The 70,827-nt window shown below is 48.8% G+C and overlaps 2 protein-coding genes across 3 annotated transcripts in view; one reads left to right on the top strand and one right to left on the bottom strand.

Moving 5' to 3' along the window:
• Nucleotides 1–26,203: 26,203 nt before the first annotated feature.
• On the bottom strand, nucleotides 26,204–62,793 carry THBS3 (thrombospondin 3). Of its 2 annotated transcripts, XM_035098544.2 has the most exons (23): nucleotides 62,067–62,787; nucleotides 55,599–55,805; nucleotides 54,119–54,375; nucleotides 52,699–52,801; nucleotides 51,868–51,894; nucleotides 50,363–50,445; nucleotides 49,973–50,024; nucleotides 48,165–48,313; nucleotides 47,402–47,542; nucleotides 46,281–46,358; nucleotides 44,320–44,472; nucleotides 42,887–42,997; nucleotides 41,689–41,796; nucleotides 40,284–40,443; nucleotides 39,398–39,516; nucleotides 39,208–39,260; nucleotides 38,289–38,482; nucleotides 37,013–37,191; nucleotides 36,513–36,561; nucleotides 35,848–36,044; nucleotides 32,146–32,318; nucleotides 27,592–27,731; nucleotides 26,204–26,610 (listed from the first exon to the last, which is right to left on the bottom strand). In XM_035098544.2, the coding sequence occupies exons 1-23, from the start codon at nucleotides 62,167–62,169 to the stop codon at nucleotides 26,555–26,557; spliced, it is 2,892 nt and encodes a 963-aa protein (XP_034954435.1). In that variant the 5' UTR covers nucleotides 62,170–62,787; the 3' UTR covers nucleotides 26,204–26,554. The 2 variants fall into 2 exon arrangements, with proteins under 2 accessions (XP_034954435.1, XP_060125247.1); XM_060269264.1 differs by having other exon boundaries at nucleotides 26,204–27,731; nucleotides 62,067–62,793.
• Nucleotides 62,794–70,576: 7,783 nt separating this feature from the next.
• The window catches only part of MTX1 (metaxin 1), a 10,164-nt gene continuing 9,913 nt past the window's right edge, over nucleotides 70,577–70,827 (top strand). The window contains exon 1 of the mRNA XM_035099285.2: nucleotides 70,577–70,686. Coding sequence (XP_034955176.1) covers nucleotides 70,606–70,686 — 81 coding nt within the window. The 5' untranslated portion in view covers nucleotides 70,577–70,605. The remainder of the gene's footprint in view (nucleotides 70,687–70,827) is intronic.

Here is a 70,827-nt window from a genome sequence, read left to right as displayed (position 1 = left end):
AGAGTTTGCCTATGTGGTGGACCTGTAGTTCTGCACTAAAATACTGGGAGATGCTTATGACAGTGCAAAAATATCAAAGATTCCCTTGGATCTATTATTATTATTATTATTATTATTATTATTATTATTATTATTATTATTATTATAACCACCCAATACCTGCAGGTCTCAGGGCGGTTCACAACTCAAAGTTACAGTATACAAAGCACAAAGTACATAATAAAAAGAAAGCAAATAAAGTACATGTCACCTATCATAAACAGAGTATTAGGAAGTTACATCTTATCTATAAACACCTGCAAGAATGTGAAGGGCTCAAAACTGGAAAGTTGCATCACTTCCTTGTTGGAATCAATGGCTTCATAAAGTACAGTGGTGCCTCGCAAGACGATTTTAATTCATTCCGCGAGTCACTTTGTTTTGCGAAAAATTTGTCTTGCGAATTGCGGTTTCCCATAGGAATGCATTGAAATTTCTTTTTTTTTTTTTGCCCATAGGAACGCATTAATTAAATTTCAATGCATTCCTATGGAAAACCGCAATTCGCAAGACGAATTTTCGCAAAACGAATTCGTCTTGCGAAAAATTCATCTTGCAGGGCATTCATCTTGCGAGGTACTACTGTATTGGACTTGGATATACAGTAATGGCAAAAGTAGCATCTAAAATTGAGAATAGCAAGTGACTATAGAAACCGCCCTGAGATCTACGGATGAAGCATGGTATACAAATTTTAATAATAATAATAATAATAATAATAATAATAATAACAACAACAACAACAACAACAACAACAACAAATTTGTGGGCTCTTACACAATATTGCCAAGGAAATTATTGCCTCCTGTGAAAGCAAATTCAAGTAGGATTTATTTTCTTGCAGGATACCATGAGCAAAAGTAACTTCTTCTGGAACAGCTTTCTTGATCATTCTTACAATTGTCAAACTATTGAACTGAAAAGGAATGAAATGGGATGCTGGGCTCAGAAGGATTTTTCATTTTCTGCCCTTTCTGTTTGGCCAGCAGGGAAAATGATCCTGGGTCTCTGTTTTGGAAAGATCTTCATTAACCACGGTTGGTCTTGGGAATTGCACTGCAGCCCTGCAGGTAAGATGTCTCAATTCCACACTCTTTATCACTCCCAGGCCAGACAGTGGTGATGGGATCTCAGAAGTCAGAACTGGAGACTGCAAGGGCCTCTCTGTACATTGATAAGCAGGGTACAGCTCGCTGTTTGTACGTTGGTTTATTTCAGTGTGGTTTTGTTCCAATGTCCAAGCCTTGCCGAGACTCTTTCCCCATTGCCTTGCGGCTCCGGGAGCTGCTGAGTGTTGCAACACGATAGCCTTCGCCCTCATTGCAACCAGGGCATTGCTCTAATCCCGAATTGCAACAGCCCCCCTCCCCAACTCTCCAAATGTCCCAGTTTAGGGATGCCCTTTGTATTCTTTGCTGGAACCTAAATCGCAACAGGAGACTCCTACGGTATGTGCTTCAAATCTCCCATCCTACCAGGGAAACACCTTGTTTTCTGTGCCTCACAACAGGGGACTCTGATGTCCTCTTGGTTTTCATGTTACAGAGGCAAGGGAATGCTGAGTGCACTCTGGGCTTTAAGAAGGCCAATTTCGTAAAAGCTTAAGGAACTGCAGCAGGGTAGGCAACCTAAGGCCTGGGGGCCAGATGCGGCCCAATCGCCTTCTCAATCTGGCCCCCGGATGGTCTGGGAATCAGCGTGCTTTTACATTAGTAGAATGTGTCCTTTTATTTAAAATGCATCTCTGGGTTATTTGTGGGGCATAGGAATTCGTTCAACCCCCCCCCCCAAATATAGTCCGGCCCACCACATGGTCCGAGGGACAGTGGACCGGCTCACGGCTGGAAAAGGTTGCTGACCCCTGAACTACAGGGTGAGATCCCACGGTCAGAAATACTCAAAAGAGAAAGGAGACCAAGATGGAGGGGAGTTTCTTAAAGGTGAAATATTGAAGTCACAAATGCAGACAATTCCAACAAGAAATAAAAGTGGGAAGCCCCTAAATAAAACAGCGTGGCTGCATAAGGAGCTTACAGACTGGCTGAGATTTAAGAAGGGTATGTCTGCCCCACCCCCATGCCCCACCACTGCCCAACTGTGAAAATCTGAGCTATAAACATACAGTGGAACCTCGGTTTACGAACACCTCGGTTTACGAATTTTCGGTTTACGAATGCCACGGACCCATCTGGAACGGATTAATCCACTTTCCATTACTTTCAATGGGAAAGTTCACTTCAGTTTATGAACGCTTCAGTTTATGAACAGACTTCCGGAACCAATTGTGTTCATAAACCGAGGTACCACTGTAATTATGGACTAATGTAATTTTACAGAGTGGGGAGCAGTCTTCCTGGATGAGTGTCATAACACCTGTACAGTGGTACCTCGGTTTATGAACACAATTGGTTCCGGAAGTCTGTTCATAAACTGAAGCATTCATAAACTGAAGCGAACTTTCCCATTGAACGTAATGGAAAGTGGAATAATCCGTTCCAGACGGGTCCGTGGAGTACTCAACCTGAAACGTACTTAACACGAAGCATGGGTGGAATTGGTTCCGGAAGTCTGTTCATAAACTGAAGCGTTCATAAACTGAAGTGAACTTTCCCATTGAAAGTAATGGAAAGTGAATTAATCCGTTCCAGACGGGTCCGCAGCGTTCGTAAACCGAAAATTCGTAAACCGAGGTGTTCATAAACCGAGGTTCCACTGTATTGCTTATTTCCTGCAAGTTCCTGTCTAATTCAGTTTGCATTTAAAAGCAAACCTGCTTAAGTCATACTTTTTGACACAAGTTTCAAACCACAACACAGCCCCTCTTCGAAATCTGCACTCCTCTGAAATTTTGCAGCGCAGTTCTCCAGCTGAGTAATGCATATGAAGATTAATATGTTAAGGAGAAAACATGCCTGTATTAGTTGATTTTATAAAAAAAATCTCAATGAATATAACCTACAAAATGCCATATATTATGCAGAAATGACTTTGCTAAAAGAAAAGTGTTTTTCAGGCACAATGGAACTCAAGGTACAGTACTTATGAACGAGGATTTTTTAATTGCAAATTTATAGGTGTTGATGTTCTTCCAGGCTCCAAGTACAAGTCTCTTGGCTTCCATAAACAAATGCAAAATCACTTTTTGTTCTTCTGCCATTAATCCCCATCCTACAGGAATATGAATTAAAAGTACTGTACAGCAAGTATAAAAGGATCTCACTGGTTCAAACTTGATACGACTTCATGAGGACTTTAAAAAAAATTAATGAATGTGACGGGAAACTAGGACTAGGACAAAAATGGGAAATCGATAAGGGCAGGTTTACTTGACCTGATGCAAATGATTGTGCATGAATACCAAGGCACTGCAGGGTCAACAGCTTCCCACATCACAACCTGGAGAGGTTGGAGTCCCCTCTGTTTAAATGAACAACTTGCATCTTTATCTGAGCTTCCTAGAGTCCTCCTTCACACAGCAGAGAGTTAAACTATGGAACTCACTCTCATAGGAAGCAGTGATACAGTGGCGTCACAAGGTGGGGGTGGGGGTGGGCAGTACGCCCCAGGTTCCATGTTTGGGAGGGTGACAAGAAGGCACCCCATGGGGTGCTGGCCCTGCCGCCCCGGCCCGTTCACGGCTGTACTTAGCGACACCGCACATGCACTGTACATAGTGGTTTGCCACCGGCGCGGCTGGAGCACCGTACGGATAGCGGTGGGATCCCTCCGCCGTTGGCAGGAGCCGCTTACAGTAAGCCAGGGAGGGAGGTTCCTGCTTTGCCACTTTAGAGCGAGCGGGGGGGGGGCGTAGGGAGCCACGGCTCCCCTTCCCTCCCTCCCCAGTTTGCTGTAAAGCAGCAAAGCAGGAGCTGTTTACGGCGAGCTGGGGGGGCCCCTGCTCCCAGCCTCCCTCCCTCCCTGACTCGCTGTAAGCGGCTACCACTTTGCCGCTTTACAGCGAGCCGGGAAGGGAGGGAGGGAGGGAGGGAGGAGGACAGATGGGAGCTGTGGCTCCCGAGAGGATGCAGCTTTGCCAGTGCCCCGGCAAAGCGGCATAGCTCCACCCCTTCCCCCAACGGCTCGGGGTACTTGGGAGTCGCGGGGGTGGGGGCGCAGAGTCGTAGGAAGGGGGGGGCGAACATTCGGTCCCGGCCCGCGACTCCCAAGCCTACCCCGAGCTGTCGATGTGTGTGTGGGGGGGGGGTGTCAAAAAAAAATTGCACCGGGTGCCACCTGGGCTTGCTACGCCTCTGCAGTGATAACCACCAGCTAGGCTTAAAGAGGACTGGACAAATTCATGGAGGCAAAAGTTATTGATGGCCGGAGGCAGTAATGCTTCTCAATACCAGTTCCTGGAAACCACAGGAGGGGAGAGGGCTTTTGTCTTCGGATCCTGCTTGTGGGTTTCCTACAGGCATCTGGTTGGCCACTGTGAGAACAGGATGTTGGACTAGATGGGCCACTGGGCTGATCCAGCAAACACTTATTATGTCGTTATGGAAGTGTTTCACTGCTGCTGGACGAGGGCAGCCTTGACCATGGTGGCCTGAGGGTTGCATGGCACTGACAACCTCTATCCATCCTCGGGTGACCTTGTCCAAAAGGTGCCCCTCTAAATAGTCCCTAGATTTGCCACCTGAGGCAAAGCTCTCAGGCCGCCTCGAGCTGGACGACCCTTATTTGCTCATCCAACCTCTACAGAGCATGCAAAAATGGTACATTTGTGGGAGGGGGGAGGTTACTGTTTACGTGACACGGTAACTCCTTATAGCCTTGCTGGGAACAGGAGGTATAAAATGTCTTTCATGGGGCCTTGTGGTCGGCACGCCCCACAGAAGAATTTTGGACACTTTCTCTACAGTACTTCCCTATCGCCTAGATAAAATATCTGTGTTCCGTTGCCACACCTTGATAGAATTTTCTGGGCATACCTGCCAAGTTGCTGCCAGAGAAATAAGGGACCGGGCGGAAATAGCAGACCGGAAGCAGCGCTGCCGCCATTTTGGAACTGGGCAGAGCATGCTCAGAAGTGACTTTTGATGCTGCTTTGCCCAGTTCCAAAATGGCCGCCGCGCCAGAATAAACCGGGGGAAAAAAAAAACCCCGTTTTTTCAGCTTGGAAAAGCTGGAAAAACGGGGATTTCCGGGGAAAACGGGAGACTTGGCAGCTATGTTTCTGGGCTAGCAGTAACCATCCACCCTCCCCTCTGTTCAGAATTTCAAAGCAACGTCCTTTCACAGGTAACTGAATTGGTCCAGCACCCGATCAGAAAGCCTTTTCCTTTGCAATGGAAAGGACGCATGCCATGCTGGACAGCCCTCCTGAGACCTGCATCAAATGCAAACGTTTCTCTTCGTACAGTAGGCCACATAGCGCTCTCTGCCCTGCATCCTGGCAAGCAAAGTGGCATGGTCAGGGTTCAAAGGCGCACTCCAGCCAGACAGAAACACTCAAGGAGGATGAAAAGCCGGGCTGGTGAAGGGTGTGGCCTGGGGAGAATCCTGAGGGCCAGGTGGAAAGGCCTAGAGGGCAACATTTGCCTCCCTGAGTTCCCTCACCCCTTTCTTGCACCAACCGTACGATGGCCAGTGATGGCATGTAGGAATCAGACTCCTTACACCTCTAAGGAAAAGCCAGCCTCTGGTGAGAGAACAGCATACCCCCCCCCAACATTCCTCAGATGAAAATAGTGACATTTCTCACTCCCTGCCGACTGACCCATCTCAAACCCCCATTTTTGGTCTCCCTGCAGAGCATTTTCTAATAGAAGATGGGCAAGTGCCACCATCACTGGACCAGTTAAACTGGCGAAGATATATCATAAAAAGGATAATAAATGCTGGAAATGTAAATAATCGGAAGGGACCTTTTACCATATGTGGTGGACTTGTCCCCGAGTAAAGAGCTTCTGGGACAAGATTTATAATGAGTTGAAGAAAGTGTTTAAAAACACGTTTGTTAAGAAACCAGAAGCCTTTTAATCGGAATTACAAGGAAAGAATTGCCAAAGAAAGATGTTACTTTTTTTTCTGTATGCCACAGCAGCAGCTAGGATTGTATTAGCAAGAAATTGGAAATCTGAAGATCTGTGGACGACTGGCAGATGAAGCTGATAGAATTTATGGAACTGTCTGAAATGACTGGGAGAATCTGTGATTGGGGAGAGGAGACGGTGGAAGAAGATTGGAAGTAATTCAAGATTTATTTGGAGAAGAAATATAAGATTAAAAATGGACAATAAGGGAAGTGGAAGTACAAAGAGGCTGAAGAAGCACTTAGATATACCGTGTTTCTCCTAAAATAAGACACGTCTTATATTTATTTTTCCTCCAAAAAAACACACCACGGCTTATTTTCGGGGGATGTCTTATTTTTTCGAGCGGGAGAACCAATAGAAAACAATCAGGGGTGAATAAAGGAAGATCGCCTTTGGGTGCCCCTCCAAGAGCCGCTCGCTACTGAATAAGCGCCGCAAACAGAAGCAGGTTCCCGGCGCCGACCGGCCCCTCCGGCCCCCGGCCCCCCTGGGACTTTTTCTGAAGGACTCGGCTTCGGGGTGGCGGGCCAAATCTGAAGGCGGCTTTATGTCTGCGACTCCACAGAAGACGCGGCCGCCGGCTGCACTTACCGAGGATCCGGCCCAGAAGGGGCAGGAGTTCTTCACCTGCGGGGAGCTGCTTAGGGAGAGCGCGCCGAAGCTCAGCGCCACCAGGCAGCACCCCAAGATCAGCTGCAGCAGCCCCAGAGACAGCAGAGGTCGGGCCGGCAGCAGCCCCGTCCGAGACGCCAGCGGCGGCCTCCCCGCCCAACGGCAGGCCCTGCCGGGGGAGAGCGCGGCCCAGCGGGGCTGAGGCCACCCGGAGCGGGACCATCGCAGCCGGGCAGCTGGCGGGGGCGGCGGGACCGAGGAGGCGGAGCAAGGTCTGGGCGCCTCGGGCGCCACCGAGAGCCGGGCCAGCGGGCAGCAAGAGCCCGGCAGCACCGCGGGCAGAGACATGGGCGCCGGCCAGCCGGGCGGAGGGGAGCGGCCTCGCCTTCTTACGGGCGCTCTGCTCGGGCCAAGGGCGTCCCCTCCAGGGGGGTGACTCTCAGCAGCCAAACTCTCCCCATCCGCTGCCACGCACGGCCCTCTCACCAGCCTCTTCGCGCTGCGCTGTGCTCCCCGAAGCGGCAAGAGGCGGCTGCACGGGAGCCGCTTCGGGGAGCACAGCGCAGCGCGAAGAGGCTGGTGAGAGGCAGCTGCGGCTGCAGGTGAAGCCCGGGATCTGCGTGGTAGTGAAGAGGCGCCCGAACAGCCTGCTTCTCAGCTGATCGGGCGCCTCTTTGCCACCGCCGCAGCGCTCAGGGCGTTCGCCCCAGTCGCCCACGCAGATCCCGGGCTTCACCTGCAGCCGCAGCTGCCTCTCACCAGGCTCTTCGCGCTGCGCTGCGCTCCCCGATCAGCTGAGAAGCGGGCTGATCGGGCGCCTCTTCGCTACCGCTGCAGCGCTCAGGGCGCTCGTCCCCAGTCGCCCACGCAGATCCCGGGCTTCACCTGCAGCCGCAGCTGCCTCTCACCAGGCTCTTCGCGCTGCGCTGCGCTCCCCGAAGCGGCTCCCACCCCTGGCTTATTTTTGGGGGATGTCTTATATTTATTATACTAATGAAAAGCCTGACATGGCTTATTTTTGAGGACCGTCTTATTTTAGGAGAAACACGGTAGTAAGGGGGAAATAAGATTAATTGTAAAATAATTATTATGAGCTCTAGATCCAAATGATATTTTGAAATACTATTTGTGGTTAAAATGGATCAAGAATAAGATTTATAATGAGTATTCTAGGAGAAGAAATTATTTAAGAAGTATAGAGTGCTATATTAGTTATAAATAGAAACGTGGAAGGGGGAAGGAGGAAGTCGATAGAGTAAGAAAATATATTGGAGCATTATATTGTTAAGGAAACTAAAGTTTGATGAGATGTTTGCTCAAATGTGAATAAGTATTTGTTTTTCTATGTTCTTTTTTTGCTTTTGCTTTTTTCTTTTGCTTTTTCTGTTATATTTTTTGTATTAGTCATAAAACCAATAAAAATATATTTATTTATTTTTTTTAAAAAAGCCGGGCTGGTGAAGGGTGTGGCCTGGGGAGAATCCTGAGGGCCAGGTGGAAAGGCCTGGAGGGCAACATTTGCCTCCCTGAGTTCCCTCACCCCTTTCTCGCACCAACCGTACGATGGCCAATGATGGCATGTAGGAATCATACTCCTTACACCTCTAAGGAAAAGCCAGCCTCTGGTGAGAGAACAGCGTAACCCCCCCTAACATTCCTCAGATGAAAATAGTGATATTTCTCACTCCCTGCCGACTGACCCATCCCAAACCCCCATTTTTGGTCCCCCTGCTCCCTGCAAAGCATTTTCTAATAGAAGATGGGCAAGTGCCACCATCACTGGACCAATGGGGCACAGCACAGACAGCCATCCTAGAGAAAGACCCTTAATCCCATTTTTTTTTCTTCTTCGGTAGATTTACAAAAAGAAAAGCACACACCAATAAATAAATTTTAGAAAGGGGCAAGATTAGACGCGGGTGCCCAAAGCGTTTCTTTAAAAAGCAAGGCTCCTTGCTTTCTGCTCTGCTCCTCCTTTATTCCGGCTCAGGGTGGCCCTGCCCTCTGCCTGTCCCTCAGAGCCAGTGCTTCACCTGGGCCTGGGCTGCGGCAGCCTCTCCTCCTCCTCCTTGACTGGTCTCCAGCGCAGTGGCAGAGTAAGCTGCATGGGTGCCCAGAGCAGTGCACCCGGGGGCACAGCGGGGGTGGCAAGATCCTCTGCTTGCAGAGACGGCACCCGGGGCGGGCCGCCCCCTACCTCCGCCAGTGCTTCAGCGGCCAAGGGCGGAGGCCGGCAGCAGTAGCCATGGATACTCCATCATCACTGCTGCTCGGGACAGATGCTGGCTCATCCTCCCCAAGTTCAGAAATCAGAAGACTCTGCTCCCCTGTGTCTTATTTATTTCATTGCATTTCTATCCCACCTTTTTCTCCAAGGAGCTTAAAGATGGCGCACGTGCTTCTCTTCATCCCCATTTCATCCTCACAACATAGCTGCCAAGTCTCCCGTTTTCCCCGGGAAATCCCCGTTTTTTCCAGCTGTTCCTAGCTGAAAAAACGGATTTTTTTTGTTTTCCCCCGGTTTATTCTGGCGCAACGGCCATTTTAGAACTGGGCAGAGCATGCTCAGAAACGACTTTTGATGCTGCTCTGCCCAGTTCCAAAATGGCTGCAGTGCGACTTCTGGCGCAGCGGCCATTTTGGAACTGGGCAAAGCAGCATCAAAAGTCACTTCTGAGCATTCTCCGCCCAGTTCCAAAATGGCGGCAGCGCTACTTCTGGTCTGCTATTTCCGGCCTGGTCCCTTATTTCTCTGACCGCAACTTGGCAGGTATGTCCTCACAACCACCCCGTGAGGTAGATTAGGTAGTGTGAGAGACATTGAACTGCCCCCAGGTCACGCCCAGTGAGCTTCATTGCCAAGCGGAGATTTGAACCCGGATCTCTCTCCCAGGTCCGATACTCTATCCACAGTTGGCATATGGCCCCGAAACAGATCCGGGGAATGTGGGCTTTGGCAGAGGGGCTGGAGGAAAGTTGCCGACCTTCGCGGCAGGACCTCTTTCAAAGAGTTTTCTCGGCTAGTTATGGAAGTTCTTGAAGCTGAAATTGAACAATGAAAAAACAAAACCTGGTTTACCAGTCAGTAATGGACTGGTATGTAATCTGATCAAGTACCGGTAATTGCATCAGGAATTATATACATACATGCATGCATGCATGCATGCATATATATATAAGCAGGAGATTTTGTGGGCCTGCTGAGTAGCCGCCTGCTCTCTAAATGAACTTTGCACACGCAGAGAAAAGGGGGTAAGAAAGGTTTGCTTAGCATAACTGAATTTCTTTTGTGTTCCTTTCAAGCAAAACCAAAAGTTGGCGTGATCCTTGAGTTTCTTGCGTGCCTTTTTTTAGCCTTGAAGTTAGTCCTTCTTCCTTGACGGTGGGTGAAGGGATTTCAGTGGGGTGAAGGGCAGCCACTCTTCATGTGCTTAGAAACCCTCTCTGCCTCCACTGTTGGGACCTGGGAGCTGCAGCCTTTTCCCAACCCCCACCCCTTGACACCCCCAATTCCCTACCTTCTTTTCTCACTGAAATTCAGTCTTGCTTTGGTAAAGGACAGGCCAGTGGGCAGGCAGCTGCAGAAACAATTCCCCACTGTTTTATAGGGGATTAATGGCACGCTCTTGAACCTAATCAGAGTTCAGGGAGGCGGCCCCTGAATGCCAATTGCTGGAATCACCCGTGGAAAAAGCTTCCCTGCTTCCCCAAAAAGAAGAAGAGGTGGCAACCTCTCCCACAGCGACTGTCTCTAAATTTCAGAAATAGATTCAGAATTTGCACAACCCGTTCAGAGACTGTGCAATCAGGAATCTTGGAGGCCAAGCGGTTGGGTGCCTTTGTAAAATGATGTTATTTACCGAGAAAACATCCCCCTGTTGCTTCCGGGGCCCTCCATTCGCTGTGGCTTTTCACTATTGATGGGGCATGGCATGATGCTGTCAGTCTCTTTGTCCCGTACCTGCCCTTCATTGTTCTTCCCTGCATGCATAACATCTTCATTCAATGGGGCAAAGAACAGGCTCTGTCAAACAGCTGCAATGCCATGGACAGGCTCAGGGCAGGATTTAGGTTTGATGAGGCCCTAAGCTACTGAAGGCAATGGGGCCCTTTATATGTCCAGCTGTCTTTTGTTTTTTTGTGTGTTGAATATATGCTACGGTATATGGTAATTTATGGACCTAATGGATAGGTTTGATCAAACCTATCCATTCTTAAGGAAATCAGCCCTGAGTGCTCACGGGAAGGACAGATTGTGAAGCTGAGGCTCCAATACTTTGGCCACCTCATGAGAAGAGAAGAATCCTTGGGAAAGACCCTGATGTTGGGAAAGATGGAGGGCACTAAGAGAAGGGGACGACAGAGGATGAGATGGTTGGACAGTGTTCTCGAAGCTACCAACATGAGTTTGACCAAACTGCGGGAGGCAGTGCAAGACAGGAGTGCCTGGCGTGCTATGGTCCATGGGGTCACGAAGAGCCGGACACGACTAAACGACTAAACAACAACAACAATGGACCTAATAGGTATCTACAGCAATTTGCACATAACAAAATATGTATTTTATCAAAGTAATTGTTGAACTGAAATACAATTAAGAAGAAGTATATAAATAGGGAAATACAATTATTAAGCTCTAACTTAAAATTGTTTTTTAATTCATAAAAACTTAATAATGCAAACACATTGGCATTTGGCAGTAGGCTAACAAAAGTTCCTTTAAAAACACAATTTACAAAGACTCATAATCTAGTCTTTAGAAACTTGCTATGACATGAAATAATGCAAACTACTAATAATTATAAATAGCAGAATGTAGGCACCCTATATATAGTAATGAGCAAACCAGTGATATTTTAGGGAGCAGGCTTGGAGCATTTCTTGCATCATAGGAGCCTACACAACACAAAACACTGTTGCTGTATGTAGGTTTTATTTTATTTGTTTTTTATCTTATATTTTAGAAATGTACATCCAGGCTTTTTCCCTTTAAATTTTCTGGGGCCCCTCAAGAGAGTGGGGCCCTAAGCTATAGCTTGTTTACCGGTAGCTTATAGGTAAATACAGCACTGGACGGGCTGGATGCAGAGGGGAGGTGGAAGGAACCAGCCTGGGGAAGGCGGCTCAGAGCCTGGAGACTGGTGGTGGGACAATGAGAAGACGACTGGGAGGAGGATGTGTCGGAAGCTGAAGAGGCAACAGGGTTTAGTGAGCAGGGAGAGTCTCTGGCAGAGAGCAGTTCAGAATCAGAGGCAGAAGCGGAGGGAGGAGAGGAGGGTGGCCAAGAGGCAGAGCTGAGTCCGGCTGGTGAAGAAGCCAGAGGGGTCTCAGCCTCCAACAAGTTCCCCTCTCCCCTAGTGTCCCATTTTCCCCTTTCTCTTTCGAACACCCTCTTTTCTCCTTCCGTCGCCGCTTCTCTTCCTTCCTCTCTGCCCAGCAGGCCGACAGGAGAGAAAAAGATGCTTTTTCTCCAGAAGCCTGAACCGATCACTTTGTAAATTAGGCCGAGGGGCAGGATTCCAAGTTGCCTACCCTTTCCTATACACTTTCCACAAACCTAGCAGGCACTCTTAACTGCTGAGCATGTGCACGGCACACCCCAGACCATCCCTAAGTCATTTGTTTGCTGCAAGAACACAGGAGCTGAGAAGGACCTTTACAGAAGGAGGAAGTATTGCCAGGCAGCTTCCCCTCAGCTTGTTTCGATGCTGCTGCTTTTATTTCATTTTTATGGTCTGTTTATGGTTTTATGTTCTCTCCAGGCCCACTGTTTACATTATGGCAAAATGGCCAGTAAAATAAGAGCAGTGTTGAGACGTAGAAGACTCTATTTGCTTAGTCGGACCAAAGTTCTGTCCAGTCCAGCATCCCAGATTCACACTTCCAGGTGCTTCCTGGATCACCCGCAGCCGTTCTTCGATGACACCCCCCCCCCAGCCCAAACTATTTTCTGGAGGTAGAACGCTTCTGGGTAGGGAGGCCCTGCCTTCAACGATTATGATGACTAACAGATACTGATAGACTGGCGTGCCATGGAAAACGCCTCACTCTCGCTCAGTCGGACCAAAGTTTCGTTTGCCCAAGCACCCTGTCTCTGACAGGGGACAGGTGTCAGCTTCTGGAAAGCTCGTGAGTCGGGCAGAAGGCCAAGACAGCTGTCCCCCCCCCCCCGCCGCCAATTTTTCAAAAAATTATTTGGCCTCTAGTCTGGGAAGCTGCCAGCATGCCAGGAAACAGAAGCAGAGGAGCGGGGCAGTGGGGGTGTGTGGAAATGGCCATATTTTCGGCCACACCCCTCTGCAAACACATGATGCATGGGGGAAATGAATAGCAGCTACGGAGAGAGAGAACGATCTTGACTTACACTTTCTTTTCCTTTGTCGTGACTAAATCTGCCACCGCCCTCCAAGGGCTGCAAAACATTAACAGATTAACTATGAGTCCCTCAGGGTCCCTTCCACAATTCTATGATTCTATAAGGGAGGGGGAGAGAAACCCGTCACCTTTCTGCTCCTTCCAGCAGCTTGGCAAGCCAAGTTACATTTCATCCCTACTAGGAAGAGGAAGTAAGATCAAGGGCGTTAAAAACAAAACAAAACACCAAGCACTAATAAAGGGAACTTAAATATCCTATGGATGCTATTTTTAGGCAGCTAGGTGGAGGACGTCATTTCAGTAATAAATCGTTTTCACACAGTGCCTTTCCTTGTGAGAGTGTCACAGTGTGTCAGGGTTACGTTCGGATAGATGCTGGATTGCTGCCACATATTTGGCTGCTGCTTCACCCAGCCAGCGCATAGTTAAACCACGATGTCCCCTCCCATGAGACGTAGTGAAAGCCGCTAACTTGGAGGACTGGAAAAGAGGATCCCTGGAGGGGAATGGTAGAATTGTAGAGTTGGAAGGGACCCTGGGGTACCGTAGTAGTAGTAGTAGTAATAATAATAATAATAATATATTATTATTATTATTATTATTATTATTATTATTATTATTACCCCGCCCATCTGGCTGGGTTTCCCCAGCCACTCTGGGTGGCTTAGAACAGTGTTTCTCAACCGGTGTTCCGCGGCACAGTAGTGTGCCGTGAGACACTGGCTGGTGTGCCGCCACGTGCGGCGAGGAGAAGGGCGCTGACGGACTTCCGGCGAGGCAAGATGGCGCGCGGCACGGCAGCGCGAAGCTCCTGAGAGCGACCAGCGTGCCTGTGCTGCCAGCCTAGCCTCCGGAACCGCCGCCGGTACGCGGGCGCCAAGCGAGCCCGGCGGATCGACCGGGGAGCCGCTGGAGGCCCCCCCCCGCGACCCCACCGGAGCGACAACGAAAGCGCCCGGTCGGAGGATCGCCGGACCCCTGGGCTCCGCGGCAGCCGCGTGGGCGTCGGAATCGCCCGGCGGATCAAGCGGGGAGCTGCTGAAGCCCCCCAGCGAGCCCGCCTGCGGCCGGGAAGAGCTCCAAAGCCCGGGACCTCCCTGCCTCGTCGCCGCAGCCGTCGCCACCCCAGCCGCCCCAGGAGAAGAGGAAAAGGAGGGAGGCCCCCCAGGTGAGGGAAAAAGGGAAAGATAGGGAGGAGAGGGCCCCTCGCCACCCCCAACCCAGGTGAGAGCGCCTGGTGGGTCCGCCTGGCTACCGCGCAGCAGTTCTTCAGTGGCATGCTTTACGTCTCCCCTACAAACTAAACTAAATATAGGGCGGCACAGAGTTGGTGTGCCGCGGGATTTTTTTCATAGAAAAGGTGTGCCGTGGCCCAAAAAAGGTTGAGAAACACTGGCTTAGAATATTAAAATACAGTACAGTGGTGCCTCGCTTAACGAATGCCCTGCTTAACGAAATTTCCGCTTAATGAAAGGATTTTTTGAGCGGAGGTTGCCTCGCTAGACAAATTCGTTTTACGAAAAATTCATCTAGCGAATCGCGGTTTCCCATAGGAATGCATTGAAATTCAATTAATGCATTCCTATGGGCAAAAAAAAAATATTCAAAAAAATTTCAATGCATTCCTATGGGATTCGCTAGACGAATTTTCCGTTATAAGAAAAGACCCGTGGAATGAATTAAATTTGTCTAGCGAGGCACCACTGTAATCTATTAAACATTAAAAACCTCCCTAAACAGGGCTGCCTTCAGATGTCTTCTAAAAGTCTGGTACAGTGGTACCTCTACTTACAAATTTAATGCGTTCCAAACACACATTTGTAAGTAGAAAAAATTTGTAAGTCGAATCCCATAGGAATGCATTGGGAGAAAAAAATCGTAAGTAGAAGGAATCCTATCTAAACCGCATCCAAGATGGCAGGGCGTTCCACAGGGCGGGCGCCACTACCGAGAAGGCCCTCTGCCTGGTTCCCTGTAACTTGGCTTCTTGCAACGAGGGAACCACCAGAAGGCCCTCGGTGCTGGACCTCAGTGTCCGGGCAGAACGATGGAGGTGGAGACGCTCCTTCAGGTATCTAGTCATCTAGTCCAAGCCCCCCGCGATGCAGGAACATTCAGCTATCTCACATACAGGGACTGAACCTGCAACCTCGACATTATCAGCACCACGCTCTCACCGACTGAGCTATCAGTATTCGCAGAATGGCATCGATGGACTAGATGCCCCTTTGAGTCCCTTCCAACGCTACGATTTTACGGTTTGAGAAGAATAGGGAAAAGTCTTTCTCCCTCTCTCATAAACACAGGAAATGATGGAAGGCTCAGGACACTTTGAGCTCCTTTTTAGCAGGATGGAAATGCAGCAAATTAATAGCAAGGCTATTGCGGGAGACCAGCCACCAGGGGCTGTGTTCAGCACCCGCTGGGAACGGGCCCATGCGAATCCTGGCTCGGGTCTGAGCTTCGTGCCTGGAAGATCATGGGCTCGTACAAAGGGCAAGGAGTTCCGAAAGTGTGCGGAACACTTAATCATACCTGTCTGGGGACGGCGGAGGGAACAGGAGTTAGAATAAATAAAAGAACCTTGTTAAAACATTTCAAGACCAGTATCTGCATCGCCCAGAGGCCCTGTCCCCCGCCCATTGCAAATACACGATGAATAAAGCAATAAACGTGTGAGCTCCAGTCTTTTGACGTCACGGCGCAGCCAAAGTTGAGGGGGGAACATTGTTCGACTGTTATGGTTGGGCAAGACGGGTCATTGAGATTTAACAACCCAAGTGCCTGAACTGAAGGCAGGGAGTAAAGTAGCTTGCAAGGACTCCTTTGCTTCCGCCCCCGCCCCCAAATCATTATTAGTTTTCAAACAATTCAACAAATTCAATTTCAATGCACTATTCCCTTAAGATTTTGACTTCCCATCCTTCCTTCCATGATGTTTCTATTCAAATCTTTCATCTACTGCCATATATGTAATATTTATCTAAAGCATAGTAATTATCATAATTTTTTAATTTATATCCTGCCCATCCTTCCCCAGCCACTCTGGGTGGCTCCCAGCAGAGGACTAAAAACAGAATAAAACTTCAGACATTAAAAACTTCCCTAAACAGGGCTGCCTTCAGATGTCTTCTAAAAGTCAGATAGTTGTTTATTTCCTTGACATCTGATGGGAGGGTGTTCCACAGGGTGAGTGCCACTACTGAGCGCATAAATCTTACATTGCATCCCTTTATCATTCTGATTCCTTTGCCTATATTTCAAATCCTGCGATTTCATTTGACTCTAATATTTTCTCAACTAATTCGAAAAGGGTCTCCCTTCTTCTGCACGTGTTTCTTCTTTTTGGTTTCTTATTTTCGACGTCAGTTTCTCCATCTCCACATAGTCCAATGATTTCAAGGTCCGCTCCTCTTTCCCTGGAAGTTCTTTCCGTTCATCTGCGTACAGAATTCTGGCTGCTTTGGTGGCACACATAACAAATTTAACCAGCTTTCGGGGGGACCTTTGCTATTGGCTCAGCTCTTGCGACTTTCGCCCGAGGGTATGGCACCTCCCCCCACCCCGGATGCGTTCCTTCTGGGCAGATGCCCCATGATCACATGGCCATGGTGGGCAGGGCCAAAGATGAAAGGGGTGGAGCAAACCATGTGAATTTTGTAGAGAAGGATGATTTCAACACAAACACTCACACACAAACCCCCCAGACAGAGAGGCTTGGAAGGGACGCATTTGGCCCTCCAGCCTGAGGTTCTTCGCTGCTGGAGGAGCTTCGCGGTGGAAACCTCCAAAGGGTCAAAAGCGGTCAAGAGAATTCTTGCATTGCATTCCCTGTTTCTTCTAAGTGAAGGCTCCAGTTATAATATTTTGGCTTCTCCGTTCCACTCCTTGATGCTCCCTTTGTTCTTTGGCATCCACAAAATTTTCTGGCTACAGGCCTGAACTGCCTTTTCCCCAAAACAACCTTTCTGTTTTGCAAAACTTGAGCGATCCACACCCCAGGGATGGGCTGATTGATCCGTTTCAGTTTCTCCTAACTTTTCTTTCTTCCGGGTTTAATTTAGCGCCACCACGTATCTGCATCAATTTGTCAGTTTCGTTTCCAAGCATCTCATGGAAACTTGCCAGCATTTTAGCCCCGGTTTCTCCAAAATTATATGCATTTCTATGCACTATTCTGCCTAATGTACATAATGTTCACAAGCAGCTTTCCCTAACATAATGCAGTGTGGCATGTTATTTCCACTAATACACGCATTTTGAAATGCACGCTTTCCCCTAATATGCACCATTTTTTAAATTTCAGTTCGCACAGAACAGAGAGGACAATTATAACAAGAAACGAAAAATAAAATATGAAAAGCAGAAGTGAAAAACCATGCAAATTAGTACAATTGCATACAAAGTCCAAATCATCAAAGGTGTGCGGGGGGGGGGAGGTGAGAATTAAAGTTGTCTCCAGATATAGAAAAGATATTGGAGTTATTTGACTGCCATGCATAGTTCCAAGTTTGCCAGGCTGATGTACCCATTTTTTGCAGACCTTTTTTGATTGGAGAGCTGCATTACAAAATTGGAGAAAGGAGTATGTAGAAAGAGAAGCTTTGAACCTTGGTAAGATTCCAGTCCTCATGACGGTGCTAGACCTCATGGTTCTATTCCTGCATTGCGGACGGTTGGACGAGTTGACCCTTTGGGATCCCTGCCAACTCTACAATTTTAGGATTAGGTGGACTTATATAGGAACATAGGAAACTGCCTTGTACAGAGTCAGAGCTGTGGTCCAGCTAGCTCAGTATTGTTGACTCTGACTGGCAGCAGCTCTCTAGGGTTTCTGATACAGAGCTTCTCCCAAAGCTGCCTGGAGATGCTGGGGATTGAACTCAGCCTTTGCAGAAGGAAAGGGGAGAACAGAGTAATCTTGAGCATGCACAGAGTGTTTTCCCCTTTGCACTAAGAACTCCTGCCAGTCCAGTTCCAGACTGGTTTGAGCCCCTGAACCTGCTGCTTTAGAAACCCAGTACTGCTGTCCACCCCAACCCCCCAAGTCCAAGACCCCAGACCCCCCCCCCAGCACCTAGTACATCCACCCACATTTCCAAATATACACAGTCCTTCCTGGAATAAGCCCACAATCCCGGTGGGACTTTCCACATGGCCGGGGCTGCAGCGCCACCTGCTGGCTAATCCTTTCCAACGATTTAGCCGGGCAACAGCTCGGCACAAAATTTTTAAACTGCACCTGAGCGTCCTGAAAATGCATTTTTCAGCCTGAGGGCCACCTTTCCTTCTGCATAACCTCCCAGGGGCCGTGTGCTTGTGGTGGACAAAGCCAGAGGCAACAGTGGCCAGAGCAATGTGTGTGGATGTTGTGCCCGAGCAGCAGGCTAGTTTCCGCACATGCACTCCTGCATATGCCTCTCTTTGCTCTCCATCCAGGCAAGAAAGAGGCATGATTCAAGGGCACATTCCAGCCGGGCAAAAGCCCTCAAGGAGGGTGTGAAGCCAGGGCCAGGGATGGGTGCGACTTAGGGGAGACTTCTCAGCGCCAGGCAAAGAGAGACGCATTTAGTTCCTTTCCACCTTTGGGTGTGTGCGTTTTGGGAGAGAAATAAGTGTGTTAACATGCCAAACTACAGCACCCACCCACTCACCATGGAGGCTGCCCCATTGTGCCATACCCTCCAACACTTTGGCCTTCAAAATCCAGAACGCAATATTCTGGGACCCCATCTTCCTATTTTGTATCGTGAGAGAACGGCGGCCATTTTGGATGCAGCGATCTTGTGCGATTTTGCACAGTAATTGCCCCCTGAAAAAGCGCTTCTTTGGGCACTGTGCCCCCAAACCTGACCTTTTGGGTGCCATGCAAGATCATAGCCCCCCAAAAGCATTTTTTCTCCCGGGGGGGGGGGGTTGCAGTGTGAAATTGCACAAGATCATGGTGTTCAAAATGGCTGCTGTTCTCTCATGAGGAAAAAAAGGGATGTCCCGGGGTTTGGGGGGGGGACACTTGCAGGGTATGTTGCACCTCTGTGTGATTCACTGTTCTGGCTCTGGCTCCTTTCCAACCAACCTATGCTGCTGGGGAGCGCAGAGCGCCCCATGCTGCATCATTCAGGAAAGACATAAAGCAGAATCGCCTGCCTTCAGAGGATGCTGCCCGTTGTGTCTCTGGATGGTGGGATGCTTTGGTCTTCCTTTCAATCAGATCACGCAGGGGTTGACTCAGCCCCTCCCTCATGCAGCAACAGAGCGGCCCACTTGCAGCTGAGGAGACTCTGCAAATGGTGACTCAGAGACTCAAACAGAGACACAGAAGGGAATCATCTTGAAAAACAGAGGTGCTGCCGCTCTGCCTGTTGCCACTGCCACTGCTTCATAGAACCATTGAATTGCAGAGTCAGAAGGGACCCCGAGGGTCATCTAGTCCAACCCATTGCAATGCAGGAATCTCAACTGAAGCATCCATGACAGATGACCATCCAACCTCAATTTAAAAACTTCCAAGGAAGGAGAGTCCACAACCAACAGGGCCCTCTGCCTCCCCTGCTGCATCGGCACCCATTTCGCTCCTCCTGCTGCTTCTGCTGCCACCCAGGGGCTTCTGCCGCCTGAGGTGGCCGCCTCGGTCCCTCTAATGGCAGAGCTGGTTATGTTGAAAGGTAAAGGTAAAGGGGCCCCTGACCATCAGGTCCAGTCGTGTCCGACTCTGGGCTTGCGGCGCTCATCTCGCTCTATAGGCCGAGGGAGCCAGCGTTTGTCCGCAGACAGCTTCCGGGTCATGTGGCCAGCATGACAAAGCTGCTTCTGACGAACCAGAGCAGCGCACGGAAACGCCGTTTACCTTCCCGCCGGAGCGGTCCCTATTTATCTACTTGCACTTTGATGTGCTTTCGAACTGCTAGGTTGGCAGGAGCTGGGACCAAGCAACGGGAACTCACCCCATTGCAGGGATTCGAACCGCCGACCTTCTGATCAGCAAGCCCTAGACTCTGTGGTTTAACCCACAGCGCCACCTGGGTCCCTTCCATGTTGAAAAGTAGTCAGTAAGTATCAAAGCACACTGAGATGGAGGCGAAAAGCCTTTCAACAGTCAATATCCTGCAAATAAGCAGGGACAGGCTTTTTGCCTGAATCTCAGTGTTCTTTGATAGTTACTGACTACGCCTAATATTTCTGTCCACGGAGCATTTATTTGACTCCTATTAATTGTCACTTTATGCACGTTTTGCATGTTTGCTGTTTTATGAATTGTGAAACAAGATAATGTTATCAATTTATTTTTAACACATTATTAGCCGTGTGTTACTTGGGGTTGTTCAGAGTTTTCTGTTTTGCAACACAGGGGATATACTCTCAGAGAGGTGGCAGCCAGAGCCAATTATGGCAGAACCCATTCATTGCAAGTTTGTCCCCGTCCTCTTGTCGCTGCCGTTGATTTCTACAAGGGGAACGGGAAGGGGGAGGAGGAGGAAGGTGGCTGTCAGTGGACAGGCAAAGTGGACAGGCTGGTGGGGGCTGGCTGAAGACAGACTGGGGTTAGTGGGCCAAAACCACCCCATTTGCCCAAATGGACTGGTCTCTACTGTACATTCCACCAGGGCTGGCACACCACTAAAATTTCCTGGGAATTTTCCCCCTGAGCCAATTTGTGATAAGAGCTGTGGGATTTCCCCCTGCGTGGAAATTTCATCCGCCTCGTGAACTTTTCAGGATCCAATTCCCCCCCCCCCCAAGGGTGCCGGCGTGATGTCAGGCTAAGCTCTGGGATATGCCAGAGTTCAAATCCACGCCTGCCCGTGAAATTCATTATATGACCACAGTAGCCAATTACTGGGTGAACAACCTCGCAGGGCTGTTGTGCGGATGGAATGGGAGATGGGGAAAGAGAAAAAATAATAATTTGCCACCTTGGAGGGAAGGCAGGAAATGAATAGAACAGAATGCTTTTCTTCAGCCTCCACAACCTCGCAGGGTTGTTGTGAGGGTAAAATAGGAAGGGGCGGGGGGAGAAGCGTGGCCCTGTATCGAGCTAGTCGGTGGAAAGTCTGGGAATGAATGAAATAACAGAATGCCTTGAACGTGGAAAAGGCAGCCTATAAATTTCACGAATGATAAATACAAATACAGTCATACCTTGGTTCTTGAAGTTAATCTGTTCTGGAAGTCTGTTCGGCTTCCGAAAAACGTTTGGAAACCGGAACACTTACTTCCGGGTTTCCGGCATTCGGGAGCCGATTTGTTTGACAACTAAGCCATTTGAGAACCAAGGTTTGACTGTAAAAGGGGGTGTAACTGAGAGTGAAAGTGAAAATGCACCATTGAAACTGGGAGTAGGGCTGGGAAACCTCAGGTCTGGTGGCTGAATGTGGCCCTCAAAGTGTCTCTATTTGGCCCTTGAGACTCTTGCCAGGCCACGCCCCCTCTGAGGCCACGCCTCTTGCTGGCCCAGCTCTGCCCCCTCGAGTGCATTTACCCCAGCGTTTCTCAACCACTGTGCCGCGAGACGCTGGCTGGTGTGCCGCGACGTGCGGCGACGAGAAGGGCGATTTGCATTGTCACGTGCCTGGCGGCCGCCAATATTAAACACTGACCCACCGGAAAGCAATATTTCTCCTCCTCTTTCCCAAAGCTCAGTGCAAACGGAAAGCAATATTTGGCAAGTGTTTCTTACAGTCATAATTATAATATAGGGCGGCACAGAGTTAAATTTTTTAACTTTTTTAATGGTGGTGTGCCTCGTGATTTTTTTCACGGAACAAGTGTGCCGTGGCCCAAAAAAGGTTGAGAAACACTGATTTACCCAACTGAGATGGGTCCCTGAGCTGTGGTTGTCCCTCTTGCTAGCTTGCATGGAGAACAGGGCAGTGGGTGGAGCAGCCTCCAACTGTTTTGTGTACCTGGAATATAGCCTGCTGCTGTTGCCAAAGGTGAGAGACAGATCCATCGCTGCACCCGTCCTTGCCTTTGACCCCACCCACCGCTTGTGTGGAAGGTCATCTAGGAGGGAACATATATCCCTGTTATTTATTTCATAAAATCTCTACACCGCTTGACTGCAAAAAAACAAAACAAAAAACCTCTTTATGAAAAAAGATAAAACAATAAAATTATCACTAAGGAAAATGAATGACCATAATCTAAAACTTTTGAAAAGTTAAAGAACAACAACCACAGACTAAAGACAGATCAAAACTCACATCGTTTGGGTAGCCTTGTTGAAACAAAAACGTTCTTAGCAGGTGTCAAGCACAGTAAAGAGGAGGTGCCTGCCTGGTTTCAATAGGCAGGGAGTTCCAAAGTTCCGTTGGTCTAAAAAGTAAAAAGTTTCCCCATCCCTACCTTAGGGGTTGCCTGAAGCCACTCCAAAAGGCAAAAAAGAAGGCCTTTTCTTTGCACATGTCCAGAGGCACCCTTAACTTGGCAGGGACTGTGCTTGCATTCTGATGTTGGGCTTCCACCTGTTTCCTGATCTCTCTCTCTCTCTCTCTCTCTCTCTCTCTCTCTCTCTCTCTCTCTCTCTCTCTCTCTCTCTCTCTCCTGTGTCCCCGTCCCGCTGGGCCGCTTTGCGCATTGCCCTTTTAAGAGGACACTTTTTGCTGCTTGAATGGGCCGCTGGAGTCTATGCATGGCCATTGTTGCTTGGGCGCTCCCATCCCTGCCCGCTCCATTGTGTAGCTAAAGAGACGAGGTTGGAGGCGGAGTGGGGCGGGGGGGGGGGTGGAGAGCCCTTTCCCGAACAGAACTTTTTTGCAAGAGAGTCGACACGGTCAGGGCCCCAGTCCAACACGCTGGAAGGACTGATCTGCTTCAGGACCACTCTCTTGCTGCTCCGGGCTCTTTCCAGGCTGGGGAGGTGGCCAAAAACAAGCTCCCCGGCCACACATTTCAAAGGCAAGTAGATCTACCTGAAAGAGCAAAACCCTTCCTTCTGCGGGCACAATGCCCATCCTCGCCAACAGGGGGCTTTCTCAGGGTTGCCACATTTTACGACCTGCGTCGCTCTTCTGCCCTTAAGCCCACAGAGGGGGGTCTTTCGGCGTCAGTAGCAGGGTGGGCAAGATTGCCTTATTTCTATTTTTCCTCTCAAGGCCAAGGAGTGGAGTCTTCTCCCCACCCTCACCAACAAGTGGTGACCCTCTGAAATTTGAAAACTTTCTCAAGTCTGGGTTCCAGAGGAGATTGATGGCGGGGTTTTTTGTTGTTGTAATTTTGGAGAATTTATTTTCTCTTTTTAGTTTGCGGAAGCAGGTAGAATGCCTTCCCAGGAGTCCTCTTTGCAGTTCATCTCTGTTCTGTGCGTGGGGGCCTTGCAGGCCCTCTGTGGCATGGGTGGAGCGGGGTCCCCCCCCCAACTAAACAAGGCTCCTTGCTGCCGGCGAGAGCGCGGCATTCACTTGGCTGTTGCCGGGACACTGGTCGCCACAGCAACGTCCCGAGTGCCTTGGCCAGGGCGGGTGATTATTTAACCAAATGCCCAGCTCCAGCGCGCCAGTTGTGACTCTGGCTTGTGGGGGGGTGGACACCCAGATAGGGCTCCAAGAGGCTTTCTCCGAGAAGGTGCAGGTGGGTATCGCTCGAGACCCCCATGATAAAAATTTATCCACTCTTTTCACAGGACCGGCAGCCTGGTCCTCTCTCTCTCTCTCTCCCATGGGAGACCGTGACGCAGCCGTGACTCGTCCAGCTAGAGGCCTGCAAGTGTCCCTCTTTCCAGGTTGGCGGGAGGAATGGGGCAGAGTGCAGTGTTGTTCGCTCTCCTGCTAATATTGCACTTGTCCCGGCCTCCTGCTGTCCTGGGTTCGCCTACGGGTGCCCGATGGGGACACACCTAACCCAGGACCTCTCGGGATACCGAGTCAGGCTCTCCTTCCGAAGGCCAGAGACCCGGAGACAAGACAGAGGTGATTGTGGGATTCGGGAGCCACCAAAACAACAGCGGCAGGACAGAAACCCGAGTGCTTCCGTCGCACCCCAGAGGTGCAGACTTTCTCATGGATTCCTTCTCTAGCGACAGGAAGGAAACCTGTTTGGTGAGATGACCGCCTCAGGCGGCAGATTCCACCGAGGCAGCCGATCCCAATGTCGATCTTTCTTCTCCCTTCTTGCTGAAGTAGATCTCCCCCCGCTTCTTCTTCTCTGGCAGGGAAGTGGGAGTCCTTTTGGGGTCTGCCTCTGGTGCCCAAATGTCTTGGTTCTGGGTGTTGATAGTATTAATTATACCTGGGGAAGGGACATGGCTCGGGGATGGAGTATCTCCAGGTAGAGCGGGGGCAAGACTCCCCTGCCTGAAATGGCAGGCAGCTGCTGTCCGTCAGTGCAGACAATACGGGGCCAAATGGACCTGACACGATACAAAACAGCATCCTCTGTTCCTAATAATTTTGACTTTTATATGGAATGCTTTTCTTAGTGCTCAAAAGCGCCTCGGATGCAGAATCCGTAAGAACGTAAGAAGGGTCCAGGGGCCCCTCTGGTCCAGCTTCCTGTTCTCACTGTGGACAAACAGGAGCTGAGTGCAAGAACACTCTGCCCTCCCGAGATTCCCAGGAACTGTTATCCAAAGAAATGCTGTTTCTGAAAGTGGAGGCAGAGCATGGCCATTGAGTTTGGTGGCTGACAGCTTGATCCTCCATGAATCTGTCTAATCTACATTTAACTATGTGCTCTGTGAAGAACCTCCTTTCCTCCGTCCTGAATCTTCCAACGATCATCTCCACCGGATGATGTAAGGCTACAGCAGAGGGAGAAAACCTGTTCTCCCTCCCCTTTTCCATTTGAGCCTAATTTTATAAATTTCAGTCCTGTCCCCCTCTTACTCACATTTTCTCTAAACTAAAAACGCTGCCATCTTTCCTCATAACTCCAGTCCCTTGAGCATTTCGGTTGCCCTTTTCTGAATCTTTTCTTGTTCTACAACAGGGATGTCCAACAGGTAGATCGTGATCTACTGGTAGATCACTGGGTGTCTGTGGTAGATCACCGGTAGATCAGTGGCTCCCGCCCAAAGAAGCTAAAAAACTTTGGCTCCCCCCAAAAAACATCAACAACTTTGCCCTGCACCCCTAAAAGGACCTGAACCACCAAAAACAGGGCTTTCCTTCCTAAAAAAAAAGCTCAAAATCGCTTCCTTCTTAACTAAAGAAGCTCAACAACTTTTATATGAACCTCACAAAAACAGGGCTTTCCTTCGTAAAAAAAGCTCAACAACTTTGACCTGAACCCCCCAAAAGGGGGTAGATCACTGCCAGTTTTTAACTCTGTGAGTAGATCACAGTCTCTTGGGAGTTGGTCACCCCTGTTCTACAATATCCTTTTGGAGGAGATCTGACCAGAACCCTACACAATATTCCAAACGCAGCCGGACCATAGATTTGTATAACAGCATTGCAATATCGGCAGTTTCATTCTTTTCCTAATAAATCCCCAGCACTGAATTTTGCCTTTTTGTAGCTGCATCACACTGGGGTGATCAATTCCATCCACTGCGATCCCAAGGTCAGCAACATCCGGTTCGGACCCTATGAGCATATATGTGAAATTAAGATCCACATAAAGGTCAGCTGTTTTAATAGCTATTGGTCCACAAAGCATAGCTCCGTCGGCAAGAGCATGAGACTCTTAATCTCAGGGCCGTGGGTTCGAGCCTCACGTTGGGCAAAAGATTCCTGCATTGCAAGGGGTTGGACTAGATGACCCTCGGGGTCCCTTCCAACTCTACAGTTCTTCGATTCCCAGGAAACTATGGGGATTCTAGTCCTCTCTGAGGTCGAATGGGGAAGTGAGGCTTCTTTTAACAAAGCCTTCTCAACCCAGAATTCTTTGTGGCTGTGGGGTGGAGGAAAGAAAAGGACGTCACAGTGGTATAAAGCAGCTATTTAGATATCTGGCTCCCTCATTTACCCACTGGCAGATGATTCCTTTGCAACCGCCTTCGCCACCTCTGCAAATTAAGACAGCTCGCTCGGTGAAAACCCAGAACGTTCCAAGGTGTGGCAGGTAATGAAGGGAAAACACTGAGAAAACGAAATCTTCTACTATCTGGGACCCCAACCATTCACCCAACCATTCACACACTCACCCACCCACCCACCCACCCACCTGTGCCCTCAGCAAACAACAACAGGAGCAAGAAGTTAGAAAAACAGCCAGAACTTTTTATGGACAAATCGTTTCCCAAAATGAAGACAGCAAAAGACGGGACATAGGTAACGCCAGTGGGAGTTTGCTCCGTCGCCACCCTCTCTGATTGGCTGGGCCCTTGCTGGCCCAGAATCCTTTGCTGGTCCTTGTGGCCAAGGAATCTTGGGAACCCCCCACAGAAGAGACTGCTGGCTGCAAACTCCTGGGGGTTTCCTGAAGCTGATGGGGTGAGGTCTGCTAGTTTTCCAGTCCATTGTGTGTGTCTGTGTGTGTGTGTTGTGTATAGGGGTCTGAAATGATGCCCACTTCTAGGATGGGCGCTGAGCCCTTTTGATGACCTTACTTCAAGCCCCTTCCAGTAAGATTCGGCGGAATGGCTCAAAGTCCACAGGGATGGTATCTACAGAGAGAGGAGAGAGAGAGAGCATTAGGTAGAGTGGAAACACCATAGTCAAGGTTTTGCACTGGACCTATGGAAAGCAGAAGCCTGGAGAACATCTGTGGCTTTCCAGATGTTGTTGCACTCCAACTCCCATCTGCCTCCAGCCAGCATGACTAATAGTGAGGGCAGATGGGGGTTGGGAGTCCATCTAGAGGGGCACGTGCTCCTCATCCCTGCTTTACACCCCTGTAAATGCACTGGATATGTATGTGATCCCTGGTAGATTGGGACACGGGTCTAGGAAAGGGGTGAACAACTCTGTGGTCCTCCAAATATTCCTGAACTACAACTCCCATCCTAATGCGGCTGATTGGCGTAGGAGTTCATCAACATCTGGAGGGCCCCAATCCCTGATGATGGAAGGATCTGTTGATTCTGTTGCTCGTCATCTTCTCATTCTTAAATTCAGATTTTGTGTGGTGTTTTTTTTTAATCCTCATGAAAGCCTTCTGCATTTTAGTGTGAATTTCTCATGAGGAACACATTTTGATCAATATACACAACCATGCATGCCATTTCTCCTAATACAAACCCCTTTCCTATGTTATTTGGACCAACATATTCATTTTTGGTGTATATCTAACATGCATTTCTTGGTAAGCACCAGTTGGATAACTGCATTGCAAAATTCAGGAAAGCGCAACTTTTCAAGCACGGCTGTGTTCCGATTTGCCTTTAAATGCAATTTCTGCCTTTGTCTCTACCTGCTATATAGAATTTCAACCTCGGTGAGATAAACATGCCCATCCTGTCATTTCCCCCCAAACAGGCTCAACTATTTGGGGAGGGTGGAGGGGATACTACCCCCCCACTCTGATTTGGTGGGAAAGACCTCCATGGAAATCCCATCCCACCCCCCACCCGGGTCTAGGAGAATGAGGCCTAGCTCAGGTGAGCGAAGCCCTGATTTGAACCAGCCCGAATTGGCACACAGCTGACCGTTGCAGCGATACTGCAGGTTGGACCAGATGATGTTCTCCTGGGAGAAGCAAAACACCCCCAAGCGGCCCCCTCGCATCGTCGTGTCGATGATGACGCCCGAGTCGGCCACCAGTTGGGGTCCCTCGTAAAGCAGCACCCTGTGAGGGGGAGATAGGAGGAGGTCAGGTGCGTGGAAAGTCCTGGGTTGGGTGTGTGTGTGTGTGTGTCATGAAGATCAGGAGAAAAAAGAAGGTAGATGAATGACAGCCAGCCTGCAAGGATGGTTTTGAAGCAGGGAAGATCGCGAAGCCCAGGGTCAGCACACACATGATAGTCAGCCCTGTCTTAGACAACCCAGAACCTTCCTCAGCTCTTATCTTGCAACAGCCATTCCTCCCAGCTGCTGAATATTGAGAAAGACAGGATGGAAGGCCCACTCCACCTTTGGGCTCGCTATTGTAAGGACTGGGAAAACCACAGTCCCGGCCTGTTCTGGTCCATGGAGTCACGAAGAGTCGGACACGACTAAATGACTAAACAACAACATTGTAAGGACTGGAACCTGGAGTTTTCCTCTTCCCTCCTCAGCCCTTTCTCCTTTCGTGTCATGCCTTTCACATTGCAAACCTGAGAGTCAGGGAATGCCTTACTTTTATCGATCGCACGCAGGCTGCCCTGGGGCCCTTTCCAAATGGAGAGAGGGGTAAAAACTGCTTATAACAGAAGCAACGTGTCCCATACAGAGAATGGTGAGGCCGTCCACTTCAGGTTATCCCCATTTCAGGGTGACCCGCCCTTCATTCTAAGGTCCCAGGGCGTGTTAAAACACAATATTAAAAACAGTTTAAAACAACTGGCTGTCACAGAAACAAGACGGGTCCCTATTTACCATAGTACAGTGATACCTCGGGTTTTCGAAGCCCTCCGTAGTCGAACGTTTTGGAACTCAAACGCCGAAAACCCGGAAGCAAGCGCCTCGGTTTTCAAACGGACTTCAGAAGTCGAACAGGAACCGTGGCTTCCTTTCTGAGTTTTCCGTTTTGAGGCTTCCGCTTTCGGTTTTTGGTTTTCGAATGTTTCGAAACTCGAACGGACTTCCAGAACGGATTACGTTTGAAAACCGAGGTACCACTGTATATGCATTCTTGTTCCTGGTGGTATATGGCTGGGGAACAGCATTGCAAAATTCAGAGGCGTGTGAATTTCACGGGGTGGCTGGGTTTCGTTTCACACGTCGTTTTAGAAACAGCGACTGAAAGTGGAGGCAGAGCATGGCCATTGAGTTTGAACCCGGAAGCACCCAGATGATCAGCAGCACCCGAGCGCAAGAGCGCCTTCGTCTCCTGTGGGTCCCAACGACCAGCATTCAGAAGCATAAATAAAGGTGGACCCTTTACTCTGAGTAAAGACAATGTTACTCTGAAGTGCCCAGAACGCCCAAAGGTCGTTAGGGGACATGTTCCTTCCAAGCCACCATAACCGTGCAAGCCATCGTAAGGCCTCTTTGCCTCTTGTCAAAAGTTGGCGTGTTTTGAGGGTCTACAGAGATCTAGAGATCTAGTCCGGTTCAAGGTGCAGGTGGCAGAGTTGCAGTGGAGAGATGAGATGTGCCCCCCCCAAACACACTCTTCTCCTGCTCTTTCCGCAAAGGAGGGGGGAGAAAGTTCCCAGGCTTCATTCCTCCTCCTCCCGCTCTGCGCTATTCTCCGCAGGATTGCCCCCTGCCACCTTTCCCCATTGTCCAGACTTCTTTTCTCCTTTTTTTGCATTTTAAAAAGGTCTTCTGAGGGCCAAAAGCATTCCACCCAGGCTTGGGTTGCCATGGTGAAGCAGACAATGGGCCTTGGGGCCCATCCAGTGAATGGTTCTTGGGGGAGGGAGTGGAGGGGGTGGGGGTGAACTCGTTCCCAGTGGAATGAACCACCCCCACCCTTTACACACACACACACACACAAGGGACCGGCCACATTGTTAAACAAGGAACGGCTCAGCCTCTACGCCAGCTGGGAGAGGGGAGGCTGGTGGTGACGGGGAAAGAGAAGTATTCACCCCTCCCCAAAAGCCTTTTTGCTGTGTCCCTCTCACACTCAATCCAACAGACTCATAGTCCCCCTCCCCGCCCTCCACCCTCCAATCTACAAATTATCCTTTGCCACTCTAGAGAGCTCTAGCGAGTGAGCCAAAGCGCACAAGCTCGAGGAAGGCCAATATGTCCTTTTTACATATTAGACAACACTCACAACATATGAATGGATTGCTTATAGATGCAGACTTTGTTTGGACAAATATAATGACGTTTGGAATGAGTTTATGCTGAACATAGTAGGCCAGGCATCCCCAAACTTCGGCCCTCCAGATGTTTTGGACTACAATTCCCATCATCCCTGGTCCTCTTAGCTAGGGATCATGGGAGTTGTAGGCCAAAACATCTGGAGGGCCGCAGTTTGGGGGTGCCTGTAGTAGGCTATTAATAATCATATATGTTTTGGGAAACGATGATTTTATTTATATATCTACCTAACAATTATGGAAGCGTAAGTGATTATATTGACAAGTAGGTAGCCGTGTTGGTCTGAGTCGAAGCAAAATAAAAAAATTCCTTCAGTAGCACCTTAAAGACCAACTAAGTTTATATTTTGGTATGAGCTTTCGTGTGCATGCACACTTCTTCAGATACTTCTTATCTGAAGAAGTGTGCATGCACACGAAAGCTCATACCAAAATATAAACTTAGTTGGTCTTTAAGGTGCTACTGAAGGAATTTTTTTATTTTGATTATATTGAGTGTACTATTTCTTTCTTTCTTTCTGTATTTTTTGTACTTTTTTCTGTCTCTCTTTTTCCTTTCATAGCTTTATTTTCTGTAACTGAAATTCTTTCCATAAAATATTAGTAAAAAACAACAACGTATTAGTCACCCCTGAAAATAGTGTGGGATAGTAAACAGCACATCAGACATGGACTGAGGGGCATCTACAAGTCCCTTGCTCGCTGGGTGGGCTATGCATTGCCAGGTGACCTCCCTCACAGGGTCGTTGTGAGGATAATTTTATCGCAAGGAGAGGCATCCCAGGGTCCCTGGCAGAAGGGCTGGGTTCTACATGAAACATGTGAGTTATTCATTGAATAAATTTAGATGGGCCAGCATTCATTTCAAAACCTCAACTTAAGGAGGTGAGCTTTTGAAGGAAGGGTGCGCTTGGGATGTAATAATGAATCAATAATACCATACTGACCCGAATATAAGCCGCATATTATTATTTTTCCCAAATTCCAACCATGAAAAGTTAAAGTGCGGCTTAAATTCGTGATCTTACAAAAACTGGCTTTTTTACGATATCACTGCTGAAACAGACACACGGTAAAATGGAACAGGTGTGAGTGCCTGTATGATTTTAAGGGAGCAGCTTATATTCAGGTATTGCCTTTTTTCTTTTTCTCCCTGTGAATTTTAAAAGTGTGGCTTATATCTGGGTGCAGCTTATATTTGGGCCAATATGGTACATGAATGACAAACGTTGATCAATCAGCCTAGCCTTGGCTTGAAAACATAAACTTGAGGAGGTCAGTGTGTGATCAGAATTTATTAGCTTGCTAGTAATAAATATTAAAGGTGACTTAATTTAATTAACAGTAATAATGTGTTGACAATGATAAGTCAAGAAGGAATAGTAAATAAATACAGTGGTACCTCAGGTTAAGTACACAATTGGTTCCGGAAGTCTGTACTTAACCTGAAGCATACTTAACCTGAAGCGAACTTTCCCATTGAAAGTAATGGAAAGTGGATTAATCCGTTCCTGACGATGAAAAACACCCCCTAAAACAGCAATTTGACACGAATTTTACTGTCTAATGAGACCATTGATCCATAAAATGAAGGCAATAATCAATGTACAGTGGTACCTCAGGTTAAGTACCCTGTTTCTCCGAAAATAAGCCGTAGCTATAAAATAAGCCGTAGCAGGATTTTTAAGCATTCAAGGAATGTAAGCCATACCCTGAAAATAAGACATAGTGATAGGCGCAGCAGCAATGCCGGCCGCGGTAGGAGGAGGAGGAGGAAAAAAATAAGACATCCCCTGAAAATAAGCCATAGTGTGTGTGTTTTTTGAGGAAAAATAAATATAAGATATAAATATTTATAAATAAATATTTTCGGAGAAACACGGTACTTAATTGGTTCTGGAAGTCTGTACTTAACCTGAAGCGTACTTAACCTGAAGCGAACTTTCCCATTAAAAGTAATGGAAAGTGGATTAATCCGTTCCAGACGGGTCGGCGGAGTACTTAACTTGAAAGTACTCAACCTGAAGTGTACTTAACCCGAGGTACGACTGTAAATAAATAAATGCTTGAGGTTAGGAGGCAACATCCACCTTGACTATTATTATGCCTCCTTAGTTTTCATTATCGCCTAATTACAGTCTATAAGATAATGGCTAAGATGACTTACAATCTCAGAAGGTAGCGTAATGTCAGAAGGGTGCGTGGCTGTTCCTGTCATGAAACTGCCCTCGTCAACCTGCCCCCTCACCATTGAAGTGACCCAACGGCAGCCCCACACCTCACCTGATGTAGCCCACTTGGGGCCGGTGGAGGAGCCGCAAGCGGTACGAGGTCTTGTCCTTCCAGCCCACGTTGCGGGGGTCCTTCCAGAGCAGGCGGACGTGGTCGGGGGTGTGGCCCGTGTGCCACAAGGCGTTCCGCAGGTATTCTCCGGGACCGGTGCGAGACTTCACCGCCTGCCAGCAAGGAGAGGGGTTGTGGGGAGCAGGAGAAACAGCATGCATCATTTCAGCCCTGACTAGGCCTTGCAGAAGCCAAGCTGGTCCTGCTTCAGCAAGACTTGTTCGCACCATACCTTTGAAGCGCTATGATACCACTTTAAACAGCCGTGCCAGGCCTCCCTGCAGAAAATTCTGGTGGCTGTAGTTCGTTAAGGCTGCTGAGAGTGGCTGGGAGACAGAGACCAGAGCAGCGCACGGAAACGCCGTTTACCTTCCCCGCCAGAGGGGTACCTATTTATCTACTTGCACTTTGACGTGCTTTCGAACTGCTAGGTTGGCAGGAGCTGGGACCGAGCAACGGGAGCTCACCCCGTCGCGGGGATTCGAACCACCGACCTTCTGATCGGCAAGCCCTAGGCTCAGTGGTTTAACCCACAGCGCCACCCGCGTCCCATTCCCTGTTGCCCTTCCAAGATACAATTCCCAAGAGCTCCCTGGGAAGAAGGATTGGTTGTTAAACCACTTTGTAGGGGAAATGGAGGTCTTCCAGCAAGTCTCAACACTACAGTCCCCAGATGAAGTTGATGGATTATGCTGAAATGGCTAAAATGACTGGAAAATCAGAAATAAGGAAGACCAAAATTTTAATAAGGAATGGGGGAAATTTATAACTTATCTTAAACAGTTAAAATCGTTAGTAGGGTTGGGATATCACTTGTAGTAAATTTTATACAATTTACAGTAGGTAGTTCTGTCCCTATAATTCCCAAAAGAAAAGCTTCTGGGTGTTTTTTTTTTTAATCAAAGTTATTTTGAACATTCTTTTCAATTCATTACCGGTATATATCATTTCCCAGTAAGCTTTAACCTAACTACAAGACCACCACATACGATAAAAAGAGCTTTATTTATCTTTACATTTCCAGCATTTGTTTAAATTCGATTTATACATTTTTGCCAGTTTACTCGGTGTTCGATACCATCGATATATCATTTGGGACACAGTGGGGAGGTAAAATATTTGGATTTTCGTTAAAAAAAATGCAGGAGGGAATAATTAACAATAGGACCCACAAAGGGAAGGAGGGAAGTCCAGGAGATTCCTTGGACTCTTGTTTTTATGTTGTATGTTGCACATGCGACTGTAAAATTTCAATCTGAAAAACCAAATAAAAGGGATCTTTGTTGGGGGGGGGTGGCGTCTCTCCTAACAAATCTCAGCACCCTTAACAAACAAAATTATATTAAAGTATATTAAACTATTATATTGAAGTGATATACTGCTAAAGACTGTATAACGCAGATGAAGCCTCGCTGAATGCTGGAGGGTGGACGAGGTCATCCATGCGGTCCCCTTCCAGCTCTGCAATTCTATGCGTCCCGCACAGAGTTGATTCCTTGACATCCACCTTTCTTGCTGCCCAGGGCAGCCCTGCCCTCTGCCTGCCCCTCTACAAGTCACTTGCTTGCTGGGTGGGCTATGTATCGCCACGTGACCTCCCTCACAGGGTCGTCGTGAGGATAATTTTATTGCAAGCGGAGGCATACAGGTGAAACTCGAAAAATTAGAATATGAAAAATTAGAATATCGTCGAAAAGTTCATTTATTTCAGTAATTCAACTTAAAAGGTGAAACCAATATAGGAGACACATGACATGCAAAGCGAGATATGTCAAGCCTTTATTTGTTGTAAATGTGATTATTACGGCCGATGATTGAGGCTTTCCCTCCTTATGGAGGGTCTCAATGATGGCTTTCTGCACAACTGTCAAGTCAAGTCAGCAGCCTTTCCCATGATTGTGATTCCTACTGAAGCAGACTGAGAGACCATTTAAAGGCTCAGGAACCCTTTGCAGGTGTTATAGATTGAGTAGCTAAACACTATTCTAATTTTCTGAGATTGTGAATTTGGGGTTTTCTTCAGCTGTACGCCATAATCATCACAATTACAACAGATAAAGGCTTGACATCTCTCGCTTTGCATGTCATGAGTCTATCTCCCATATTGGTTTCACCTTTTGAGTTGAATTACTGAAATAAATGAACTTTTCGATGATATTCTAATTTTTCGAGTTTCACCTGGCAGAAGGGCTGGTCTCTTCATGAAACATGTGAGTTATTCATTGACTAAATTTAGATGGGCCAGCATTCATTCTGAAACCTCAACTTGAGGAGGTGAGCTTTTGAAGGAAGGGTGTGCTTAGGATGTAGCAATGAATAATCAATAATACATTAATAATTTTTGTTTTGAATCTATCAGCCTTCGCTTCAAAACCCAAACTTGAATTTATTAGCTAATAGCAAATATTAAAGGTTACTTAATTTATTGAACAGCAATGTATTGACAATGATAAATCAAGAAGGAATTGGAATAAATAAAAATAAGCTGATGTTATATAAACAAAGAAAGAAAGAAAGAAACAAACGTGTCACAGGGACCGGGTTGACTACTTCAGAGTAACGACGTCTCACAGGTCTGCATTTTATCCTTTTATTGGTGCAATCTATTTACAGTGCTAAAACAGTGCTATATACAGGTTGTCAGTACATGTTCTCAGTTGGGCGCAGAACCTCCGAATGGCGATTCCCGCGTTTTCCTCCAGCAAAGTAATCTGGGAATACTAAATCTCCTCCCCCGGCGCTTTTTACGCAATTCCGGGGTCGCTGGGATCAGTCTCTTTCCCACGGTCTCTTTGCTTCCCCTTTCCGTTCCCAGGCGGTGCCTGGGCTCAGCTACCCTACCTGAGCCCATGCTTCTGCTTCCTGAATCCCCGCTGGAACTATCCCCCTCCCCGCTCCCACTTCCGCTGGGCGAGGAGCTCGTGTTCAAGATGGGAGGGGGCTGTCTGTAGCTCCTGTCCCTCACAAAACGGCTAGCATATAAATAAATGCTTGAGGTTAGTAGGCAACATCCACCTTGATTATTATGATGTCTCCTTAGTTATCATTATTGTATAATTATATAAGGTAATGATTAAGATTTTCCCAGTAGTGATGTATGGAAGTGAGAGCTGGACCATAAAGAAGGCTGATTGCCGAAGAATTGATGCTTTTGAATTATGGTGCTGGAGGAAACTCTTGAGAGTCCCATGGACTGCGAGAAGATCAAACCTCTCCATTCTGAAGGAAATCAGCCCTGAGTGCTCACTGGAAGGACAGATCGTGAAGCTGAGGCTCCAATACTTTGGCCACCTCGTGAGAAGAGAAGACTCCCTGGGAAAGACCCTGATGTTGGGAAAGATTGAGGGCACAAGGAGAAGGGGACGACAGAGGACGAGATGGTTGAACAGTGTTCTCGAAGCTACGAACATGAGTCTGACCAAACTGCGGGAGGCAGTGGAAGACAGGAGTGCCTGGCGTGCTATGATCCATGGGGTCAGGAAGAGCCGGACACAACTAAACGACTAAACAACAACAAATAATCTCAGTAGCTCCGGTAGCATAATCCCAGGCATTCCAGGATCAAATCAGAAGCCGCGGCGGCTTTCATAATTCAGGGACTGTCCCTGGAAAATAGGAAAACTTGGAGGGTATAGCACTCACTTTGAGCTGCAAGCTCGGCTCAGCCGTGGCCCGGAAGGGCGTGGCCTGCCAGTAGGTCTGCTCCGTCTGCTTCCACATGACCACGTAGAAACTGGCGCTGTCCTGGTAGGCAAAGATGAAGCCGGCGTAGTCGTCGTCGGTGACGGTGTTGACGTGGAAGGTGCCTTCAAAGTCCACCCCGTTGAAGGCTGTGTACCCTGCCCCGTGGTTAGAGAAAGGAGGAAAGAGTTAGCAGCCGTCTCGCCAAGATGGAGGGAGGGACTGGTGGGCACAGGTGATGGGAAATATTTTTCTCTGCCTGAAACCATGGAGAACAGCTGCTGGGCCACACTCAGACCATAGGCTTAAAGCGCTATGATATTGCTTTTAAACAGTCATGGCTTCCCCCAAAGGATTCTGGGAACTATTGTTTGTGAAGAGTGCTAAGAACTGTTAGGAGACCCCCCCCATTTCCCTCAAAGAGCTACAATTCCCAGAGTTCTCTGGGAATTGTAGCTCTGCGAGGGGAATAGCGGGGTCTCCTCTCCCTTGGCACCCTTAACAAATCACAGGCCCCAGAATTCCTGGGCAGAAGCCATGGCCGTTTCAAGCAGTTTCGTAGTGCTTTAAATGTATGGTTTGAGCGCAGCAAAGAATCCGAGTGGGTATGTTTATATTCCTCTTACCGACAGCCAAGCCTGGGTCGCTGTTCATCGTCTGTACAATCTCCATGCCCTGGAGGTTGGGAAGAAAAAAGAGAGAAGAAAAGGGGGATGGTGAGACGGTCGAGTATAAGCAAAGGGCAGGGTAGCTGCCCAGACTAACCCCTCGGGTTTCGCATCTAGCACCCAAGCACCGAGAGAAGGGTCATAGCTTTGTAGTAAGAGCCCTTTAAAGACCAGATTCGGTAGAGGGCATCTCCCTATGTCCCTGTGGTGTCTGACCCCCAGGAACCAAAGCAGATAGGCAACATGGCCGCTTGTCCACTCAGCCCCAATGAACCCCAGAGGCCTTTGTAGTTTTTCAGCGGGGGCTTATCCTGCACTGTGCAAAGTCTAAGGTCTTCTCTACCCAGTGGCTCACCAATATGCACCAAGATTTATTGACCCCCCCTTTTGCCCATGGAACCAATCGGGTTCGTTTTGCCTCTGAAGCCCGCGGCATCTTCCCGGCTGCCTTGCCGTACCTGATTGAGAACCACCCAATTGGGATCGATCTGGGCGTCGCCCTCGGGATCCAGGATGACCGTCTGGTACGCGCGAAAGTCGGTCAGTGTCACCTCGGAGCTCTCCGGGCAGACGTCCAGCGGGTCAGCCACCGTGTCGTTGTCAAAGTCCTCCTCGCAAACGTCCCCCACACCATTGCCTGCGCGGAGGGCAAAGGACGGTGAAGGCCCAGCCACTAAAGCATGTTGGATGATGTTCCAACCTATCAGGCGTGGGGCAAGTGTGGGCCTCCAGATGGACTGCATCCCCCATCATCCCTGAACGCTGCTGGCTGGGGCTGATGGAAATTGGAGTCCAGCAACATCTGGAAGGCCAGGGGTTCCCCCATCCCTGCTTTATACCTCTGTAAGCGCGTTGGATATGGGATCCCTGATTGGTTGGGACGTGACTGGTCTAGGACAGGAGTGGGGAGCCTGGAGGGTCCCGGATGTTGCTGGACTACAGTTCCCATTAACCCCCGGTGGCTGAAGGAGCTGGAGATCCGCAACCTCTAGAGAGGGCACTAGGTTCCCTGCCTTGGTTGTGGTGTTCATGATCTGAGTGGGGAAGTAAGCAATTATCTTGGTTCGAGGTAGCGTATAAGGTTTCCCAGGATATCCTCACAACAACTCTGTGAGGTAGGATCTGAGATGGGCAGTGAACCTGTGGCTCTCTAGATGTCACTACAACTCCCGTCACCCCTGACCATTGGCCCTGCTGGCCGGGGCTGATGGGAGCTGGAGTCTAGCAACATCCACAGGTCCATTAAGTCCAATTTCATCTGCAATTCTGTGTGTTCCCTTCAAGGCACTACTCTTCAAGAAGGAAGCAGTCTGGGGATCGTCAGTGTGACCCCCCACTCCCGACACACACTACCTCCTCCTCCTCCTCCTCCTATGGTGCCTCAAAAAGGTCTCAGTAAACATTGTCTCAAAACAAATATTGTCTCCATTCTGCAGAGAGGAGAGGTGCAAAGAGCTTCTTTCTGCGAGCGAAACCAGCAATGGCGGATGTAAGTGCCTTTTCACGCACTGATTGGAGGCAACATCCCCTCATAATTTTGTGGTCCTGTCTCTTTTTCTGCTCTCTGAGGTGCGGCAGCCATTTTGCGCTACGCCACATAGCAGCCATTTTGTGTCATGCCATACCTCCCCCACCCACCCACCCACCCACGCCGCAGCAGCAGCCATTTTGTGGCTGGTGCCATTGACGCAAAGAATTCTGGACGGATTCCACTTTAAATGATCTCGCGCTCACCATCAGAATCCTTCTGGTTGGGATTAGGGACGAGACGGCAGTTGTCAGGGCCCGGGGGCACGTAATCGGGGATGCCGTCGTTGTCATCGTCATTGTCACACTCGTCTCCCAAGCCGTCGTTGTCTGAATCAAGTTGGGAGCTGTTGGGGATCTCGGCACAGTTGTCTTTCGTGTCCTGGTGACCGTCGCCATCGCTGAACAACAACAACAACAACAATTTTATTATTTGTACCCTGCCCATCTGACTGGGTTGCGCCAGCCACTCTGAGTGGCCTTCTAGTATATAGAGAAACACGATAAACCATGGTACATTAAAAACTTTGGGGTTGCCTTCAGTTGTACAGTTATTTATTTCCTTGACACCTGAGGGCAGATGCCACTACCAAGAAGGCCCTGTGCCTAGTTCCCTGTAACCTCACTTCTCGCAGGGAGGGAACTGCCAGAAGGCCCTCGGAGATGGACCTCAGTGTCTGGGTTGAACGACAGGGTGGAGATGCTCCTTCAGGTATACTGGGCCGAGGCATCTCTTTTTCTAGAAAAATAGCACTGGGAAAATAACATGGAATTCAAAATACCAAGTTGATTCAAAATGGGGTCCAAACATAGACCCAAACCTGCTCCTTGATATCAGGGGCCATCATGGCAAAATTGGTAATGATACCTTAACAGGTATCTGAATACATAGAACAGGCACCGCCAAACTCGGCCCTCCAGATATTTTGGGACTACAACTCCCATCATCCCTAGCTAACAGGCCCAGTGGTCAGGGGTGATGGGAGTTGTAGTCCCAAAACATCTGGAGGGCCGAGCTTGGGGGGTGCCTGGCATAGAAGGACAAGCAGACAATACCCCTATAGATTCTGAGAGAATACATTTTCGCGGGTTTTAGGTTTGGGTTTTCGTTTCGCTTTTTCCTCACCTGTCCACGTTAGTGTCGCAGACGTCACCCACCAGGTCGCTGTCCGCATCTGTCTGAAAGAGAGCATGGCCTCAGGTGAGCAAGCAAACGAGCATCCCTGGAGTCGCACGCCGTGATGGCGTCGCTTTAAGCGCCGCCATGGCTTCCCCTAAAGAATCCCGGGGACTGTAGGACGTTACAACGCTCATACCTGAGTAGGGTTGCTGATCTCGGGGCAACTGTCACAGGCATCTCCCACACCGTCTTCGTCACGATCCGTCTGCAGCGGGTTGGGCACTTTGGGGCAATTGTCAAGCCCGTTGGGGATTCCTAGGGAGGGGCGGGGAGGAAAGGGGCTGCTTCAGCCCTGGGTCAAAATGCCCAGCCGGATTCAGCACCCTGTGCCTTTTCTGAAGCAGCCCTGTTTAACTTCCTCACTTCTGCTGTTTCGTTGAGGCACAGGAAAGTGCCTTAGACTTACGGAGCCATTGTTAAAATCGTGTTTATGGAAGGCAATCTTACTCGGCTACGAGTGATCGCCAAAGAAGAAAAAGAAGCTTAGTATTGTCTACACTGACAGGCAGCAGCTCTCCACGGTATAATTAATTAAGCTGAATTAGCTTCATAAAATTTTTTTGTTAAAAAAAATCCTTAGAGTATGTTTCGTCACGCTTCTGTACCAGTTTTCTCAGATCTGCATTATAAGAACTATAACCTTAAAAACCTGTGCCTGGGCTTCGCTTTTCCTCTTCCCTCCCATTCCCTTTTCCTCACGTGCTGTGCGTTGTCTTAGATTGTAATCTTAATATTGATTTTGGAAACCATTCTAGGAGATCCTTTTTTTTTTGGCTAAAGGGTGGTGTACAAAGACCTGAAGGAAATAAATAAATGTTATTTCCCCTTTTGGGGAGGGCTTCCATGTTTCTTAAACCTCAGAAAACAGGACAGGACAGAACTATGACTGCGTGCATGCAAAAATGGGCATGGGATGGAAAGAAGACCCAGCCGCCTGTCCTTACCTTTGCTGGGTGCCCGCTCAACCTGTTATGACAAAGCCAGCCGTACGAACTCTACCACGATTTTGCCCTTCCACTCACCGTCGCCGTCGATGTCATTGTCGCAAGCGTCCCCCTCCCCGTTGCCATCTGTGTCCTTCTGGTCGTTGTTGGGTACGTTGGGACAATTATCACAAGCATCCCCAAAGGAATCCGTGTCTGAATTCTGCTGGTCTTTATTGGGGAAGAGACGGCAGTTGTCCTATGACCAGTGCACGAGAGAGAGAAAGGTGCATTCAGACATGGGGAATATCGCCTTAGCTTTCCTGATTGCAATTGCTGGTTCTTCTGCCCCGTCTCCTAATGTTCCTTTTGTGGGAGGTTGCTGTCAAACATAACTATGTGCAGCTGTTATGTGCATGAAGGGGTAAACAACCACGGAGTTGCATTGCTAGATAGACTCAGCTAGGTCACGCCCCCTCTCCTCTGGAGACGGAGACTTTCTACCTCCTCTCTCTCTCTCTCTCTCTCTCTCTCTCTCTCTCTCTCTCTCTCTCTCTCTCTCTCTCTCTCTCTCATCGTGCAATCCAACGAGACAGACATGTGTGAGCTCGCTCCCGAGTCTGCAGCATGTGTTTGGAACTTTATTCTACATTTTCTACCCAAGAGCATTTTGCCTGCGTTATCCTTGCTGCTGCATGGAACAAAGCACGACCGAGACCTTGAATCTGTAAGTAAAGTGTTTTAAACGTAGTTTGCAGTGTGTGGTCTGTTCCTTGCAAAAGGGCTGGAAATAGGGGGGGGGCGTTGTATATGGGGTAAGAAGGTCTAAGAGCCTATATTCTTAATGCTTCTAGGGATGGGACGCCTCAGGCCCAGGGCCCAAATGCTCTCTCTATCTGACCCATGGTCCTCTGACCCAGCCACACCCCCTTTACCCAGGCCACACCCTTCACCTCGCTGCGAGAAGCCAAGTTACAGGGAACCAGGCAGAGGGCCTTCTCGGTAGTGGCACCCACCCTGTGGAACGCCCTCCCACCAGATTTCAAAGAGAAAAACATCTGCCAGACTTTTAGAAGACATCTGAAGGCAGCCCTGTTTAGGGAATCTTTTAATGTTTAACAGACCATTATATTTTAATATTTTGTTGGAAGCTGCCCAGAGTGGCTGGGGAAACCCAGCCAGATGGGCGGGGTATAAATAATAAATTGTTGTTGTTGTTGTTGTTGTTGTTGTTGATGTTGTTATTCACCAGCCTCTCTCTGCACTGCCCATCCCCTGTGGTTCTACCTAGTTGGAACAAGTACTTCGACTGGGATAATACCTCGTGCTTGCCTAGATGGGAGGATGGAGAGTGGGGTGTGTCTCTGGCTGCACCCAGCTTGGTAAGCGGCCCCTGGGAGGTTGCCCACGAGTGTAATGTGGCCCTTGGCCTAAAAAAGTACATCCCCCCGCTCGCTCTTGTCTGATACATCCAGCCTGAATGGGAAGTTGCGCTTGGGGCTACCTCCACGTTCTTGATCCCATCGCCGTCCGCGTCGTCGTCACACTGGTCCCCGATGCCATCGTTGTCAGCATCTTCTTGTCCCGAGTTCGGCGTAAGCCGGCAGTTGTCCTGCGTGAAACAGGGCAAGGTGGAGAGTGGGACAAGTCAGAAGAAATCCCTAACCAGCTGCGACTGTTCAGGGTTTCCGGCATACGTTTCTATTGGAGATTCATTCCCCGTGTACCAGTCATGGGTTTGTTGTCTATCACATGACGGTATGTGCTTTGTTTGTTTGTCTTACTGTGTTCTGTGAAGTGGGACCATTGTCCTTTGTTCTTTCTCTTTGCTGTCTGATGCTAGAGAGAGAGGGAGTCATGTTACAGTGCTCTGAGTGTATTATATGTAAATAAAGTAGATTAGCCAAAATGCTGAGTTGCTGAGGTCTGTTACAGAACTCCGCAAACCTCTGCGGATCCCGAAGTGTGCTGATGTCTTCTGGCATCAGTCGCTGTGATGTTCAGGCTAAGGAATGGGAATGCTATTGAAGCTCCCGAACGATCGCCCAGGAGGGAGGGAACATGCCAGTCGGGCATGTGTCTCTGCCAAAGTTCTACTCGTGTGTAGGACATCCTGGCAGTTTCCCCCAGTCCTTGGTGGAGATGGCGGGGATCAAACCTGCCACGTCCTGCACACACAGAGCACAAACTCTTCGAGGCAGTGTGGTGTAGTGGTTAAGAGCAGTAGACTCGTAATCTGGGGAACTGGTTTCGCATCTCCGCTCCTCCACATGCAGCTGCTGGGTGACCTTGGGCTAGTCACACTTCTCTGAAGTCTCTCAGCCTCACTCACTTCACAGAGTGTTTGTTGTGGGGGAGGAAGGGAAAGGAGAATGTTAGCTGCTTTGAGACTCCTTCAGGTAGTGATAAAGCGGGATATCAAATCCAAACTCTTCTTAAAATATAATTCTATTATTTCAGTCCTTGCGTTTCTGAACAAAGGGATGGTTTAAATAGGGTTTTAATTCTCCAACAGCAGCTGCATGACGACAGGCTTACATTTTTATGTATATAGGAAGATATGCAGCACTTGCCCCCCTCCTGTGGTCTCCAAGAACTGGTATTCGGAAGCATTACTGTCTCCGACTGTGGAGGCAGAGGATAGCCAATGTGGCTAGTAGCCATCACTAGCCCCTTTTGTTCTTCCTGCCGCCACATCTTACCTTGGAGCAGTGCTTGTTGTTATCGATGCAGGGCAAAGGCTCGTCTGGGTAGCCATCGATGTCTGTGTCACGTCCACACACATTGCCGTTCCCGGCCCAACCCACGCTGCACTGGGAAGGCAAAGAGGAAACAATATTTTTGCAACAACTGGTACTACAGGTATCAGTTCTCATGTCCCCAACTGTATGCAAGTCGGGGGCATGCCCCCCCCTCCATATGAATAATAATCTGTCGATTTCAACCTTCATTAAAAAGAAGAGCTAGCTTCTAGCAATCGTAGAACCCGAGGAACAAGGCAGAAAGGCAGTGTGGTGCAGTGGTTAGAGTGCAGGACTGGGACTTGGGAGACCAAGCTTCAAACCCCCACCAGGCCATGAAGCTCATTGGGTGACCTCAGGCCAGTCACTCCAATTTTCCAACACCTTTATTGGCATATATATATATAGCAATATATAGCAATAAAATCATATAAAGCCAGTCACTCACTCCTAAGCCTAACCTACCTCACAGGGTTGTCGTGAAGATAAATAGGGGGAGCAGAAGTATACCTGCCCCCTTGAACCCTTTGGAGAAAAGGTGGGATATAACTGCAGTAAATAAGTATTAGAAGTATGTGTGGATTCTTCTAATTTGGAGGTGGGTTAGAAATAATTAGCCTGCTCCCCCTTTTCTGTTTTTTACTTTGCCACACACCCCGTCCCCCGTCCCCCCCCGGGGGAAAACCCTGCAGGTGCCCATGACTGCAAGGTGTAGAAGGAAATTTGTACGAACGCAGGATCAGTTCCGACTACCCCAACTCAAAAAAAGACACTGCAGAGCTGGGGGAAAGGAGGCAGATTGATTTGTGTTGTGCTAGAGAAGTCTCTCGGCCCCTTTGCAATGGTGGCAAGATGGAAGGCCAACAGTAGGTGGCGCCAGAGCCAATGGAAAGCGGAGCCAACCTGCAAGTCCCCACCATACATTTGAAGCACGACTAGGATGACCCTTCGAACTGTCATGGCTTCCCGCACAGAATTCTGGGAGGTGCAGTTTGTTAAGGTTGCTGAGAGTTGTAGGGAGACCCCTATTCCCTTCACTGAGCTACAATTCCCAGAGTTTTTTTAACACACAATCCCTAATTTCAGGGAATGCTGGTATTTGTAGTTCTGTGAGGGGGATAGGGGCCTCCTAACAACTCCCAGCGCCCGTAACAAACTACATTTCCCAGAATTCTTTGGGGGAAGCCATGCCTGTTTAAACTGGCATCACAGTATGTAGAGTTGCCATACACCCGGAATACATACTGCATTAGGAAGCAGTGTCCAGGGGAAATTGCAAGAAATGTGTTTTTGGAGATAGCTCAAAAAACATCCTTTTCAAATTTGGCAAAAAGAGCTCAACAATATGGCAACCCTAAATGCATTCGCCCCAATTTTGCTTCGAAAGGACTCACCGCGCAGGAAACGTCTCCGTTGCGTTCGAAGAGGCAGTATCCGTTGATGTCGCAGGGGTTGTGGCTGGGGCTCTGGCAGGTCTTCTGCGGGGTGCAGCTGCCGTTCTGGTTCCCCACAAAACCTGACTTGCAAGGCCCACATTTGTAGGATCCCTACCAAGGGAAACAAAACGAAAAGGAATTTTGATTTCTTTATTTTTTTTTGCAGAAACGTGGAACACCGTTGGTCCATCTAACTCAGTAGTGTCAACACTGACTGGCAGCAGCTGTCCAGGATTCCAAGCAAGTGGGGGCGGATATCCCTAGCCCTACCTGGATATGTTGGGGATTGAACCTGGGACCTTTTCTGCATGCAAGGAGGGTGCTCTACCACTGAGCCACAGTCCTGCACCCCAAAAAGAAACCAAGATTCCAGTCCTCATGGCTTTAAAGGACTAGTTCAAATAGGAACAAAGGGTTCTTCAGAGCCCATCCCACAAACTCACTTAAGCAGCCTTAGGCAAGCCACTCTCTCTCAGCCTCCAATATGAGTGATAATCAATAGTTTGCCTTACAGCAGGGGTGAGGAACTCTGAGCCCAAGGGCCAAATGTGGCCTCCCCCCTTCCCACCAGGCATCTCTACCTGGTTCTTAGGCAGGGGCACCAACTTGAATAAAATTTTGGGAATCCAGGGAATCCTCCTCTTGCATAATCAATGTGGCACGCACACACACTAATTGAATATCAATGCCCATCAACTTTAAGGGTGGCCCAGCTCCCTCAAATATTTTATTGGGGGGGGGAGCGAAGGGACCTTGGCCCCTAGGAGTTGGCTCTGATGCTCTCAAGGCTCTCCCTTGGCCTCACCCATCACAAACCCTGCTCAGCCGGAAGTTCAACAGGGAAGGGGACTGTTTGACTTCAGCTGGAAGGGAATTGTGCAAAATCGGACCCATAAATGATATAATAATATTATTTATACCCCACTCTGGGCGGCTTCCAACAAAATATTAAAATACAGTAATCCATCAAACATTAAAAGCTCCCCTAAACAGTCCTGAATGCACATGTTCTGGTGGATACAAGATGTGCACGGAAAAACCGGGACATCCCATTTTTTACCGTAAGAGAACGGCGGCCATTTTGCTTGCCTTGATCTCGTGTGACTTTGTGGCATGATTCCTCCCCCACCCCCGGAAAAAAAATGCTTTTTTGTGGCTGCAACCTTTGTGCGGCACCCAAAAACATGCATTTTGGGGCGCCGCACCCCCAAAAGTGCTTTTTCCAGGAGGGGAAACCACAGTGTGAAATCGTATGAGAACACAACAACCAAAATGGCTGCCGTGCTCATGTGATAAAAAAATGAGAAAGTGGCAACTGGGAAGACGGCGTCCAGGATTTTGGCTTCAAAATGTTGGAGCGTGTGCAGGGCCGTCTTAAGCATCCCTGGCGCCGTGGTGCGGCGGATCCCTCCGGCGACCCCCCCGCCCCCTTTCCCAGCGCGGCTGGCGGGTGGGCTCAGCGCGCAGCGTGGCTGCTGCTGCGTGGTGGCCGGTCGGTTGGTTGGGCGCAGCACGGCTGCCGGGCGCTGCTGTGCAGCAGGCAGGCGGGCTCAGCACGCAGTGCGGCTGCCGGGCGCTGCTGCATGGCAGGCGGGCGGGCGCAGCGCGGCTGGCGGGTGCGGCTGTGCCGCCCTGCGCCACCCAGCCTGGCTGTAGGGCCGGCCCTGAGCATGTGAACGTGTATACGAGGCATGGGAGACCCCTAGCAGTGGTTCCCCCAAACAGCTCCCTGATTGGGCAGGGAAATAAAGGATCAGGTATCCTGGATTCAAATTGTTCAGGGCCTTGCAAATCAATACAAGAACCTGATCGGGTCCCGGTAGCGTAAGGGCAGCCAGGGCAAGTAACCGTAGCCTCTTCAGTCCCTGGGGTCTGTTTCCACATGGAGGACTAGACTTCTTCACCCTAGACAGACTCACCACCGTATTGGTGCAGATGGCGTTGGGGTCACATCCGCCGTTGTTCCCGTCATTGCATTCGTCAATGTCTGTGCAAGTCTGGAGAGAGGAGAGAGATCGTTTTGATATATAAATGCAATACATAAAGAAATAAAGGCCCCTCTCTCATCTTGTCATTTACTGGAACGTTTGCACATTCATCTACTCGTCATTGACTTTTGCAAAAATTTATATATTGCTTGATCATCCACGAGCGTCCGCTTGCAACAGTTTTAGTCCAATTTTAAATGCGTCTGCTGTTTTTGCCTTTTTAACTGTTTTAAATTGCCCACCTTGAGGCGGTGGCTTAGAAGGTGATTGATAAATCAATCGTACATGGGTAAGAAAACATTCGAGTGGTTTACAAAAAGAATAAAACAACGAAATTGTCGTTCAAGTGCAGCTAAAAACGACTATTTTACACACTTGGAAGATAATTAAAATGAACAATAAGATAAAAACGTGACAACGTTGTATGTGTCTGGATAGGCGCACCTAAAGCCAAAACATTTTTTAGTAGAAAAGAGGACAGAAAACGCCCCTCTTTGGTGTCAATAGGCAGGGAGTTCCCAAGTGTGGATGCTGCTACACAAAAAGATTGGTTTCTTACAAATGGGGAATGAGGATTATGAAGCAGCAGTAATGGTGCCAATTCCACAAATCAAAGCCCAGGCAAAGGAATATAACCCCATGGGCAATCTTGGTTTTATATAAACGAACCCATAGCTGCCAAGTCTCCCGTATTCCTCGGGAAACCCGCGTTTTTCCGGCTGTCCCCAGCCGGAAAAACAGTTTTTTTTGTTTTCCCCCGGTTTATTCTGGCGCGACGGCCATTTTGGAACTGGGCGGAGCATGCTCAGAAGCGACTTTTGATGCTGCTTTGCCCAGTTCCAAAATGGCTGCAGCGTGACTTCTGGTGCGGCGGCCATTTTGGAACAGGGCAGAGCAGCATCAAAAGTCGCTTCTGAGCATGCTCCGCCCAGTTCCAAAATGGCGGCAGCGCTACTTCCGGTCTGCTACTTCCGGTCCGATCCCTTATTTCTCAGGCTGGAACTTGGCAGGTATGCGAACCACACCACCCCCCTGCAAAAAAAATCCCTCACCTGTTTGCTGGCTTTGGCGTAGTCTGCCCCTACTCCAGATATGAGGTTCCCCTTGTAGCCGGGCGGGCAGGGTTCGCAGCGGAAACCGGGTGCCGTGTTGAGACATTTGGATCCAGGGAAACAGGGGTTGGCATGGGCGCACTGTGGACAACAGGAGACCTCGGTTGTGAGTCCTTCCTCTTCAAATTGGCTCCAACCCTCAACACCATGCTACCTGCTTACCTTGTTTTTTTAAAAAATAATCACTTTGTTTATTAGGTTTTGCAAAATTCTCAAAGCCCTTGCTTTGGACACAAAACTGGCAATTATTGCAAGATAATTTCATTATTTGCTGTGACTCTAAAATCTGTGCCGGTAGCGGGATTCTATTAGGTGTGTTTACTAGAAGTTTTTCTGTTTTGTTTCCTTGAAATCAATAAAAAGTGTTCAACACACACAAAAAGAGTAAACAGCAGGAGAAAATCATTCAGAGTTATTGCCAAAGGAAAGAAAACCGAACAAAGGAAACGCTGACTTGACCTTAAGCAAGATCATCTGTAAATCAGCCTGAGTTTGTGGTGGAATAAAATTCCTTGCCAAAGAATGACAAATCTGACTTGGCATTGAGCTGGAAACTGCAAGGTCACCGAGATCTGAACACGACTGTGGCGACTCCAGTATACAGAAGACGTTGAATCTGGCTGGCAACTAAACCTCAGCCTCAGGACGGCCAAATGCCTGGCTGAATGGGATTCAGGGCTGACGCTAAAACTACCGTACTTACCTCGTTGATGTCCGCACAGTGGGTGCCATTTCCTTCAAAGCCTGGCGGACAAGGTCCACAACGGTAGCCCGGGTACTCGTACGTCTCCATGCAGTCGACGCCGCTGAAGCAAGGATTTGGGTTGCAGCGGGAGCGGTGTTCGTGAAACCCTGCCGTGGGGAGGGGGGAAATGTTGGCAGGGAAGGGTCAAGCCACTGAATTGTGAAGCAAAGGAATAATAAGGGGAAGGATGCTGACAGCCAGAGCCTGCATCAACAGTTGGGCATTTGATCTGGGCCCATATTCCAATCCTATTGCAGACCCTCCAAGTCTAGGGTTGCCAGACTCAATAGAGGACAGGACTTCTGTGCCTTTAATTGCCCTGCTCTCTTTTGAGTTTGGAAACCTTAAAGAGAAACCAGCAGACCCTTTGCTTGGAAATTAAACCAAGGGCCTGCTGGTTTCTCTTTAAAGCTTCCAGACTGAAAAGAGAGCAGGGCAATTAAAGGCACAGAAGTCCTGTCCACTATTGAGTCTGGCAACCCTATCCAAGTCTCAGATTTACAGAAGCCGTTCTGGTTTCTGATTTGATCCCAGAATGTCCCGTTTTTCCCTAGGATGTCCCTATTTTCATCAGAGAATTGTTGGAGGGTATGGCGTTATCCGACCCCCGAGCCAAGGAAATAAGTAAATAAACAAGCTGTAGAAAATATCTGAAGGCAGCCCTGTATAGGGGATTTTTTTTTATGTTCGCTGTTTCATTATGTTTTTATATATGTTGGAAGCTGCCCACAGTGACTGAGGCAACCCAGTCAGATGGTCATAGTAATAATAATAATAATAATAATAATAATAATAATAATAATAATAATAAGGCAAGTGACCCATCTACCCCAGAAGGCTGTGCTAGGATGAATTACAAAATCAAGCTTGTATGCGTATCATCATCAAATTTTATTGGTCAACCAAATACAGGTTACGGTGGTGCCTCGCTAGACGAATGCCCTGCTAGACGAATTTTTCGCTAGACGAATGGGTTTTGCGAACGGAGGTAGCCTCACAAGACGAATTCATTTTGTGAAAAATTCATCTAGCGAATCGCGGTTTCCCATAGGAATGCATTGAAATTCAATTAATGCGTTCCTATGGGGGGGGGAATCAATGCATTCCTATGGGATTCGCTAGACTAATTTTTTGCAAAACGAATTGACTCACAGAACGAATTAAATTCGTCTTGCGAGGCACCACTGTATAGCCAAGAGCAAACAAAAACAGACACATCTCAAAAACATAATATAGCCAGTGCTTTTTTTTTCCCTGGGGGGACGCATGCCTCTAACCATTTTGTGAATCTTTGTACTTTTGTCCATTTACTGTATTCATTTTTCCTGATTTGAACTATAAAATGGTGATTTTCTTGAGTCAAAATGAGAGGGCCTCTAAACATTTTTGTTAGGGGAAAAGCACTGGTTATAGCACATATTATTAAAACACTATAAAACACTTCACAGATATACACAAATGGTGGACAACTCAAGGTGCAAGACAGGACTTTAGGGCTTTCCTGAGTTGAGAGGCTTTTAGCACAAACTTCAGTGTGTTAAATATCACCAGTTTGTCCAAGCCAGACAGCAGGTAATTGAGTTTATCGATGTTGCTAAATGTGGCAATCAACTCAAGGGGTCTCTTTAAGTATTTAGCCCTCAGAATTTCATGTACCTTAACAGCCCAACATATAATCATGAACGGTGCTTGTCTCACAGTCCAGGGAAGCACCCAATTTCATGGCGCCCAGTCTTCCCCACCCAGTCCCCTCCCTTGGCACTCACCGCACACCTGACATTCCATGATGGTGTTCCGGATCAAAGACATCTCCTTCACCTGGGAAGAACAGAGATACATCACTGTGTTTAATGGGGTGTGCCGCAGGTGAGGCGCTGGAGCGATGGACAAGGAAACGGGGCAGCAAAGCAGTTTGCAACAACTGCACATCAAACCAAACAATTAAAAAAAAACGTATTTAAAAAGTTAGAAATAAGAAATCGGGTAGCTATTGTGGAAAGATGTATTCTTCGACTCCTGACAAAATAGAAAAGTTTAGGGTTGCCATATTTCAAAAAGTGAAGATCCAGACACAAAAGTTGTTGAGCTTTTCTTTGGCAAAATTGTATACCCCCGCCCCAGGTTGACCTTACCTGGGCTTACTGTCCCTCCCTCACCTGGTCTCTCATGTCCTCCTGAAGTTCCATCAAGATCTGGTTGAAAAGGGTGAGTTGTTTCACGAGGGCCCTTGTTTGCTCCCCTGTCACAACAATGGGGGGGGAAAGTCAATTGCCTCAACTTACTTATTTTTATGGAAAATCCATCTATGTACAAGAAAAAACCACCTCAGAAGGTGTTTTACAACTGTTGAAAGAAATGCTGGCATTATCAGTGAGAAAGCAACCGTTTAAAACATTTGAAAAATAATTAAAATAGTTGAGAAGCTAAAAAGAAGGTCAAAACACATGCCAATGTTCTACAGGTCTGGATAGGCTTGCCTAAACAATGATGTTTTTAGCAGTGTACAGTGGTACCTCGGGTTACAGACGCTTCAGGTTACAGACGCTTCAGGTTACAGACTCTGCTAACCCAGAAATAGTACCTCGGGTACTATTAGCTAAAGTGGTACCTCAGGTCAAGAACAGTTTCAGGTTAAGAACGGGCCTCCAGAACGAATTAAGTTCTTAACCCGAGGTACCACTGTATTGCATGAAAGGGACCCAGGTGACGCTGTGGGTTAAACCACAGAGACTAGGGCTTGCTGATCAGAAGGTCGGCAGTTCGATTCCCTGCAACGGGGTGAGCTCCCGTTGCTCGGTCCCAGCTCCTGCCCACCTAGCAGTTCGAAGGCACATCAAAGTGCAAGTAGATAAATAGGAACCACTCCGGCAGGAAGGTAAACAGTGTTTCCGTGCGCTGCTCTGGTTCACCAGAAGCAGCTTTGTCATGCTGGTCACATGACCCGGAAGCTGTCTGCGGACAAACGCCGGCTCCCTCGGCCTATAGAGCGAGATGAGCGCCGCAACCCCAGAGTCGGACACGACTGGACCTGATGGTCAGGGGCCCTTTACCTGCCTGACATCAATAGTTCAGGTGCTGCCAAGCGAAAAGATTGACCTCTTACAAATGCAGAATGAGTATTATGTGGCACGTGTAACAGAACCAGTTCCACAGATTGAAGCTTAGCTGTCAAATGGGAACATGAGGGGTAAAGCGATCTCTCGCAGGTAAACTGGTCCCAAGCTGTTAAGGGCTTTATGTACTGCTAGTAACACCTCACAGGGGTCAGCAAACTTTTTCAGCAGGGGGCTGTCCCTCAGACCTTGTAGGGAGCCGGACTATCTTTTTTTTGGGGGGGGGAGAACAAATTCCTATGCCCCACAAATAACCCAGAGATGCATTTTAAATAAAAGGACACATTCTACTCATGAAAAAACACGCTGATTCCCGGACCATCCGTGGGCCGGATTGAGAAGGCGATTGGGCTGGATCCGGCCCCCGGGCCTTATAGTTTGCCTACCCATGCCTTAAGACTTAAGATGCTTGAACCAAGAACATCATTGCCCGCACCACCCAACAAGCTCTGCAACTGAGGGAAAAGCTTGCGCTTAAGAAGACAAGATTTGTTCTGAGACACACATGAATGAGGGGGACATAACAGAGGAGCGGTCATCAGACTCACCAAAGAGGGAATTGATCACGTTGGATACTGAAAGGGAAAAGAAAACAGAAATAAGATGCTATGTAAGGACTTCAAGAAGTTCAATAGCGCACTGTAAGTTGCTGGTGGACTCAAACCGAAGATGTGGGCTTCTGCTATCAGAATACAGTGGAACCTCCATTGTCAAACGTAATCCGTTCCGGAAGACCGTTCAACTTCCGAAATGTTCGACAACCGAGGCGCAATTGCCAGTCGGCAAATTCCTTTTTAAAAAATGGAGAGACGTGCCTCGGAAGCCGTTCGACTTCCAAGGCTCGTTTGAAAACGGAAGCATTCACTTCCAGGTTGTCGCTGTTTGGGTTCCAAATCGTTCGGCTTCCGAAGCGTTCGACAACCGAGGTTCCACTCGTAACTCAGAGGCCACATTCACAGCATCCATTTAAAATGCTCTCATCCTACTTTAAGCAGCTCTGGCTTCCCCAAAAGGATTATGGGACCTGTAGTGAGTTAAAAAAAAGACCGGAGGTTGTTAGGAAACCCCTCCTTATCCCTCCCAGCCCCGAGCTACAATTCCCAGAGTTCTCTGTGAGATTGGATTGACTGTTAAACCCCTCTGGGAATTGTAGCTCGGGGTGGGTGGGGAATAAGAGGTCTGCTTACAACTCTTAGCACCCTGAAGAAACGGCAGCTCCCAGAATTCTTTGGGGTTAAAGTGGTCTGACACTGCTTTTTAACGTGCCGCGTGAATGCGGCCAGAGTGGGAATGTTCCACAGGACCCTGAGCCCAGATCTAGAATGTGAACGGAATATCCCGCTCTGGCTGTGCAAATACAAAGCTGAAGAAATCCTTACCTGTGTTCTGCATGGATTCGTCCCCCTGGAAGGGACATTCGCTCAAGGCTCCCACACGGCTCATTGAGCCTCCCAAGATCAGCTTCAGGGATTCCAAGAAACCCTAAGGCGGAAATGGGGGCGGGGGGGGGGAGAGAGTATTGTCAGTACACCTAGGTTGCAATCCCCTAAACGGGGGCAGGTGAGACTAGTAAACTTCAAGGGCCGCATTCACTTTTAGGCGGCCTTCCAGGGGCCAGAAGCAAAAGTGGGAGGAGCAATGAACGCAACCCCCCTCCCTTTGTACGGTAGGCTGGTTATTGCAAACACCCCTCTCGAATTCTTCTTCCGGGCAGGCTAGAGGCATCACGAGGAATTAAAGGACACATTCCAGCCTGGCAAAAACATTAGAGGAGGGTGCGAAGCAGGCTTGGTGAGGGGTATGGCTTGGGGGAGGCTTATGAGGGCCAGGTACTGCTTTTGCCGGTCAACTTATCTCACCCACCCCTTTCTCACAAGGTCGCTGTATGGTATAAACGGCTCAGGACCTCAAGGACCGCCTCTCTCCATATGAACCAACGCAGACCCTGAGATCGTCCTCTGAGGCCCTTCTTTGTGTGCTTCCTCCATGTGAGGTCCGGAGGGTGGCAACACAAGAACGGGGCCTTCTCTGCAGTGGTTTCCCATTTGTGGGACGATTTCTCCAGGGAGGCTCACCTGGAGCCTTCATTATACACCATTAGGAGAAAATGTTCCTCTTCAACAAGGCCTTTGGCGGATTGATATCAGATGCATTTTAAAATGTGTTGTGGCCTGGTTTTTGTTCTTATTTTTATTATGTGCTTTGTGGTTTTTATATTGTAATTTTAACCTGTGGTCTACAGGTATAGGATGGTATACAAATTTAATAAATAATAATAATCTAATAATAAAATGAGGGAGTGCTGTAAGTGAGGAAGGCCGAATTTCTCTTAATTAAGATAAATCAGCTTCATAACGTAATAAAAAGCTTCAGCCATTGTCTTATGGAGGAAACAGAAAGGTCAGCTCTTAAATATCATATGGGCATGGTGAGGATTAAATTGGCACCACGGGAGCCAACTAGGGGCCGAGGGTTCTTTGGTCCTCCTAATAAAATATTTGAGGGGGCTGGGGGCCCCCAAAGTTGATGGACATTGCCATTCTAATAGTGCATCATGTCATGTGATTATGTGCGGACTGCGGCGGGGCTTAGCTGCCTCCCCCATATTTAATCCAAGTTGTCACCCCAGATCATCACACTCTCCCTAGAGATCTGCACCCATTGCAAACCGAGACGGCCCCTTTCTGCATTGCCCCTCCCTTTCATTTGCATAGCCCCGCCCTTCACTTCCCATCCCTCGGTCATACTAAAGGGTGACGGAACGTTGGCGGTGGCTGGGCTCCCTCTCTCCTCCCTTACCTGCGTGCGGAGATAGCCTTTCTGTCCCGTCCGAACCTCCACCGCCTCCACCTGCTCCGGGTCGAGAGGCGCCATCTCGGGCTGCCCTGCGCTGGAGTCCACTAGCTTGCAGTCCACATAAAGCTCCACGGAGAGGCGGCCACCTTGCAGGCCGCTCACCCGCAAGAGGGCAGTGTGACTGCGCCCATCGACCAGGTTGGTGTTCTGCAGGTTCACCGAATGCAACTTCCCGTCGGCCCGCAGGTATCGGAGGTGGACTGGGGGGAGAGGGGGGGGAGGAATGGGCATGGTGTTCAAAGCTGTATACAGTCGTACCTTGGTTTTCAAACAGCTTAGTTCTCGAACGTTTTGGCTCCTGAACGCTGCAAACCCGGAAGTGACCGTTCCAGTTTGTGAACCATTTCTGGAAGCCGAACGTTCGACGGGGCTTCTGTGGCTTCCGACTGGCTGCAGGAGTTGCCTGCAGCCAATCAGAAGCCGTGCTTCAGTTCCGAACATTTTGGAAGTCAAACGGACTTCTGGAACACATTCCGTTTGACTTCCAAGGTATGACTGCATAGGCTATAGTTGTGATGGCCAACTCCTTAGACATGTAAATGGACTCACCCCGATAACTGTCCCCAACTAAATATAGCGGACTCACAGCACAGCGATTAAACAAATTTCTAAAATTTACCACAGGCTATCTTTTGGGTGGTCTGGGGGGGGGGACTTCATTCCAGGAGTCTCAGGCAGGAGTTGATTGAACAATAAAAGTTTTATTTACGGAGAAAAAAGGTTGGCAAAACAAAGTTGGGTCAAGAGATGCGTTTCTTTCAGGTCAAAGCTAACTTATTACAGTGGTACCTAGGTTTATTAACTTAATCTGTTCCTGAAGTCCATTTTTAAACCAAATCCGTTTTTAAACCGAGGCGCGCTTTCCCTAATGAGGTCTGCCGGTGCCGGTGCCCTTCCACTTTTCGGATTCCATTTGTAGACGGAGGTAAAGTTCGCAAACCGGAATACTATTTCCGGTTTTGCAGAGTTCATAAGCCGAATAGTTTGTTAACAGGACTGTTCATAAAATGAGGTACCACTGAACTTAAACTCAGGACTCGCCCCCCCCCCCCAACTGGAGCAACAGTTAAGAATCAGCTTGCAATTAAAAAACAATTAAAAAACATTGTAGTTTGTTGTAGGTGCTAAGAGTTTTTAGGAGACCCGCCCCTCCTACAATTCTCAGAGCGGCTTAGCGCTCAATCTTTCTTCCCAGGCAACCCGGGGAATCAGAGGGGAACAGGGGGACTCCGAACGACTCCCAGCGCCTTTAGCAAACTACAGTTCCCAGGGATCTTTGCAGGAGGGGAGTCGTGGCTGTTTAAAGTGGCAAACGTTGCTTTAAATGCTCAGTGCAGGTGAGACATTCCTGGCCCTTTTCTTCCCCCCTCGAGCCTGGACAGAACGGCGGGTTCAGATCCTAGGTCTCCCCACTGTCACTCACCTTTGTTGGTCTTGCCCACGACCGTGGCTTCAAGCCACCGGCTGTTGTCCTTTTTGTAGTAGAGCCCAAACAACACCCCGCCTTGCTTGGGGGGCAGGCGGAAAGTGGAGAGCAGGTAGAGGTCACTGACGGTCAGCAGCTCCGTACGGATCTTCTCGGCCACATTGGCCATATGCCTGGGCTCCGTCACCGACAGGAGGTCAAGTACTAGGGGAGGAGCAGCGGGAGAGGAAAGGTCAAGCATTGGCAGAACTGGCTGTCCGTCATGGAAGAAAAAGTGCCGTGGCACTTCTCCCTCTGGCTGTCTGATGCAGATTCGTAGCTCGGTGGGGGGAACATCTGCTTTGCATCCAGAATGTCTGAGGTTCAATCCCCGGTGGCAACTTCACACAGGGCTGCTTGAAACCCTGGAGAGAGCTGCTGCCAGTCGGTGTAGTCAATACTGAGCTAGATGGACCAATGGCCTGATTCACAGAATCATAGAATTGTAGAGTTGAGATCATCTCATTCAACCCCCTGCAATGCAGGAATATGCAGCTGTCCCATATAGGACAACCTTGACGTTATCAGCACCACGCTCCAACCAACTGAGAGCCATGAGGACTGGAACCTTACTAGTCTATTTAAGGCAGGCATAGGCAAACTCGACCCTCCAGGTGTTTGGGGACTGCAACTCACATCATCCCTAGCTAACAGGACCAGTGGTCAGGGATGATGGGAATTGTAGTCTCAAAACATCTAGAGGGCCAAGTTTGCCTATGCCTGATTTAAGGGAAGGGCCATAGCTCGGTGGTGGGATCTCTGCTCTGTGTGAACAAGATCCTGGGTTCAAGTCCCGGTATCTTTAGGTAGGGCTGGAAGAGACTCCCTTTCTAAAAACCCTGGAGAGCTGCTGCCAGTCAGTGCAGTCAATACCAACCAATGGTAAGAGGCAGATGCTATGCGAGCCAAGAAGGCCACAGACAATTTCCAAGTGTTCTGCAGGGCAGCGGGCAAGTTTGGCTCAGGAAAAGATGCTGAGCTTTTTAGAGCCAAGTGCAACTCCTAATCTCCACACAAGGTGGCGGGCTAGATGAGTTTCAACCTTTCCCAGCCTAAGGTCTTCTTGACTTTAGGACTTTATTCCATACCCTCCAACATTTCTCCTATGAAAATAGGGACATCCCATTATTCCATAATGATGATTTTACTATTTATACCCCACACATCTTCCTGCGTTGCCCCTGCCACTCTAGGCAGCTTCCAATATAAAAACATAACAAAACATTAAACATTAAAAAAAACCTTTCCCAATACAGTGGTACCTCGGTTTAAGTACACAATTGGTTCCAGAAGTCCATACTTAACCTGAAGTGAACTTCCCCATTGAAAGTAATGGAAAGTGGATTAATCCATTCCAGACGGTCCGTGAAGTACTTAAACTGAAGCGTACTTAACCTGAAGCGAACTTTCCCATTGAAAGTAATGGAAAGTGGATTAATCCATTCCAGATGGGTCCGCGGAGTACTCAACCTGAAGCGTACTTAACCCGAAGTATGAGGGTAATTGGTTCTGGAAGTCCGTACTTAACCTGAAGCGTACTTAACCTGAAGCGAACTTTCCCATTGAAAGTAGTGGAAAGTGAATTAATCCGTTCCAGACGGGTCTGCAGAGTACTTAAACTGAAAGTACTCAAACCGAAGCGTACTTAAACCGAGGTATGACTGTACAGGGTTGCCTCCATACCCTCCAACATTTCTCCAATGAAAATAGGGATGTCCTAAGGAAAAGAGGGACATTCCAGGATCAAAGAAACAAACAGGACAGCTTCTCTAAATCAAGGACGTCCCTGGAAAATAGGGACACTTGGAGGGTGTGTTATTCCCATCTACCTTGATTTCTCCACTCTCCTCCTTTCACATAAGGATAATTTACTGCATTTCCAGAACAAAATGCAACTATCCAGCTTGTTCCTATGTCGAAACATTACCTACTGCAATGCAATCTCGGGTGTGTGTGTGTGTGTGTTTTGTTTTTATGATTGGAATTATTATAGTTAAACGGCAGGGTGTGTTGCATTTAGAGTGTCTAGCTGAGTGTCTCTTTCATCTGCAGCCGCAGCAGACAATGTGGCAGGACTGCCCCACTCACCCAACCTTCATGTAACTGAGTCACTGCAGAATAATACCAGGATGGAGACTGGTGTAGCAGGGAGGTCAGCGCAGTGGAAACATACTGGCAGGAGTCTGGTTCTGCTGGTGAGTTTGCACCGTGCCATCTTTGCTGCTGCTGACCCCTGTCTCTCTCCAACTCAGTATGCTGCCTGCCGCTTCACTCCAGAAAGGATATTGTGTAGCTGGAAAAGGTTCGGGGAAGAGCAATTAAAATTACCAAGGGGATGGACTGAAAGGTTTGTTTGGGAATTCTTAGTTTAGAGAAAATGTGAGTCAGAGGTGACATGATAGAAGTTTATAACAATTATGCCTGGCATGGAGAAATTGGATAGGGAAAAGTTTTTCTCCCTCTCTTATAACGCTAGAACAGGCATCCCCAAACTTCAGCCCTCCAGATGTTTTGGGCTACAATTCCCATCATCCCTGACCACTGGTCCTATTAGCTAGGGATCATGGGAGTTGTAGGCCAAAACATCTGGAGGGCCACAGTTTGGGGATGCCTGCGCTAGAACTCATGGATATCCAATCAGTGGCAGGACGTGGGGTGGGGGCCAGAGGCTTCCCCTGGTGAAAAATTGTTAGGGGCATAAAATTTTGACACCCGGTGCTGCCTCAGCATAGCTACACGCTTGCATCGCTGGGCTCCGTTGAAAACGGCTTTTCCGTGCAAACCAGGAAGTGACCTCTCCAGACAACAGAACGACTCTTTTATTATCTCTGCAGCTTCAGGGCAGTTGAATGCCTCCGTTTCCCTCCCTCCCTCTCACACATGCTGCCCCGGGCACTAGCAACCCATGCTACGCCACTGCATCCAATGAAGCTGAATGTTGGAAGATCCAGGACAGATAAAAGAAAGTCTTTCTTTGTTAAACTATGGAACTCACTCCCACAAGAGGCATTGATGTCCACCAGCTTGGATGGCTTTAAAAGAGGACAAATTCCTGGAGGAGAAGGCTATCCAATCCATGGCAAGTAGCTACATTCTACCTCTACTGTGAGATGCATTCTGCCTCTAGGTGCCCATTGCAGGGAGTCGCAAGTGGGCAGAGTGTTCTTGTGCTCAGGTCCTGCTCGGCCACTGCGAGAGTAGATGGAGTAGATTGGCCATTGGCCTGGTCCAGCAGGCTGTTCTTGTGTGTATGGAAGGCACTGCAAATCCTGGAAAAATGGGGCCTCCGGCTTGCAGCCTTCCAGCCCGATATTTATTTACAAGAATGGATTGAGCACACTGTCTCCGTTCAAGCACACAGAAGCCTTTGCATCTGCTGGGGGTTCTGTGGTCTCCTTCTGGGCAGGAGGAGAGGGTCTATATTCAAAGCCTCCCCACCCGCCCCGGACCAGACCTCCCAAGGGTGTGTGTGGTGTCTGATAAAGAGTCCACCTGGAACAGCCTCGGATTCCACTCCCTGGCACAGAACTCGGGGCAGATCCTGCCCAGAACTTTGAGTACAAACAGATTAACTATATATGTCCAAAACCAGGAATACCGTTAACACTTAATTTGGACAGCTGCTACGGAAAGGAATGTTACAGCCGTTGGCGACGATTTGGCCCCTAGCTGGATTAATGGCTTGCCTGGTTTTTTGGGGATTGGCTGCCAGTCTGGGCAGCACAGAACCTGGTCACAGAGTTAGCATAGGAGGAAAAGACCACAGGAAGCTGCCTTACACTGAATCAGACTATTGGTCCATCTAGGCTAGTGTTGCCTACACTGACTGGCAGCAGCTTTCCCGGAGTTCCAATGGGGTCTTCCTCCCAGTCCTAGCTGGAGATGGTGGGGATTGAACCTGGGACCTTCTGCATGCAAATCAAGGGCTTGATTCCTCCTCTGTTCACACATGCATCGGAACAAAGCATCGGAATGAACTGTGCCACTTAGACTCCAAGTGAAGGGCAAATGCTCCTCTCTGTAAAAAGCTCCCTGCCCACTGCTCTCCCTTAAGTCTACATTTCTCCTTACAGAGAGCTCAGTCGTTTTCGTATGTGGAGGGAGAAGCTTCCCAAAGTGCCTGGAGTGATACAGTCCATTCTATTGCTTTATTTCGGTTATCTGTAGACCCTGGTCGAATGGTCTGTACCACTTCAGGCCATAGGTGGGAAGCACCACTTCCGAATGCTCCTCCACATTAAGATGACAACAAATCCCTGCAAGCAGAAACATAGCTCATCAGGGCGATTTGTCCTAGGAGACCAACGCTTTGCTTTTGGAGCTGGCTTTCTCCATGCAGGGGAAAGGTAAAGGAACTTTTGACCTTTAGGTCCAGTTGCGGATGACTCTGGGGTTGCGGCGCTCATCTTGCTTTACTGGCCGAGGGAGCCGGCGTACAGCTTCCAGGTCATGCGGCCAGCATGACAAAGCCGCTTCTGGCGAACCAGAGCAGCGTACGGAAACACCATTTACCTTCCTGCCAGAGCGGTACCTATTTATCTACTTGCACTTTTTGGCGTGCTTCCAAACTGCAAGGCTGGCAGGACCTGGGACCGAGCAACGGGAGCTCACCTGGTCACAGGGATTCGAACCGCCAACCTTCTGATTGGCAAGCCCAATAGGCTCAGTGGTTTAGACCACAGCGCCACCCGCGTCCCTCCATGCAGGATGGTGTTAATGTAGGGCAGCATTCAAAAATGCGGCACCCCCCACCCCACAACATTTGAAGTGGTGAAATCTTAAACTTATGATTTTATCTCAGCCCCCCCTCTACTACTGCTCCACCACCACTCCTCATATTTTGATCACTTGTTAGATTTGCAGAACTACCGTAAGGACATCGGCACCAATATACTGGTTTATTTATCGATACTTTGCTAAACTATTTCTTTACATTGACAGCCAGGGAACCTTAAATGTTTAGAATGTCTAACTGGAGTGAGTCGGGTTCAGAAGCTCACCGCGAGGCCTTGGGCTGGTCAGCGTCTCTTGGCCCAGCCTACCTCGGAGGGTTGTTGTGAGGATAAAGGGAGAAGAAGGAGGATGTAAACTACCTTGAGCTTCTCAGAGGAGAGAGAGGGGGCCTAGAAAGATGATTTTAAAAGCATATCCGAATGTGTGTCATAGGATTAGAGATGGCCATAGTGACTTGGGGAGAGGGAGGGTTAAATTGTTGTCCTTACTATCTTCCCTTCCTTCTCTTACTCAGAGTTGCAGCATCTGCTTTGCAGGCTAAAGGTCTTGCATTCAATCCCTGGCATCTCCAGCAGGGCTGAGAATGCCGTCGTCCTGCCTCCCAAACCCTGGAGACTCCCTGCCCAAGGTAGCTGGACTAAGAAGAGTCTGACTGCAAGGAAACATCTTGCTTAAATCAGCCCTTAATCCAGAGTCATGAGGACTGGAATCTTACTTTAGATTTAAGGGAAGGACTATTGCTCAGAAGCAGAGCATCTTCTTTGCATGCAGAAGATTCAGTCCCCCGATGGCATCTCCAGGTGAGGCAGGAAAAGATTCCTGCTGAAACCCTGGAAAGCCGCTGTGTCGACAGCAATACTGAGCTACCGTAGGTGGAGCAGCAGCAGTCCGCGTATCAGGCAGCGTCCGATGCTCCTGTTTAAATCAGGCTCCCAACGTGAGAGGGAACCTGGGACATTCTGACTTCAAAGCACATGCTCTGCTGTTAGGTGGTAGTTCTTCCCAGAAATATGAAGCAAGATTCCAGACCTCGTGGTTTTGGATAAAAGGTCGACGACAGTATTGAGCCAGTCGGACCAGTGATCAATGCCCTCTGTTGTGATTTAAAGCAACCATGAGGACTAGAAGCTTACTCTACGTTTAGAAAAGGACCATTTTGCATTCGGCTGCTTTAAACAGATTGTCTAAGATACAAGTCAAACCACTGGGTCCACAATGACTGGCAGCAATTGGACCATTGGGTCCTCACGTAGCTCTGTATTACCAACACTGACTGGCACCACGCAGCCCATGTAGCCCCATGCTGCCAACACTGACCAGCAGTAAAAAAAGACCACTGAGACTGTTTAGCTCATGATTGTCGACACGGACTGGCAGCAATCAGACTACTGGGCAGCAATCGGACCATCAGCTCCCCCTAACTTGGCGCTACCAACACCCACTCCATCCATCTAGCTCCGCGCTGCCAACACTGACCGGCAGCAATCAGACCAACTGGGTCCGTCTGGTCGACACTGGCTGGCAGCAGCTCTCCAGCAATCCCTCCCCGTTGTCGAACCCGGCACCTTCTGCCCCTAAACCAGAGCTCGGGCAGCGCTTCCAGACGAGCGAGCCCTTCGAGCCGCCGCCGGGGACCGAACCCGGGACGTTGGCGGGTCTTGACCGAGCGCGCCGTCCCCGCCGCCCGCTTACCTTGCAGCCCCTGCCTGGCTGCGCCCGCTGCGCCCAGGAGGAGGAGAAGGAGGAGCGGGAGGCGGCGGAGGGCGGCCGGGGGTCTTCGCAGGAGCCGCTCCATCCTCGCAGCTTCCAGGCGCAGGAGGAGGAGGAGCGGGGCGTGGACGGGCGGCCGGGCGGCCGGCGGATGGGGGGGCTCCGAGGAAGGGGCGGCGCCGCAGGGACAAAGGGCGGCAGCAGCAGCAGCAGCAACCGAGGCGCCGGGGCTCGCTTGGAACTGCGCGGCCGAAGAAGCGCTGCCTCCTTCGGCGTCCCTCGCTCCCCTTCCACGATCCAGTCGAGCCCTCCCCGCCTCTGCGCCCGCGGATCGGAGCAGGTTCAGGGTGGGGTGGGGGCACGGACTGGGGGAAATAGGACGGGGTGGTGCGGATGCTCCGCTCGCCCACTCAAAAAAAGAAAGAAAAAGGGAAAAGAGCACGACTACAGGACCTCGCGTGTCCTCAACGTGGACCAAGTCGCGGGCGGCGTCTGGGCTCCTGTCCCTTTAAGGAGTCGCTTGCAATCGCGGGTTTCCATCTGATGTGGCTTCTCTCTCTCGCTCTCCCCCCGCCCACTAACACACATCAAAAAGATGCAACGAGGGGAGAAGCTGCACGGGGTGGAATTTTCCGTCCCGGGATCGCTCTTAAAGCGGCAGGAAACTCTGCTGGAGCGAATCGAAAGAGCCAGCGTGGGCTTTCCCATCCGGTGGCCAGCCAAATAAACAGCATAATCCTGCGACAGGGGCAGCAGAATATGCTACTCTGTTGTTGTTGTGCCCGGTAACTGGTAATGAGGTAGACTGCCCCTGATCCTGGAGGCTCAGTTCTTGGTCCTCAGGGCAAATAAGCTGCTGCTAGCCAAACAACGGAACATGTCTTGGGGCTCGTCCACACTTCCGCTTGTCCCCGGGGGAAACGGAAAACCACTCGGACCCGTGCTTTAGAGCCACAAGACGAGCAAAGTGTGAGCGAGTCCCTGGCGATTCTTTATTAGAATGGCACTAGCGGCCCATGGAAGAAGCACCAAACACGAAAGTCCTGGAGTTCTGGTTTCAGAAGGTAGCCAGTCAGATGCACCCACTGAAGGGGGGTAAACGGCTGCGCCCCCCCCCCCGGCCAAGCTATTGGTTCTGCAGGGTGTGATGTTCACAGGCAGGCTGCCTCTGAAGATGGGGGATTGACTCTTGAATTTATTAAGAATGCTGGAACGTAAAAAGAGTCCTCCTGGACCAGACCGAAGGACCGTCTTGCCCAGCATCCTGTTCTCCCAGTGGCCAACTTGGTGCCTATGGGAACACCAGAGCTAGGAAGACCTGGGTGCAATAATCCTCTCTGTACTTGTGGTTCCCACCAATAGTAGAGCTGGAACACAGGCATTGTGCCTATATTCTCCATGAACTCCACTAGCCCTCTTTCAAAGCTTAATTATAGTTTAATTATAACTTGAATAAATAAGTCTTCTTTTCAGGGCCGTCTTAAGTATATCTGGCGCCCTGGCGCGAAGATCCCTCTGGTTTCCCAGCGCGGCGGGCGTCGCACACAGCGCAGCTCCACCCTGGCGGCCCAACGCCCTGACGCATTGCGCCACCCAGCCTTGCCTTAGGGCCGGCCCTGTTTCTTTTATCTGTCCTGAATGGATGTCCAGTGGATATCAGGGACTGAATGAGAAACTTGCCGGTGCTCTCCTTCCCATTAACAGGAAGAAATCAGGGGCGAGATCCCTTGTAAGCTTGGGGAGGACATCACTACCAGCTGGCAACCTTCCCTCGGAAACAGCCCAGCAAAGCATCACTTGCAGGAGAGTACATAGTTGTGCTTGGCTCATGAGTGCAATGGTAAAGAGACCTGTGAAGGCCGGCATGAACCGAGGATGCACGGGTGGGGGTGGAAGAAAAATTGGATCCAGTTTGTATTTAAAAGCAAACCTACCTAATTAGCCCTTTCAGAAAGAACACACAAGCCAAAACAAAGCCATCTTTCAAAATTCTCACTTCTCTGAATTTCTGCAATGTGGTTCCCCGGCCAAGTCATGGTTACAAAAGTGCATGTTTTGGTAAAGTGTGTGTTGAAACCCTATGTGAGCGAAAATAACACACAATAAGGAATTGCATCATATTAGGGAAAATGGCTTTGCAAAAAAAATTAAAATTGTGTCTATCAGGCGAAGTTGCATACAAGAATGCATCCATTGGGAGAAATTCACACTAACGTGCTGTTATCTCATAGAATCCTAGAGCTGGAAGGGACCCTGAGGATCATTCTAGTCCAAGTCCTTGCAATGCAGGAATTTGCAGCTGTCTGGGATCGAACCTGCAACCTTGGTGTTGTCAGCAGTACGCTGTAACCCACTGAGCTATCCAGCTAAAAGACATTAAAAATAAATAAATAAATTACAAACTGACACGGGGAACTGAATAGATCAGAAAAACGAGAAACTGGGGGAAACCGAAATGGATAGATTCGCCTAGAATATCTCCCAAATCGCCAGACACAAAGCTCTTGGGTTTTATGGCAGATGAATCAATGTAGAAAGGATACTTTGGCACCAATTCAGTGCCTGTTTCACAAACACAGACACCATTCCAGCAGCCGATATTGTTCCCGGCCTGATGCTCCCGGCATATTCTTTGCCATGGGATGCAATTCCTAAAGGAAATAAATCTTCCTCCTCCTCCCTAGCTTGTGTACACAGGACTGTCCCATCTCTGCTCCCTCTTTGCCCCACCACCCTGTCTCTCCTTGGTCTGGGCTCTTTTCTTTCACAGAGCTTCCAAGATGACCTCATTGTTTTTCTTCCAAGACTTGGGTCGGCTCCCAGGAGCTGGAGAGGGGTGCTTTTTTTTTTTTTTACTGCTGTTGAGGCTTGGCCCAGATCCCTCTCCACCCAGCAAGCAGCAGGATTGCGGGCACGTGGCATGTCCTAGGGATGAAGGGAATCCCCTTCCCATTTTTCAGAGGCTGTGGGGGTGGGCAGGGAATACATATTCTGGGAAGAAGTCTCCCCGCAACGCGCATTTTTCTGTGGCTGAAAACGAGCGCATCCCTTGCAGGACCCAATATATTATGGAAGCGGGAAGCCCTGATGTTATTCCCACACACATACACAGCCATCAGTATGGGGCACAGTTATCTCAGGAACATAGGAACACAGGAAGCCAGTCCATTTGGTCCATCTAGCTCAGTATTCGCAACACTGACTGGCAGCAGCTGTCCAGGCTTTCAGGCGGTGGGTTTCTCCGAGCCCTACCTGGAGATGTAGGGGATTGTAGCTCTACCATTGAGCTACAAGCCCTTCCGCTAAAAATAAATCAAGATTCCAGTCCTCATGGTCCCAAGCAAAGGGTTGGTTGAAAAGGGGTTCTCCAGCACCCATCCCATGAGACTCAGGGGTCTTGAGATGCTCTGCCACTGAGCTATTGCCTTGCACAGCTCCCTTGAGTGGGAAGACTTCCTAGTGGTTTGTGGGTCGGCGAAAAGCACAAGCCACTTAGGCCATCTTCCCGTCTGGTTGCATTCTGTCCAAGTCATAATCATATATACTATATTCCTGCGTATAAGACTACTTTTTAACCCAGGAAAATCTTCTCAAAAGTTGGGGGGTTGTCTTACACGCCAGGTCGTATTTCTTATGCGGCGAGTATATCCCAAACGCTATATTTTAACTGGAAAATTTGGCGGTCGTTTTATAAGCCCAGTCGTCTTATACACCGGAATATACGGTGTTTATTTGTACCCTGCCCATCTGACTGGGTTGCCCCAGCCACTCAAGGCAGCTTTTGCCTTTCAAACTTTCGGTTCTGCCACTGATTAATTCAGTTTAATGTGAACTCCGGTTTCTGTGCTCTCACGCGTGATGGCTAGCCTACTCAGAGCAATCCCATTGAAATGAATAAAGTTAGCCGTGCCCATTGATGATTTCGTCCTTGACACACACACACAAAAATGTGTTTCAGCCCTTTGTGAAATACGGAGATGCAGCTGGGGCAGGACCTACAAAAAGCCTCCCTTCCCCAGAAAGTTGGCCAGGGCGGTTGTCCCCCGAGCGGAGGCCAATCCCTCAGCTGGGCCGCGACAGGCCAAGCTGTGTTTACGCTTTGTTTCCCCTGCCGCCATAACAACGGGGCCTAGTCGTGTCCAGGTGGGCCTTCCCTCCGCTTCTCCTCTTGCCTAGGGGAGCCTCATCAGGCCGCAGAGACAAACTCGAGCCAGGCTTTTGTGGCCAGACAGGGCCCCGATCCAAATATTTCCTCATGAAACGGGAATTGGAGGAATATTCCTTTCTGGATTCCCTCTAAATTACAGAGCAAGGGTTCCACCCCCCCCTTCCCCTGCCTCCAGAAGCCTTGTTGTCTTTCCATGGCAACCCGTTTCGGAGAGTGTGTGGCGCGCGGGCCAGGTTTTGGATCGAAGCCTCACGCCACCTCTCGCAAAAAAAACCAGCCGGCTTCTGGCAAGGACTGCAGGTTGAGACGGGATGAGCAAGGCAGCTGAGAAGACAGTGAAGTCTTTGCACATTCACATGAAAAGCCCTGTCTTTCAGAAGCATCGCTGCCTCAAACTGTGGAAGCAGAGCGTAGCCATCGCGGCTAGCAGCCACGAATTTGCCCAGTCCTCTTTTAAAGCCTTCCAAGTTGGTGGCCAGCAATGCCTCCTGTGGCAGGGAGTTCCGTAGTTCGAGTACGCGCTGTGCAAAGGAGGACTTTATCTGTCCTGAATCTTCCAACATTCAGCTTCATTGGAAGAGAGAGGGAGACCAAACTTTTCTCTACTTTCTCCATCCTTTTTAAACTTCTTACTCGCCTTTACTCCTCCAGCAAGAAGTTTGTCAGCAGTGGTTGCTGCAGATTCAGTCCCTGAATCAAAGAATCATAGAGCCGGAAGGGAGCCTGAGGATCATCTAGTCCATCCCCTGCAATGCAGCTGTCTCTTATGGGGCTTGAACCTGAAACCTTTGTGTTATCAGCACCACGCTCTGACCTAGGGTTGCCATACGTCTGGGATTTCTGCAGTCCGGAATACTGCAGTCTGCAGCAGTGTCCGAGTGGAAATTGGTAAAAATGTCCAATTTGTCCAATGTTGGCAATGTTGGCACTGCCGTTTTTGCCGATCTTCCACAAAAATTGCTGGAAAACAGCATTTTTTTCCGATTTTGCCAAGAAAGCTCAACAACGTTGGGCAGAACTAAAAAATGAAGAAGCTGAACAACTTTTCTGCCCGGGTTGCCATATTTCATAGGGTTGCCATATTTCAAACTTTTCACTGTTTAAAATACGGCAGCCCTACTCTAACCAACTGAGCTATCCAGCTGCAAAAAAGCCCCAAAAGCTGCCACCTTTCTTCATTGTGGAGCTGCTCTGTCCCCTGGATCACTTTGGTTGCCCTTTTATGAACCTTTCCCAACTCTACATCCACTCTGGCTCCCTCTTCAGTGGCAGATCTGAGCAACGGTATTGTAAAAGAGGCTTTCTCCCTTCCTCCTGCCCAGAATGTGATGGAATCGTGTTCTGGTGTCCCCTTCGAATGAGATCATTGCGGAGGCACTATTTTTTTGCAAGGGAAATATAATGAGGCAATAGCCACAGAGGAATGTGCTGGCTGCCTGCCTGGGCAAATCCACCTCCTTTCTGAGCCAAGGGTGCCCCCGAGATTGAGTTCTCTGCCTCAAACAAGAACAGAGGCCCATCTGCTGCAGCCTCGGAGCTGGATCTCACCTCCCTTGGCAAAAAGGGACAGGATGCGTGTCTCTCCCTCTCCCCCCAACCAAATCAATCTGTTCTTGTTTCCTCTGGTTTGGATCCTTCGCTCCTCTGCAAACACAAGAGAGCCTCCTTGACGTCAGTCAGCGTCTGTCTTTTGACTTGTGCTTGGCTGAACCACGGGCAAAATGAATGGTTATTGTTAAAATGGAGGGGTTGCGTCCAATGTCAGCCCTACTCAGAGGGAGACACGTTGAAACGAAGGAACATGACTAACTTGGGTCTGTTAATACCGTAGCAATAGGTTTGATCTTAGACTGTAGCTGGACAGTCAGAGACAGTGTGGCGGAGTGGTCAGAGTGTTGGACTAAGACCTGGGAGTCCAGGGTTCACATTCCCTACTAGACACATGATTAGGGCTGCCATATGTCTGGGTTTTTCTGGACATTTCCAGGAATTGGGCTCTCAAAACGGCATCCGGGTGGGTTTTCGTTGAATTGGCAAAATGTCCGGGGAAACCCAGACATATGGAAAGTCGGGCTTAAAAAAATGCTTTAAAAATCCCAAAAAAGCCCCCCAAAACAACTTTGTGCGGATTTTAACTTTGGGGAATATGGCCACTCTACCCATGATGTTCCCTGGGTGACCTTGGGGAAGTCACTCTCAGCCTAGCCTACCTCACAGGGTTGCTGTGAGGATGAAATGGGGTGGAAGAGGAACCATCTGTGCCGCCCTGAGGTCCCTGGATGAAAGGTGTGATATAAATGAAATCAATAAATGAATGAACATAAAGGATCAATGCAACCCAATGTCAGAGAAGGCATGTCCATAATGTAGAATCATAGAATTGTAGAGTTGGAAGGGACCCTGAGTATCATCTAGTCCAACCCCTGGCAATGCAGGAAAATGCCAACCCCATATGGGGATCGAACCTACAACCTTGGTACCGGTATTATCACCATCACGCTCTAACCAACTGAGCTATCCAATGGCCTCTGCATGCATGTATTGTGCCGGGGGGGGGGGGGAGTTGTACAATGAGAGATGTTCCCTCTTTTGGTAACACACAAGAAAACAGGTAGAAGCTAAGAATGTTGACTCTGACACACCAAGGCCCCCACTGCTCTGTACATTTAAGCATTACTGCATCACTTCAAAACGCTCATGGCTTCCCCACAAAGAATCCTGGGAGCTATAGTTCGTTAAGGGTGCTGAGACTGGCTTTAAGTTCCCCACCCCTGTATTATGGTCCCCATTTGTGTGGTGGGGGCTGAGTAGAGGTTCTCAGAAATAAGGCAAAAGCCTTCTGTCCTCATCCATCAACATCAGTAGCACGGTTAGGGGTGACACATCAGATCAGAGCCTTTTCTGTGGCTGCTCCCACATTGTGAAATTCCCTCCTGAGAGAAGCCAGACTGGCACCTTCCTTGTTATCCCTTCTGTAGGCAGCATAAAACCTTCCTGTACAGACCAGCCCTTGAAAATTAAGGCCGCTGTCAAGATCACACTGCATTTGAATTGCTGGCTCTAAATGTGTTCTGGTGTGTTGTAATTATACAGGTGACACTCGGAAAATTAGAGTATCGTCGAAAAGTGCATTTATTTCAGTAATGCAACTTTTTATTTTTTATTTTTCTTTTAATTTTTACAAATGCTTTCCTTTGGAAATTCCACAGTAATAAAACAAAGAGTTACAATAATACAAAAATAAACATTGCTATTACATTTCATTAATTACATTCCATTTATAATTGACCCGCCTAACAACAAATAATTACAATTACAATTACAACAAATTAAGGCTTGACATATCTTGCTTTGCATGTCATGCATCTATCTCATATATTGGTTTCACCTTTTAAGTTGTGTACTGAAATAAATGCACTTTTTGATGATATTCTAATTTTCCGAGTTTCACCTGTAGCTTTTTTCTATTTTTTTAAATTGAATTTGTATACCACCGTATACCCGTAGATCTCAGGGCGGTTCACAACATAAAATCACAATATAAAAAACACAAGATACTGTATGCAATAAAAACAAAAACAAAGACAACCCAATAACCTCCCCTTCTGCAACACATTTTTAAAGGGTATCAGATGTCAATCAGCTTAGTTTGCTTTTTTTACTTTGTATTTTATAAGGTTGTTTGCAAATGTTGGAAGCCACCTTGAATCCTGGGGATAAAAGGCCAGATCTAAACACTAATAATAATAATAATAATAATAATAATAATAATAATATTTATTGTATATATTTTAGATTGTATTTTGGATTGTTTGATGTATAAATGTGTGTGCTGGTCGAGAACCGTAACAATAAATTAACTAACTAACTAATAATAAGTGCTTTTTTCTGGGGGTACTCAAGGGTACGCAGTACCAGCACTTCCCCAAATGTTAAAAGTGTGGCACTTACTGTAACAATTTCACGGTGAGAACTGGCACCTATGGGGGAAGCCATGAGCTTTTAATGATGTGTGTGGCCACTTTGGGGGAAGAAGTCTGCGATCCTAGTTCCCCTTCCCCGAGAAAGCAAGCAGCCTCTCCAAACTCAGTGGGGCTTACTCCTGGGTAGACCGTGACTAGGAAGAGCGCGCTGTTTGAAGCAAGAGAAAGTCGAGGGGAAAGCTCCCCCTTCGCCATCGAACGCAGAACCGGGTTGAATTCCCGCGCTGCGATCGGGGCCGTTTTTCCGCTGCGCCCGAAGCGCAGAGCGCACGCTTTTGCGCGCAGAGACTGCACGGAATCGGAGTGACTTCTCTTTTCTACCCCCCTCTTTCCCTCTAAGCGTGTTGTTCCGGGTCGGAAGGGCTGCAACATGGCGGCGCCCATGGAGCTGTACTGCTGGGCTGGCGGCTGGGGGTTGCCGTCGGTGGATCCCGACTGCCTGGCCGTTTTGGTGAGCCTTGGAGAGCGTGCGGCGTCGAGCAGGGGACCCCCCCTCCCCAAACGCGGGCGCCGCAGGCTCTCCCCAAAAGCTTTGCCCTTTGGGACGCAGCCTCTGCCTCTTCCCCCTGGCATGGTGGGGAGGACCTGGGGG

This window comes from Zootoca vivipara, chromosome 17 (assembly GCF_963506605.1).
Source record: "Zootoca vivipara chromosome 17, rZooViv1.1, whole genome shotgun sequence".
Classification (NCBI taxonomy): Eukaryota; Metazoa; Chordata; class Lepidosauria; order Squamata; family Lacertidae; genus Zootoca; species Zootoca vivipara.
Note: the sequence above shows the minus strand (reverse complement) of the source record. Positions and strands in the feature narration are given on the sequence as shown.

Coding starts and splice junctions, on each gene's coding strand:
- THBS3 (XM_060269264.1), bottom strand. CDS start 62,169: ATGGAGCGGCTCCTGCGAAGACCCCCGGCCGCCCTCCGCCGCCTCCCG. Junction 47,543..48,164: donor ACTGTGCGGACATCAACGAG/GTAAGTACGGTA, acceptor TGTTGTCCACAG/TGCGCCCATGCCAACCCCTG. Junction 39,517..40,283: donor CAATGACATCGACGGCGACG/GTGAGTGGAAGG, acceptor GCCCCTCCCTAG/GAATCCCCAACGGGCTTGAC.